Raw genomic sequence first — 72089 nt, 5'->3', positions numbered from 1 at the left:
AGCGTTTATCCTTACATACGTCGCGCAAGCAAGGAAACAAATGTCCTCCATTGTAGTTATTATATAATACATGTATGACAGGTCAATTGTTAGCAACGATACGTTGTTGTTGTTGTTGTTATGGGGTTTAACGCCATTTTTCAGCACAAGATAGGCTATACATGGCGGCCAGTATTAATGGTGGAGGAAGAACCCGGGAAAACCCCGGAAAGAACCACCGACCCACGAGAAGCTACCGGCAAGCTTTCTCACATATCCACATTGACCGAGCCCGAGACTCGAACCCATGTAGACAGAGGTGAGATGGCAGTAATCTGTGACGGAGAGCGCTTTAAACCACTCGGCCACTCGGGGCCCCAGCAACGATACGAGTCCCTGTGATACTAATCGCCATATGCACTCTTTTGGTCAGCGAGCGAAGTGCAGTCTTAGGTCTCACTGGACAGTTTATCTGGTGAATTTTATCCGACAATGACCTATTGCAGAAAAATGAGAATACTTTTACAGTGAAGATACAAATAAAAACAAACTAATGATTTTTGTATAAAGCATACATGTGAGATTTTGACTGTGGCAATCAGGTTAATTCCTAATGCAACTGGTGGCTTTTATACTGAATCAACAGTGCCACCAACCCCTCTTTTTACATTCATTTTTTTTTACAGGAAAGAGCTATTTTGAATATTTTGCTGTGACAATGCAGCTAAAAGAATCCATATGTGCCTTATGCATGAAAAAAGTTCACTAGTACTATAACAAATTAGCATACTTTTTCATCACCCCTCAAACATCTAGATTTTTAGATATTTACCTCTGTAGCAGACACGTGTAAATAAGTAAGCCAAGTCGGCTGCTCATTTGCAGCCCAAGTTATCTGATCTCCAACGCTCGTCTAACTGTGACAGGCAGTCTCCAACAAGCCAACCCATTTCCAAGTCTAACTCAAAGTAAATCTCAACCACATTACAGATTTAGCTTCTGTGCGAATTTGTAAATGCTAGGCTTGTGATATTTAGGTGCATGTCCTCTACCTTAAAAATTAGGGAGGTGTCAAAATACGAAACTATCCAGTGAGACTTTATTGGTTATTGGTCACTTGACCTTTTTCTATAAATAGCAGCACGTATGTGTACTGGAAAGCTTCAAAGACCAAAAAGTAGGTCTCCGCTTTTTTCTGATAGCGGAGACAAATGTTGCTGGGCCGTATTCCGTACTGAAGTGTTACGCTGTTTTAACCTATCCGTCAGTTCTGACTATCGGACGCTCGCTAGTAATTAATAAATTTATTTCGACTCACCTTGGTATGCTAATGGTAACTAAAAACGCTCTTGTTTTGACCCATGTCGTTAAATCCTTCAGAGCACTCACTTTTATTTAGTAATCATCCTTGTATAAACAGAACCCATGCGTATACATCAATTATTGACCTTAGTAGTAAATGGGGTCACCCTAGCGACAATGGGAATTAGCATTACAGAGACCCCTGGGTCACTCTAGCGACAATGGAAATTTAACATGGAGAAAAATCGTGGGTCACTCTAGCGACAAGGGAAATTTAACATAGAGAAAAATCGTGGGTCACTCTGGCGACAAGGGGAATTGAACATGGAGAAAAATCGTGGGTCACTCTAGGGACAAGGGGAATTGAACATGGGGAATAGAGTTTGGGTCTGTCTAGGGACAAGGGGAATTGAATATGGGATTTTTTTTTTTAATTTTTTTAAATTTAAATTTAAATTTAAATTTAAAAAAAGGGGTAGGCAATTGAAAGGCTATCTCTTTTCGAGAAATATGGCTGGCCCTGAAAAGGGCCTTTGGGTTTTTTCTTCTTCTTCTTCTTCTTTTAACTTCTTAACTTTTTCCACCATCCTCTTATTTTGTCCATCATTCCTTTCTTCTTTTTCTTTTCTGTTTCTGGTATCCAGTCCGGGTGACCCATGGCTCGGAACTTGGCCTGTATTTTCATCCAGTTGTTATTCAGTTGGTCGAATTCTAATTTCGTCTTCTTATTCTGTTCTTCCTTTCTTTCTTTAGTCCACCTTTCCTTTATGTTTTCTACTTCTTGGGTCATCACTTGTTTCATTATTTCTTCTCCTTTTTTCAACCTGTTCAGTCCCCTCTTCATATATGACAACTCCGTCCAATACACTATATGTTCTAGGAAGCACCGGACTTGGATGACATAATCCAGTGCTTCCTTCAAACTCCCCACTCTTACATAAGGTGGGTCAATAAATCCTCTTGATTTGTTGACTTCATCTTCTATCATTCCTTCTATTATATGTCTGGCGGCCTTTATACGTTCGACTTGACTGGTTACCAAGTGTTCTTTATCTTCATACTCCCATTCCTTTTGTATCCTTTCTATAGCATATTCTGCATCTATTATCCAGAAATAGATATGCCTCAATTGATTAAATAAATCAGTCACTTGCGTCATCTTGTCTAGATTATTCTTTGTAGAATGGTTGGAACGACGAATAATGTGGGTTCTTATACGAAAAGCGCGGACGTGAAGGAAAACATCCCCTACTTTTTCATTTCATATAATAAAACCCAAACTATACTCTCCACATACGCTAAGAAACAATTAACAAAATCCATAATCTACTATCCACACAATCTTACGTGAGCGCTTACAAAACCCTAACTATACTCTCCACATACGCTAAGAAACAATTAACAAAATCCATAATCTACTGTCCACACAATCTTACGTGAGCGCTTACAAAACCCTAACTATACTCTCCACATACGCTAAGAAACAATAAACAAAATCCATAATCTACTATCCACACAATCGTACGTGAGCGCTTACAAAACCCTAACTATACTCTCCACATACGCTAAGAAACAATAAACAAAATCCATAATCTACTATCCACACAATCGTACGTGAGCGCTTACAGAACCCTAACTATACTCTTCACCTACGCTAAGAAACAATAAAGAAACCCATAATCTACTATTCACACAAACATACCTTAGCTCTTACAAGCACCAACACACAAACACATACCCTCACACTATCTTAAAAAAGAGTTAGTGTTTATATTCACACTACTCTACCTACACATTGGCAAATCGATGGTTATTTCTTTTCTAGAGTATTGGGTAGCCCTGAAAAGGGCTGTTTTTTTTGTTTGGAACTTCATGGACACCTGGTTAATGGTGGCACCTTCCAGGCCTGGCGCCGCATACACATCTTATCCCCCAGTTACTTTTTACCTTTTGGGGGGAGAGAGCAGAGGCAGGATATGTCGCTTCAGAATCCCAATTTTCGCTCTCTGGGATTCTGAAACTTCTTCTTCTTCTCTCCTTTTCCTCCTCCTCCTCCTCCTCCTCCTCCTCCTCTTCTTTGTATCTTCTCTCCTCCTCTTTGTATCTTCTTTCCTCTTCTTCTTTATATCTTCTCTCCTCCTCTTCTTTGTTTCTTCTTTCCTCCTCCTCTCTTATCCTTCCCTCCTCCACAATGGCTTCCGCGGCCAGTTCATTTAATATGCGCCTGGCATATTCCAGATGCACATGAAGTTCCAACAGTTTCTTAAGTCTCGTGTTCATTTTTGGTGTTGATCAATCAACAAGGGTAGCTGGACTGCCGAACGAGTTTCAATTTATAGTGAAAGCGCGGACGTGAACGAAAACATCCCCTAAAAACATAAAATTGATCTTACCTAGATCATGACCATAAAACAACGCGCCGACCTAAAAGAAACACTCATTCACTTTTTTATGCTACCCATCACTATTTTAAAAATTTTTATAAATCACTTCAATAGACTATCCACATACGCAAAGCAATCCAATCTAACTCCAAATATACACCTCAAACACCAAAAAAGACATCATTTTAATCTACTATCCATACCAACTTACTTAACCACTTACAAACACAAACACACAAACACATACCCTCACATTTTTTTAAAAAAGAGTTAGTGTTTATTTTCACACTACTCTACCTACACACATTGGCAAATCGATTGTTATTTCTTTTCTAGAGTATTGGGTAGCCCTGAAAAGGGCTGGGTTTTTTTTGTTTGCTATGGCATTCTTTTTAGTTTCTAAGAATGCGATGTCCTCTGAGGATAGACTTTCTGGCGATAGGTCTGCTTCTTCGGAAAGAGAAGAAGAACTCTTTGGTGTCGATACGACAATCGACAAAGCCTCTGTCAGCTTCAGGTTGCTGCTGCTGCTCTTGTTGTTGTTGTTGCTGCTGTCTCTGAAGTCTGTACTTCTCTGTCCATTCTTCTTTTTCCCTGTTCATTTCTTCTCTGAAGAGCTCTTCTATCAGGTCTTCAGTGATTTCTAACATTCTCACATTCTCTATTTCTTCTGGCTTCGGTATCAGACTGTGTCTGACCCTATGCAAATTCACGTAGGCTTCGTTGAGTTTAGCTAGTTTGGAACACATCTTCTTAGGAGGATGAGTCGACAATGGATGGTTAGACTGGAAACAACCCGGTTCTTAAAGTCAAAGCGCGGACGTGAAGGAAAACATCCCCCACACGGTTTTTGAGTCGCAACGTTTAGTGAGTGTCATGAGAGGGATAGTAAGAAATGAAAGAGCATCAATCCAACATTCTTATAGCTAAACAAAAGACAAAGGCATTTTTTCAAAACACAACATTTTTTATTCAAAAATCACTTAACACTAAACAACAACTCTAACATTTTTAACAATAATCCAACAATATAACATCAAACAATTTTTTTCAAAACACAACATTTTTTATTCAAAAATCACTTAACACTAAACAACAACTCTAACATTTTTAACAATAATCCAACAATATAACATCAAACAATTTTTTTCAAAACACAACATTTTTTATTCAAAAATCACTTAACACTAAACAACAACAACTCTAACATTTTTAACAATAATCCAACAATATAACATCAAACAATTTTTTTCAAAACACAACATTTTTTATTCAAAAATCACTTAACACTAAACAACAACAACTCTAACATTTTTAACAATAATCCAACACTAAAAGTTTCTCCACTAGGTAAAGAGGGATAACAGTCTTCCATGGTTTCTAGTAATCTAGGATGACTTCTCTCAAACTGTTGATTTCTATGGTATTATTGAATTCTGCATACAGGATGACGTTCACCGTTTCATCAGGGTCTCGGTCTTTAAACTGAATTTCCACACGAATCTGGCCGGATTTTATAGGGTGGAAATGTCCCTCGTCGCTGCCTTGGTCTGGAGTGAAATCGAAAGCCCACAAAGCGTAGCCTCCTGCATAATCCTCGTACGTAATACCGTGACTGGTATTGGTTCCTAACTGTCCGGTGGCTTCGTACAGGGACAAGTACGATCTCAAGTAATTCTTCTTGGTAAAGTCAGGTTCGAAAGGTCGGGTACACAAGGTCTTGCCATCGCGACTGACTTCGATTTTGGACACGCCAAAGTGTTGAAAGTAGAAAGGATTTTTTCGGCAGCTCCGTTGAAGGCTGTATTCTCGACGATACCAACGATCAAACGTTTGGGCAACTGTCCTTGGAACAGATGATCTTCGATCATGGATCGCTGTCCCTTGGGAATGGTGAAGGTTTTCACTTCCACGCGTCGTATGGGATACTTGGCGGTCGTTCTGCTCAACGTCTGACTGATGTCGTTTCCCACTTTAGGTAACACTTCCACACGGCGTACGTAGAGTCTGGCTTCTAGGATTTTGGTTTTGTAACCGTCACTATCAGCCATCAAATGGAAAGCGGCACTAATACGATTCAGTCTCAGGCGGACATCCACCCCGTTCAGCAAATACTTTTCTTGCAACCACATGTCCAAATGCAAACGATCCATCAGTTCTAAACTTGTGTCGGCTCCCGTGATTCTCTTTCTTCGTTCTACAAATCCATCATTGTTGTCTTTCTTTTCATCAGTTTCCAATATTTCAAACTTGGTAGGTTCGTCAGCTTCCCATACCACACAGGCATTGAGATGAGTGTTCTTGGCATCTATTCCGTACGTCAAGAGATTTTCCAGGTAGGCACGATAAGGGTAAGTATCCATGCTGCTACTGACCAGTTTGTTATTCAAGTACAAGTCCACTCCACTGAACAAGGAATGCATGAAATTGTTGACGGGAGCTACTGCTTCATCGTCTATAGCACCTCCAGTCTTATCTAGAATTTTGACTTTCAGGTACAAGTAACTGCTATTCAGATCGATGTAATCTTCGGGCTGTCCCTTGATTTCAAACTCGATGGGAGCGGAATCAGTCAGTGAGGAGACGGGGTGAAATTCCACCCACTGGGATTCTTGCATCGTCATCATCGTGGGGGGCATGGCAAACAGATCCAGTTCCGTCTTGGAACAAGCGCAAGATTCTCGGTGCATCGTTTTTTTTTTTTTGTCTCTTTTCTCAATAATCGAAAACGTCTAAGTCTCGAACGGTTCTTCTTTTCTTGGCCTTTCTCGCTTGAAGTCTGGTGAAAGGGTGTTTTCTTCGTCGTCTCTTTCTGCCTTGTCCTTGCTGAATGCCTGACTCGGTAGCGTGCAGGGCATTTATAGGTGTTTCTCGTTGGCCTAAAATGTCTTTGCCCGTTTGCAGCAAGACATTTTTGCCTGCCCTCATGAAGGCTTCTTTAGGGTTTTGTTTGTCGATGATGACATTTTGGAGAAATTCTTTGCCTTGCGTCAGTGCCGCATCTTTCAAGGCGTGCAATCCGCGTGTCACCATCGGTTTCAACACCGGGGCCACCGAACGAAAGGCCGATTTTAACATATCTCCTAAGCCGTGTCCTCGCTGTCGAGCAACCCCTCGGTACACTGGATACATGACTTACTTACGAGTCGTGAGAGAACCGTTTTCGAAAATGGAGTTTCACCGTGACTTTTCCTTTGGTGAATGGAATATTTTGTCCCAGATCTCCTTTTATAGCAATGTTGACCGTGTCCAAATACGACTTACTGACAGGCAAATAGTGAGGATGTACAAATTCGCGGTGGACGTGGTAAGTGTTTCCACCTTCCTCGTCAGCGTTCGTGGCAGAATCCACTTTGAAAGGAATGACACGCAGTAACGGTACGGAGGTGTGTCCCACCACGTTGTACTCCACCACATCGGAATACACGAACATCAAATTCAGTCCTTGGTTCAGTTCTACCGGGGCACGAAATAACTTGCTAAAAGACTTGTTGTCGTAAACGATGGGTAATTCGTTTTTCTTGAGCATGGCCTTTCTCATGTCCATGTCTCCGCCCAACATGTCAAACAATTCAGGACAAAATAAAATGGACACGATTTTACTTCGTTCAAATTTCATCAAGAAGCGACGAGCTGCTTTGTGGTACTCCATGGTGACACTTTTGTTGACATGCTCCAAAGCTTTCAGAAACACGACATTAAACCTGGAGGCTATGGTGCTGACCAAATGTTGACCACTAAAATAATAGCCTGGGGGGAATGAACAAGTGATAGGTGGTGTACTTTTGTGTACGGGTTTTCTTGTCATATTTGACATTGCTATCCATCCACTGTTGCATTTGCTCGTCATGAACTTCCACATCAAAAAAATTTTGATTGGGAAGGACATTGAGGACTTGGGTCGGGTGAATCATTTCTACTAAAGCCACTTCCCAATGAGCTTCGTGATCTAACGGGATGGCTTGAGGTAATTTGGCCGTGTAACAGCACAACGTGTTCTTGGGAAACACCTCCATGGAACTGTCACTGGGTAAAGTTAAGTAAAATTGGTTTTGGTGACTCATAATTCCAGAGTTCTGTGGCTGTCCGAGGGGATATTACTGGACGTCAGAGGCGTGTCTCCGTCTAAAATGGGGTTCTGATTGTGGTTGAAGTGGTGACTGGCACTGGCACTGGACACAAGGTTCCCGGGGTTCCCGTTCGAGGAGAATTTCAGGGAGGGATTAGGAAGCAGGTAACCGATGCAACTGCTCAATAAAATGGTCCACAATTGTTTGTCTCCTTGTTGCAAACTCAAATTGGCAATGGCTGCCCCGATGACACAATACACCACGAAGATTTGGCAGAAAAAGACGATTTGCGTTTTAGGCACACGTTCTCCACACCACACCCACAAGGGTTGTTTTTGTAAATCTTGCACAGAAGAACTAGGTGAAGGAGGAGTGGTCGACGTAGCTGCGTCTGCTGTGTGAAAGGGCAAGATGGTCACTTCTTTTTACAGTCGATGACTTGCGAAGCGTCGATCCAAGAATCAAAACTGGGTGGATATCCTTTCCAACGTACTTTGACTTCTTTGACACGTCGTTTGCCCACTTTACGGGTTCTGCGTTCGAGAATGCTTTCGATGTCGTACACGTAGTCTTCTTTTTTGGTCACACGTTGTAACTCGAGCAAATAAAACGTTCCTTTGAGCACTTCTCCGTTCATGTCTTCCAATTTATAGACGGCAGGATGACGGCCATGCACTCGTCCAGTGACGCGAAACAATTCGGTCGTCCAGTTAGGTAAGTAACCTTTGTCGAAAGTGCGTTTGGTTTTGCCAGTGCGCACCCAATCTCCTACGGCCAACTCTCCACTTTTCTCGAGGACAGCCCTCGTCGGGGACGTACCAAACAGACGCTCAAACACCAACACTTCGTTGTCGGGAGTCACGTCTTGCGGGGCACGTCCGATGCTTCGATGGTAAGATTGGTTGTACGCTTGCACCAGGTGCGATAAGATGTCGATGTACTTCAGAGTGTGGTGATGCGTAAAATATTTCCACATGCGTTCTTTCAAAGTGCGTTGAAAACGTTCCACGATGCTGGCTTTGGTTTCGGGATTCTCGGTGGTAAAAAAATGAATGTCACGTTTCTTTAATTCTTTTTGGAAAGCTTGGTTCAGAAATTCGGTGCCTTTGTCCGTTTGCCATCGAAGAGGGTGACGACCGCTTTGTTTCAACACCCGTTGCAGGGCTCGCACTAACTCGCTGCTCGATTTGGAAGTCAAGGGCACGACCCAGGCAAATTTGGAAAAGACGTCGATGACACAAAACAAATATTTGATGCCAAGATTGTAGCTGGCCAAATGAGAGACATCGGCTAAATCGGCTTGCCATTGATGATCGATGCCTTCCACTCGGGTGCGACTTCTGGCAAACTTGCGTCGAATGGGTTTGTGTAAAGTGTAGGTAGCTTGTTCTTGTAACCATCGTTGCACTTGAGGTAAACGGAGACTTTTCAGTCGCGTTTTGGCAGCACGATACAATTTTTGAACTCCTGCGTAACCTGCAGGATGGGAGGGATCGTAGTAAATGCTGGCTAAGACTTTTTCCATTTTTTTTTGTGTTGGTTGGTGTGTTAGTAAGACACCCACTCTTGGAGGATGCTACTCTTTTTCTCTTGGGGTATTTTCTTGGATTGCAATGCTTTGCGTGTGCGGCCAGCAATAGGTGTCGAAGAGGAGAAGGATGTCTGAGCGGGGGATATCGGTTATTGTTTCACTTCTGTCTTCACTTCTGTCTTCACTTTCTTTTTCTCTTGTGAGGAAGAAGGGGTGGCCATCATCTTTTTAATCCATCCAATTCTGGAGGTAGGTGGTGTTGTTAACTTGCGTACTTTTTCTGGTGGAGTTTGAAACCCTTCCTCTTCTTCTCCTTTTTCTGTCTTGGTCACGTGTACTGGTGGTACTGGTACTGGTACTGGTACTGGTGATGGTGCTGGACTTTTCATCAAGGTCTTAAAATCTTTCAGAGTGGGTAGAGCTGTTTCGTCTAAAGCTTTCTGGTGAAAGAGTTGCAGTCGTTGCAAGAGTTGACCGTACTTTTGCGATTTTTCTGTTTCGGACAAATCTTGGCGATCCATCAAGGACTGCAATTCGTGTTGTAACTGGGACATCTCGCTCAAATTGGGATTTGGAGGTAAATGCGGGGTGTGTTGTTCTTGACACCGATGGTATTCCATCCATCGTTTGTAAGGCACTAAAGCTAGTTTTCGTCCTTCCATGGGGTTGTCAGGGGTCGATTCTGAGATCTTGGAACTTCCGAGGCCTTTTTATCTTGCTCCCACCAGTCCTCCCAACATGGTTCCCAAGACTCCTTTCAGTATGGGGCCTAACAAGAGAGGTAAAATACCTCCACGTTGCACTAACATCTTCTTTTTTTGACGAATGGGAATTTTCTTTTGAACCATTTGGCGAAGAACGTGACGATGTTTGCCTACGCATTGTTTCTGGTGTTTCGACAAAGGGATCGTGCCTTTCAAAACGTTCAAACAACATTCGCACACGGTATCGATGACCTCTTTGGAGGCTGTTTGAATGAGTTTTTTTCGTAGGGGTGGAGAAGCTTTGGACAGGACAGATAACATGTCCCCATGTTTGGCTAAACCTGGTGGCAGTCCTTTCCTTTTCTTTCCTTGGGGTTTTCTGGAGGGTGACATCTTTGAGTCTTCAGGAGCACCAAAAAACACTGATACCCGACTTGGTCACAGGCCTTTTTTATACTGGAACGCGTCGCCACTAATTGTCTTTACGTCGCATTAGTTTGAGGACAGGCATGACACGTCGTGCAGGGGTACGTAACGGACTAAATCGAGCCAGTTCTTGCTTGGACAAATGCAGTAAACTTTGTAACATGCCCGATCTTTCTTGAACTTTGATTTTGGGAGAAGGTACTTTGTGAGCAGCAGCCACTGCCACTAAATTGGAAGGTCCTGCCACTGGGGAAGTTCTTTTGGGGGTCATCAACGGAGAAGCTCTTGGTGTGATCAACGTCTCCAAGTACTCTTCAGTTCTGGGTGTCATTAACGGAGAAGTGGACAAACGTGAAGCTGCCGGAGACGCAGTCACCGCCGTGGTAGGTCGTGGTTTGCGAGTGTAAGGTTGCGTCCTGGCCGAAGTGCCTCTCTTGCGACTAGTTTTCTGTGGACTTTTCTTTTTCTGGGGGCTTCTTTTCTTTTTCCGGGGTGATGGTGTCTCGTCAGAGGAGGGTCCTGCCACTGGAGAAGTTCTCCTTGGGGACCTGGTCTTTTTCTTCTTGGGGCTTCGTTGGACTTTTGTCTTGGGTATAACTTTGGGGGCATTAGGATCCCATCTTAAGAGTGAGCGAATGATGACCCCTCCTAGAGTACCGCTCCCTCCAGGTTTCAAAATGATTTATTTTTTGGTTTGAGTGTCGATGCGGGGATCGGCCAGTTGGACCAAAGCTACTTTGTTTCGATCGAAAAAGCGTTTGGTTTGATGAGGAATCTGAATGATTCCTTGGAGTAATTGACGTGCCGTCACCGTGAACCATCGTAAGACTTCTTTGAGACTAGCTTCTAAGACACGAGCTCGTGTTTGTGGATTTTTTTCTCGACTGATGCCATACAAGGCACGAATCAATTTGACGGGAAGATGCGACTGAAGGGACGTCATGTTCGCACTGAGAGTGAGACAGACGAAAAAGGGTCTGAGGTTTTTATAGATTTTTTGATGGGGAGTGAAATGAAGTCGAGGACGGAGACGTGTACAGGACAGGCCCTCCGTCTTGGCACCAGTGGTGAAACAAGTGGGTACGAAATCGCAAATCCTCGGGGGTCGTAGGTTTCAAATCGACGAGTAAATAGGCGTGTGGAGTTTGAGTGGCATCGTCGTACGCCTGAGTCAGCCAAGGCGTTCCTAACTGTTTGGCTAAGACTTGCACTTGCGATTTATCTCGAGGGCTTTTAAACAAGACCACGTAATGCGCATTGAGACTGATGGTGCGATGGGCTTTACTTTGTTGAAACAAATTTTGGGTGATGTAAACGACACTGGCATTACGGTGATGCCCTTTGCGCGTGAACCACAGTTTAATTTCTTCTTCGTCTTCTCCTAACATGTCGTCGAAAATGACCAAATGGGTTAGACGGGAGTCAGAGACGATGCCATCGTCTTCTTTAGGAATGCCTTCCACAAACACGATGGAATCGCCTTGACTTTCTCGCAAGAGGCTGTACGCCGATTGCCACTCTTTGTAACACCACACGATTCGTTGAGGGGGTCGATCGATCAAATGATGTTTATGTTCGATCAAACGTTTGACGAATTCGGTTTTGCCTGAACCGCTAGGTCCAGCAATGAGCATGTTAAAGGGATGGCGAAGATACAAAGCCTCCCAACTGGCACGATCTAAGTGTTCGTCGATGACTTTGACAGTAGAGGAAGAGGGAGCAGAGACAGCAGAGGTAGCAATGGTGTGAGAAATGTCACTTGTGACACGAAAAACAAACAAGACAAGAGTTTATATACTTTTTCAGAACACGTTTATTGAATGTTTCAAACATGAATACGAAAGACAAAAATACATAAAAGCCAAAGGCTTAAGTACAAGAATAAAAGGCACATGATAACCATGAACGTGGAATAAACACAAGTGTCTGTACAACAACCACATGTTTTGGGTAAAGTTCTAACCAGTTCTATAGTAGGGGGTAAGGTCACACAAGTGTCCTCCCGAAAGGGTCTTTCAGGCCTGTCCACGACAGTCCCGTCCTGGGTGACGGGTTCTTCTGGCACCGTCACTAACACGGGTTGAAAAGTAACTTTTTTCCTTGAATAACTCTCGTGCATACTGGGCCACCTAGTGTGTCCAAGCCTCAAAACCCTGGTCTCGGTAATGTCCAACATTTGACTCCTAACCAGTCTGGTTTCTTCTTCGTCAACGACATGGTAAGTTACTTCAATGAACAATGAACTATCGATCTTGCCTAGGGTTCCCTTTCATATACAGACCAATACTGGCGTGACCGTACGGCAACGTAAAGTGATTGGGAAGTCGCACTCGCTTCTGGTATACAATTTGATAGACTTTTTCCAAGGGTCGACTGACGATGTGGTGAGTGGGTAAACGTACAATCTTGTTCGGTTGATAGGTGGTCACTTTAAAGTTTCCATCCTCTCCCGATTGCAAAGCTTCTTTCAATACCCCAAAGTTGACCACTCGACTGGTACGATGATTCAGAGTCAGTCCTTTCACTTTGCACGTCGTGTGCACTTCTCCTTGTTTGTCCCGGTATTCGTAGCCGTAATGTTTGGGGCCGCCACTGACGAAACTTAGAATCTTGTCGTCGGGATGCTCGTCTGTCCAGGCTCCTAAACGGTCTCCTTCGATGTCAGGGTGATGTTGACTCGGGTGATGGATGTAAATGCAACTGTCCGTGTCAAAGTACAGGACGCGTTCTTCTAACAGTTCTAAAGCTTCGTACAATTTTAAGCGAGCATGAGCTGTCACGTAAGCCGCAATGATGACATTTCCAAAAGGGTCGTCTTGTACAAAGTCCAGATCTTCTTCGTAATTGACCAAGATCAAATCCTCTCGAACGACGTCCACGTGTTTCATGTATTTGGTTTTGTCGTGAATCATCTGGAAGTAGCGGGAAGGTTCTGTCAAATATTCCGTCTTGGATAAACACGGTCGTTGTGCCATTTTACCCCACAAGAAATTTAACATCACTTTGGCAAACGATCGCCTGCCTTCGTTTTTTTCGATGTGGTCTAAAGAGATGCCTTCTTGTTCGTAGTATTTCTCTTTGAATTGTATTTGGTCTTCGGGAGTGTGACACCAGGAAGGATAGCCGCTGGCTTCTTGTTTCAGTTTCAAAAAGGCATCCACGTAGTCGGCGAAAATGCCTTTCTGAGTAGGGTCACCTTTGTGGTACTGTTGTGTCTTGGGAAAGTGGCAAATTTCGTACACTTCTAACAGTTGGTATCCCATGTCCAGAGCTTTGAACAATTCCACGCTGACCCAGGTTCCCGTCAAGGCACGTTCTTCCTGGCTGTGATGGCAAGGTTGGTCCTGATTGCACGTTTCGGCACAAGTACGGCACAAGGGAAACATCAGTTTGCCTTGACAATGGTGAGGTAAGACAGGATGGTATAGGTTCGTGGGAGGCAAAACTTTACACTTGATCAAGCCTTCGTATTGTCGAATGTTTTTCAGGTCGATGTGTTCCGTCAGCAATTGCGGGTGCCCTACGGGAAAGCGACAATATTTGCACACGTAGGGATACAGCGAACACACGTCCAAGTATTTGATTTCTTCTCCTTTCTCTTCGTCGGCTTGGTACAGCAAACAGGTGGCATTGGTCCTTCCTCCGTACAAACTATCCCTCGGGTTCAACGGGTCCATGAACTGGTAACTTTCCACGAGGCGTTTAAACTCGGGATCGGTTTTCATACGGTGATCGTACTCGTGTTCCCACATTTCCACCACTTGGTATCCTTGCTGTTCTAACTTTAGGCGCCGCTGACAAGTGTCCTGGTACAAGTCTTCCATGGTTCGTTGTAAAAACTGATTTTTAGTGTCACGGTCGGGGTAACAGACGGGACATCCGTGAAATAAGCAACCGTTAAACTCGTACACGATCTTGGGGTTTTCTAAGTCCCAGCCATCGACCGAATACGTTCCGATGGTTTTTTCGCCTCCTCCGTTGCGGGCATGCTGAATCCATTTGTCTTCCTTGTCGTACAAGTAATGTAACCAGCGTAGGGCTTTGACCGAGTATTGACGTTTAACAAAAGTGGGTCGTTTGAGGACTGATGACAGCCACGGTGTTTTCAGGCATGAATCGTTGGCGGTACACTAAGAAACACGCTTTGGCAATGGTGCAAGCTTCTTTCAAAGGATCGACCCCTCCGTGTTCCATGAACAGTTCTCGAAATTTTCCACAGCAACGTCGTAAAATGTCCACGTCGGAACGACAATACTTTAGCATTTCTTCCTGAAAGTCGAAAGGGTCCGAGGCGTGAGCCTGGTACCAAGCGTAGAAAGCTTCTCGTTGTTCGGTACGCATGTTGTCGGGGTCGTAATAGTGAGCCTCGGGCAAATGGGGTAGAACGGCGTGTTGATTGGCTTCCGTATTGAAAAAGTGTGGAAAGTACCCTTTAGCCATTTCTGTCATTCCAAAGGTTTTAGGCATTCGACTCAAAGGCATGGCCAAATACCTCATCGAATCTTTAAACTGTACTTGTCCCACTTGCATGAAAATGATTTTGGCTCCGTTCAAAGTCACTTTAGGACGCTCGGTGCCTTGTTCCGTATAGTATCTGAAAAGAAACTGTCCATTGTATCCGAAGAAATTGTGAGCCATCACCGTGGCATGACGATGACAATCTCCGTAACCTTCGATGTCCTCTTGGCTCCACGTCTTGTCGATGGGGTGTAAGACTCATTTGGCAAAATCAGCTAACGTGTTCGGTCCCCGAAAGATTTTTTTACGCCCTCCAGGAATCTTGCTGCAGTGAGGGCAATGACTGAAGATAGGTTCCTGAATGCACTTCTCGCACGCTCGATGAGCCACGCAGAAATTAGGAATGTGAATGCCAGTCTCTTGCATGCATTCGAAATCGAAAAAGATGAAATTGCCTTTCTTCTTGTGACCGTCCTCTTTCTCTGGTGGGGGTTGGTATTTTTGCACGTAGCATTCGTGTTCCAAGTCCACGATGTGGTGACAAATGTGACATTTTTTCTTTCCTCGACATACGTGTGCATTGGTACTATTGGTACGTATGCCTTGTCCACAGGTAGGGCACATTCTCAGCAGTTGACAAGCACATTTCTTGTGTGAACCTTGTGTTTTCAAATGTTGTTGGTAACAGGTAGGACTGACAAACGTGCGCAGACAAGTTGAACAAGGCACTGGTTCTTCGCTCAGACAAGGTGGAGAGGCTAAACATCCTGGGCATTTCCATCCACAATGTTTGTGTTGCTCTCGATTGTTATAACCATAGTCACATTTCTCACAATAATAAACATATCCCAGGAATCCGGTGATACTGGTAATGGTATCGAAATGTTCATCGTGATGATAGACATGAATGTATTTTCCGTCCTTAAAATCTTGGCCTCGAAACAACAGAGACCCACGTATTTCTTGAGGGTGCACTTTCAAGGTGTAGCGTGGAGCTAGGGCATCTTGCAATTTTTGCATCTCAGGAATGCCACAGGGTGTGTCTTTGGACAGTCCGGCTTGTTGTAACAGGAGTTCTGCTTCGTTTCGTTGTTTGGCTCGGTCCGATCGTTGAATAGTTTTCCAGGTTTTTTTCCATTCTACCGTGTCGTTCTTGTTGGCATAGGTTCGTCCCACCACGATGGCACGGGCTAAACACATCTGGTCTTGAGGGTTGTGAATTCGGACGAGACTTGTTTTGGTGTTGCGAAGGTCTTCCACCAATAACATCTTTTTGCGTCCTGTCCCTTGAGGAAGAGAGACGTGGGCCATTTTCAGTGTGGCTTTACCATCGGTGATGTCAAACTGGTCATTAGATTGTTGTACGTGTTGAATCTTGTCCATGATTTTGGAAGGGGTTAGTTCTGCGGGTCTGCTAAACTCGATCCAAACAGGGGATTTCAAACCGTCGTGATCTATGGATAGTGTCAAGCGATCGTCTTCTTTGGGTTGACATTGTCGCTTGAGTGCGGTGAGCAAAGAATCCCACATCTCGGTGATAAACCCTTCTGCTTTCTCCAAGGGTACGTCGGCCTTGAAATCTTTAAACTTCACCGTGTAGGTGTAAGCCGTGGTTCTAAATTTTCTAGAGGAGCGCTTTTCCGTCTCTCGAATGGAATAGTACTTTTCAGGGTTGACTAAGGGTGGTGAACTTGGTTTAGAGGGTTCGGATTCTGGTTCACTCATGTCCTCTTCAAAATCACTGGCATGAATTTGTGCCAAGATTTCAGCCCTGGTACGAGGCGATAGATCACGTTTCTGCCTCTTACTTTCTTCTTCTTCTTTCTTCTCGAATGAATAGGATCGTTTCATCATGAGTGCAAAACGTCAAATGACTCAAGTTCAAACACCATAGACTAATTTATAGTCATGGCAAACCAGCGTATATAAAAAGGGTGTGTCTTGTCCTTTCACTATTCATTTCACTCTCAAACCGAGGAGAACGATGGAAGAGACTACCCAGATGGAACGTTTCGTCAGAGCTTTGCGAGGGGTCATTAAAAAATTCTCTTCAGACCAGCCGACGGACTACTCTCCTTCCTTTCGAGATAAAAGTCAAGATACTTGCTATATCTGTCAGAAAAAAGGGCATTGGTCTTCAGAGTGTCCAGACCGTCAAAAAAGAAAAAAAACAGGGGCTAAAAAAGACAAAAGTCAAGATACCTGTTATTATTGTAAAGAAAAAGGACATTGGTCTCCAGATTGCCCAAAAAAGAAACAAGAGGAGTCAGAAGAAAAGAAGGATTCTTCAGAAGAAGAGAGGGATTCTTCGAAAGAAGAGACGGATTCTTCAGAGGAAGAAGAGGAAGAAAGAAGACAATTCTATTTACAAGAGGCAAAGAAACAGGAGAAGAAAAGAAGAAGGGAAGAAAATGAGGAGAAAGAAGAGGAAAAGACGGTGAAGAAATTCAAAAAACAGAGAGACTAAATAAGGAGAAAGAAGAAGTCAATGAACTTTTTATTAAAGTGTTGTGTTGTGAATTGTGAATTAGATTGTAAAAAATGGAGAAAAGAATACATGAATGATATAAGGTAAGTGTCTTTGAGTTTTGATTTTAAAATAAGAAGCTACACTCACGCACTCATACACAGACACGTACTATAAGGGTGAAATGGGTGGGGTTTATTTTTGAGTTATTGGCAAATTGAAATTGTATTTCTTTTCGAGAAATGTGGGTGGCCCTGAAAAGGGCCTTTTTTGGTGTAGGGGTGAGTTTAACCAATCAACTTTAACTGCCTTAAGCCTTTGCCACGGCCAAGGCCTACTTCTGATGATTGGGTTGAAATCACTAAGGGTGGTACGATAGGCTTAGTCACAGGGTTGGCGTGTTTAGCTCGGGAAGGTCGTATTCTCTTCGGTCGTGATAAAGAAGTCTGATACATTTGTTTCAGACTTCTTAACTCCGCTAAAATGTCCAACAGTACCGTAGCCGTTTGATTTTCACCCTCTTGTTTCTTTGCTGCTACTTCTTCTTGCTGTTGTTGCTGTTGTTTTTTTCTTACCTCTTCTTGTTGCTGTTGCTGTTGCTGTAGGAGAAAAGCTTGTTCCGCTTCCTTTTGTCGTTGCATAAATTTCTCCAATTCTTCTTTCTGTCTCTGTCTAAAATTCTCCACTTGCGGTAATGAAGAAGGTAACGAAGGTTCCGGAACAAATTCTTGCGAGGTAAGAAAATCCACAAAATCCCAATGTACCTCTTCTGAAAGTAAGTCCGGGTTCCCTTGGGTAGTCTCCCCTGCTGATGCACCCCAATGGATCGTTTTCTGAGTTTCCGTCATGTTGAATCACTGTCGCATAGATTGACTGCACACAAGCGCTAACGAATCTATATAGACCACGTGACGTCACAGACTGCTCTCTTCGGATTGGATGCGAGCTGACTGAATTTTGTAACGCGTGTTCGGATTGGTGAATGAATTCAATCCGTTTCAATCCTTCCTGTACCTATAAATAAGCGCAGTTCACTGCATTGATTCACCTATTCTCGTCGCTTCAAGATGTGGACCACAGTCGAGTCATCCACCCTTGTGTCTTCCATGATGTTTAGGACGGACATGCTCATGTATGTCAGGTCCAAGTGGACTGTTGTTGATAGGACAGATACTAGTCAATGGATGAGGAGAGTTTACATAGAAAGACAAGGATGTCTCAAGAGGGTACTTGTGTATGGACCGGCAGTTAGAAGGAGTTTAAGAAGAAGAAGAAGAAGATGTGACAGATGCCATCTATGTTAATATTAACATAAACCCAAAGGCCCTTTTCAGGGCCAGCCATATTTCTCGAAAAGAGATAGCCTTTCAGTTGCCTACCCCTTTTTTTTTAATTTAAATTTAAATTTAAAAAAATTTTTTAAAAAATCCCATATTCAATTCCCCTTGTCCCTAGACAGACCCAAACTCTATTCCCCATGTTCAATTCCCCTTGTCCCTAGAGTGACCCACGATTTTTCTCCATGTTCAATTCCCCTTGTCGCCAGAGTGACCCACGATTTTTCTCTATGTTAAATTTCCCTTGTCGCTAGAGTGACCCACGATTTTTCTCCATGTTAAATTTCCATTGTCGCTAGAGTGACCCAGGGGTCTCTGTAATGCTAATTCCCATTCTCGCTAGGGTGACCCCATTTACTACTGACCTTGTTTTTAAACTGCTGACGCATGTGTGCAAATCAGCACTTGTTTACAGTCCATCCCTTCTAAACAATGCCGGTGACACTTTGACAAAAACTTCAACGTGAAGGCATCTATGAACGTAGTTTAGATTAACATATGATTTGTATTGATTGTCACACAGTGGACAGGTCAGTATTGAGAAACAAATGTAGAGAATATATAGTAAAATTAATTGTGTTCTATGTCCACATGGTGGCCAATATATATATATATATATATATATATATATATATATATATATATATATATATAGAATCTATGTTGGTTTTGGATTGAGACAAGGAAATCCCAGTCAAGGAAAGGGTTACATTATTTGTCTCCCCACGAGGTTTGCTGAGGGGGGAGACATATAAAGTTACCTGACGATTGGGATTTCCTTGTCTCGGTGCATACCCCAACGTAGATTCTTTTTCTCACCCAATCATTTCCTTTAAAGTAAAAACGTATTTGCCACTTGTGCAATATTGTTCACGCGCAAATGTTTACATGCGCTGCATTAACACAAATATGTTAATGAATAAGGTGCCGTGACCGTTTTATCCGAAGTATACAGTTTTATGCATGAGCCCAAAAAAATAACATAAAACGTTGCGTAGTATTGAGGTATTATCACATTTAATATATGGATGTTATATGAAATTAACAATAAATAATTTATATGTATTACAAGAAAATGTTTCGTTTTCGTCAGTTCCAATTTAAAAAACTATATTGTAAATAATGAAACGATACTGGGCCCACACCTCTTTTGTAGTGTACGGGCTATTATTATTATAACAAAAAGTTACATGCAGCATGAGTGTCCATGTTTGGGGTATTCACGGATAATTAATGATCTGTGTCACTATCGTATATAACTCGCCTTTTCTTTGGTGGAGGTGAAACTATGACATACTTGTGATGTCCCTAATATTGATTGTAGAATTACCCCCGTGTATAAAAGACCCTCCAAATACGGACCCTAGCGGATAACCATGTGTTAAACTTTCAAGTTCACGGATTCTTTGAAAATTTATTTTTCTGTCTTGGAAACATGGCAAGTGTTACAGTGAAATTTGCTTATGGATTAATGTGTTGACGGATGAAATATTCCTTCTGGCTGGTAAGTGCATTATTTGTCATTAAATATTGTAGGTATATCTTTTATTCAACTGGGGCGCAATGGAAATGCTTAAAGGTCACCTGCCACCTATATTGTACAAACGTGTGATATTGTTATAGTTATAAACAAAACGCATTGGTTATGTATGCACACCATAAAAATGTTTAATTAGACTTAAAACTCCGCTTTATAAAATGAAAACAATATTCGGCAATCTCCGTAAACAATCGGGAGTTTCCGCGTGCCAAAACCGGATATGACGTACATTTATCCCTTCTATTCAACCTAGCTATTCAAGTGCTTAATTTCCCCACGTAAATGTCCTTGTGATGTAGGGTACGATCGTGCTTTTGTACAGCAAATATGGTGCACTGTGTTGCATTCGGATGTAACCAAAAGAGTGATGATGGAAAAAAGCGTTCTTTCTTTTTCCGAAAAACCATGTTTACCAGAAAAAAAGTGTATTTAATCTGTGGAATCGAATAGAGGAGAGATGGGAAAGTTGGATCATTTATGCCGGATTATAGTGAATTTGGCCCAAAGACAATTCGGCCCAACTCGAAATACAATTCGGTCAAACTTAACAATAGTATTTACGTTCTTTTTCTCCAACAAAAAAGTAGATGCTATGTAAAATAGGCTTTAGGGGAACAAATAAATTTAAACAAACTATTTTGATATTCTTTGAAAGAAAATAAACATACTTCGTAAGGTACATATTTATGAGATAAAACACAAACTGACATATCTTGCTTGTTCTAATTAAAATATTTACATACATTTTTATGCTAAAAAATGTATGCATCTGCACAACGACATTATCAGTTTAAGTCTTCCGGTCAAATTATCAATAATGATTTATAAAACAAAAATACGTAAATTTTGCTACGGGTAGTGTGCATGAGATATTATAACAAATATACTTAATTTTAGGCTTCGCATTGTAACACAGCTGCATACAATACATACTAGATTACACATGAGAGAGAGAGAGAGAGAGAGAGAGAGAGAGAGAGAGAGAGAATAATGATGAGCATTTTGTCAGTATTTAGTTGCTGCAAAATGAAGCTCTTACCAGTTAATTTTATTGTTTGCTTTTATTTTTCAAGTTGTCTTAGTGTTTCGCGCGTACATTGAAAGCTTGTCATTACTGGTTAACATCGTCAATCATATTTGCTCCATTATTCCGTACAAATTAGAAAGGAAATAAGTTTATGTTTAATTTGTGCCCCCCCCCCCCCCCAAACACACACACACACTCACGGTACAAAATAAATTGATAAACATACATTTGTTTGAAAATAAAATGATTGCTTGAAGGCACCTGCCATTTACGCATTATAAGTTACTTATTGCAAACTGACCCAGATTGTATTGTATCCAGGTTAACTATAAATTGGTATCTCGCAAATAAAAAAAAATTATTATTTTAAAATACATTCAGTGTGAGTGCAAAGGATAATCTTTTTGCTAGCATGGGTTACAAAATTATTATTAAAGGAAGTTATTATTGTGTATACTATTTGCCCTGCAAACATCAATTATGATCACATGTGGCAAACAAATAGAAGCCCGGGTGATAACATAACTAGCTGGGAGCAATAAACGCATTGTTTAAACTTACCAACAGGATATCAAATACGTAGGTTATTTTATTACAATGCAAACCAACCCTGGAATCTTGACTTTGGTATCTTTTTAGTGTGCCAATTTTTTCTTCTGAAGTCGGCCGACAAAAGGAAGTCAAGTTCGGTTTCTTTGGATTCTTTAATTGTGCCGATTTCTTTCATCTTTTTTTTTATTTTTATAAAGACTGCCGACGCAGGGAAGCCAGCATTGATTCTTTTTACCTGTATTAACGGGAAGTTTGAAAATAAATTGAAACAATGGAACAGTTTTGAAAGCGACAAAATCTAATGCTTCGTGCACGCATACCGATATAAGGCTGAAAAGTAAATTAGTTTTCATTAGTTTCATCTAAATATTCCCTATTCATAGTTTATAGTGTTTTATTTTTCGACAACAAGAAGCATGTACTTCGTCTTGTAGGGATAAATGTACGTCATTTCCGGTTGCGTCCTCTATAGGTGGGAAATCTTAACTAAGGGGAAGTAACAGCGTAGTATCTTCTATTTCGAGTAATTAAATTATTATTTCTTCTTTACACTTGATAATGTTTTTGTTCTTTTTGTGCGAGTATAACTATTTTTAATCATGCAACGCAAATCTGATATAAATAGGAAAATGTTGGAGTGTGGCCGGTGATCTTTAACAAAATTAGAATAAAGCATGTTTGACATAACGCATGTCTGGCTGTTACTACGTTTTCAGTAGTTGTTAAAAGAGTTTGGAGGCTATGAAGTGTATAGGTCTATAGTCTATGTGCATGGACCTGTGTTTTCTGTAGTAGTTCATTTTACACAATACTGAGAATTTTATCCTATATGGAGCACAGTCATATTTCAGGTCAGCGTAAAAATGTAGCTAACAGTATATAATTTGTTTCACACGTAGTATTTAAAACTAGTTAGGTAGCTTTAGCTACATTTAATGACGCTGACCTGAAAATGTACTGAGCTTGGCCTGAATATAGTCCAAATTGTACGTCGATGAGAGCAGACGTACTTTGGGTGCGCTCTGCATCATTGAAACCACTTGTTATATCGTCGGCAATGGCATGTACAAAGCAAACTGAGATTTCATACATGGATATGTGTAGCCAGGGAAAAGACTAACAACTCACCATTGGAGTATGTAGAACGGTAAACAGTACTTTAAAACAAAACATTGAAAATGCAAAACTACAAAGAAATCTTACAAGGTGAACTCAGCACGAGATAAAATGGCGGCAGCTAGGCGAGAACTGAAAAACGTAGAACATTTTTCCAAATCAAGAAAATTGAAATTAGTGAGGGAAGTTTTATTGAATACGCTTACAAAGATGGAACACAAGAGCTAGACATATCTCGTATACCAAGAGACAGAATACCGAGAACAGCAGCAGTGATGGTTACATGGAAAGTACAAAACCCAGATTACATCAAAAACGTGTACTCAATTAACCCCAAAGGATATAAAGGATATATAATCAGACCCGGAGGAAACAAGCACTTCTACCGTATGGAGATATGAACATAGGGAAAGAGAAAGTTATAAAAAAAAAAAAAAAAAAAAAAAACACCCATATTAAGGAAAGTAAAGATACAAACTGGAGAACTATACCTGTCAGACATTCCACTTGAAATCCCACTGGAGGATGTAGCAGCACAATTTGAAAAGGAAAAAAAACTCAACATCCAAGTGATTTCATCCAGGTTGGCAACTATCCCCTTAACAACAATCCACAGTGGGATGCAAATATTAGAAATCAAAAAAAAAATTGAAGGACATAAAGAAAGCATTCTTTATAATGGTCTAAATCATAGTACAGAGGGTATATCTACGACAAAAAATGTAACAGGCGTGGAAATACAGGGCATACAGCCTTCAAATGTCCAACAAATCATACAGTACAAGCAGACACTGGAGACCCCTAAATCATGAAGCGACAATAGCAACAGCAGCAACAACAACAACAAACAAAGTCAGAAAAACCAGCAACCAGAAGTTAATCAAAGCACTAACCAACAAGCAAAAGAAGTGAGACAACAACAACAAACAAGACCAAATCAACCTCAACAGCACCAAGAAATGCAAGAGCAGAAAGTAAAATTAACAAATTCGAAACGTTCCACAACAGTACAATCAATTATGACGGGAAAACAACGCTGATCCACAACAAAAAGATGTGAGACACCAACAACAACAACAGGGAAAGAAGCAAGAAATGCAAGAACAGGAAGAACAAGGCCCAAAACCACAACCAAGAGTACACAAACAGCAAGAAAAAGAGAAGCAAGGGACAAAAAAGCAAGAACAAAAACAAGAGAAGATAACATTAATAAAACTGAAAACCCCGGCAACAGCACAATCACCAATGATGGATAAAGATAAAGAGAGATATAGAAGTAGAAGAAAGGAAAAAAGAAAAAGACTAAGGGAGGAAGAAGTATCCCGAATGGCAGACGAATACTTATTTATGTAAGATGACGAATGCCTAGGAGAGAAAATTGATTCGGATTAAAAAATAAAAATCAAAAAGATCAACAACAACAATACATATATATATATATATATATATATATATATATATATATATATATATATATATATATATATAAAACGAAATTATAACAAAATTTTAAAATAAAAACAATATTTTAAAAAATTACAAAAAAAGGAAAACAGTTTTTTTTTCCAAATAAAATACAAACCTATTATCAAAACTATATCATACACAAACAATTTAGAATATTAGGGCAGGAGGGTTTCTCCAAATGGTCTGGAAAGATCAAACGGAGAGTTCCCCTCCAAAAAAAAAAAGAATATAGGATACAGTTGACCTATCGCCAGTTGTCATTCATTCTGCTAGATTGACCAATCAGTGAGCGCTATTATACACACCTCCACGCACTGTTTACGTCCGCCATTTTCCTCCGACAAGCTGTTTCTGTCGATATCGACACGGCTATTGTATATATTTACAAATTTCGCAACGGTTCGGAGAAGTCGCCCCACTTCGCCTGGAGAAGTCGCCCCAAAGATCATATATAGTAATTCTGAGATGCCGCCACATGGTTAAGGCTTTATTTATTGTTGTTTTTCTTCAACTTAACAACTTATTAAATTTATAAAATTTGCAATTTTTCAACTTTTCCATTTGATCAACTCCGCTTCTGTACTTAACGAAAAATAAATGTTATCTGTTCCTTTTATCCTGCTCTTCAAATCATTAGATGCATTTTAATAATATTTGTTAATCGTCGGGTGAAAATGATTTAGGCGATCAATAAATTTTTTCAGTTCTTCAATTGAATGCCTCCAGATCATAAACATGTCATCTAAAAATCTGAACCAAGGAGATGGATTAAACTTTTCGTTTTGAATAAAAATCCTTTTCTAATTCACCCATGAAAGGGAAGAGTATATAGGAGCCATATTAATACCCATTATCTGTAAGTAATTCGTATTATTAAATTGAAAATAATGATTTTCCAAGATAAGTTTTTATTATATTACAAATATCTTCGCTAGATAGTGTGCTATTATTAGGATTGTTATCAAGAAAATATTTGCACGCTTCAATACCATCTGCATGCGGAATGTTGGTATATAGTGATGTTACATCTAATGATACCAGGATTGAAATCATCATATAGATGTGAAATAGACTTCGACATTTTAATGAAAGTAGTTGTATCTTTAATGTATGAAGGAAGTTACTTCATTAAAGGTTGTAAAACACTATCAATAAATTTGGATAGGTTTTCAGTATATGAATTACAACCTAATATAATGGGTCGTCCTGGAAAATTTAAAAGTAAATTATGGTCAGGATTTGTATGAGTTTTGGGTAATATGTAGAATTGAGGTGTACGCATGTTAAGAGGGAAAGTAGCATATTCCTCATATACGGAATTATTATTTTTGAGGTATACGTATGTTAAGAGGGAAAGTATCAAATTCCTCACATACGGACTTATTATTTTTAGCGATCTCATTAATGCATGTTGAAATTTTTTATTTAAAATTTCTAATTGACGTTAAACTTCTTTAACATAATCATCTTGATTCACAATAATAATAGTGTTTGACTTATCATCCTTTTTAATCACTATACTGTCGTCATTCATTAGATTATATACAGACCTAATTTAGTCCTTATAAATATTACTATGATATTGCTTTAATTTAGTTAATATCTCTTGTGATCGCGTGTATATAAAAATATAAATATGAATCACGTAAAAGATGACTTAATTCTGTTATAAAAAGGTTATTTGGGTGACAAGTTTTGGGATGACTTCTCCAACCAATTGGGGCGACTTCTCCAGATAAGTGGGGGTGAGTTCTCCGCATACCGACGTAACTTAGAGAAGCGCAAGCGATGGATAAATGCTTTCGCTTTTTGTCTCTGTCTCAGTGCTGTTTAATATGGCAAATATTGCTGACCAATATCGTCTGGTATATCTTTTAATGTTATCACGCCCGCCATTTTCACAGAATGTTTGTCAGAGGTTAAGAGGTTGTCAAGTCACGTGTTCGGTAGGCGGAGCGATCTACCTTCTGGCATAAGGTCAATTCATCATGCTGTGTGGAACGAAATAGCATAATACTAAAAACCTCGACATCGTATGCTTGTGTAACTTTGTCTCTCTAGAAATGTTATTGTGTGGTGTGTTTTCTATTATGGATTTACCTTAAATTATTATGTTCTTGTCATATATTTGTTGTTGTTGTTTGACATCAGAACAACTAGGTCAGGCACAGCAGAAGAAAACAAGGATTTCATGTTTTTAAAGTAGTTCTGAGCGCGTGGACACGTTGACTGAGACGACTGGTCGGAGAGAGAGAGAGAGTACTTCGTGTTAAAGAAAGACATTTCTGTACTATGTATATCAGATTTTTCCAAGGGGGGGGGGGACTTTTTATTTTCTTACATTTCTAACTATCCTCATCTAGCCCGTGTCAATGCCGGTAGATTTCTTTCTATAGGACTCACGGTACTAATTCAGTTCCCATAGTAAACTTATGCAAACAACAAGTTATTAAAAATTCAGTAACTTAAAAATTTTGAGTGCTCATGATCAAACCTATAGGCCTATTTATCAGTATAGATGAAACCTGGATGTCAGCTTCTGTGCAGAGGAAAGGATAGGAGCCGCGGCATTTTCTGGACCTGCGTGTGTTTGAAACGTGCATTCAATTCCGCACCAAAGAGTCAGGTGCTGATTTTAGTAATAAGTGTTCCAAACTCAACACTGTTAAAGGACTGAAATTCCATCAATAAAACAATGTCTCTATTTCTTTCCACTTACGACTAGGATAAGCTCTCAAATGATTATTTTTGCTACAATATAACTTACATTATTAACCAATCCTGATCAGCCTAACCCATATATACTCTATTTTATGTTCACCGATTTCCACGCAGGTTCCCATTTTTCCTTACAACTAGTACCGTGCGTCCTACAGTCATTAACATCAAGGGAGAAAACTCTACCCATCTTATTCTACAATTGGACAAAAGAGGAATTTTACTGATTGTGTCAACAGCAACCGAAATTATTCGGTTATTCATTTCTTAAATGTTTTTTCCATTTAATTGTACACGTGTATCATAGGTAGCATAGGGCGTACTATGCCAATATTGGGCTTTTTTTTATAGGGCAGTCTCAAATCTAGGAGTTCTTCAGATGTAATGGTGAAAATAGTGACAAAATGTTTGGAGCAAGTACTGGTAGTCCTTATAGTGACAAAATGTTTGGAGCAAGTAGTCCTTTGAACAGTCATATGGGGGTAAATCCTGGAGATAAACCATTTATATGTGATGTTTGTGATAAAATGTTTTCATATAGTAGTAATTTGAAGAGTCACATGAGGATACATACTGGAGAAAAACCATTCAAATGTGAAGTTTGTGATAAAATGTTTGGATCTAGTAGTAATTTGATGGTCCACAAGAGGATACATACTGGAGATAAAGCATTCAAATGTAAAATTTGTGAAAAAATGTTTGGATATAGTAGTACTTTGAAGAATCACATGATGATACATACTGGAGATAAACCATTCAGGTGTGAAGTTTGTGAATCAGTGTTTCAGTTCAGTTGTAATTTGAAGAGGCACATGATGATACATACAGGAGAGAAAGAATTCAGATGTGAAGTTTGTGGTAAAATGTTTAGACAAAATAGTCATTTAAAGTGTCATATGAGAAGTCATAATGGAGATAAGCCATTCAAATGTGAAGTGTGTGATAAAATGTTTAGACAAAGTAGTCATTTAAAGAGTCACATGAGAAGTCATAATGGAGATAAACCATTCAAATGTGAAGTGTGTGATAAAATGTTTAGACAAAGTAGTCATTTGAACGGCCACATGAGGATACATACTGGAAATAAACCTTTCAAATGTGAATTTTGTGACAAAAGGTTTCGCCAAAGTTTTATTTTGAAGCGTCACATCAGGATACATACTGGAGAAAAACCATTCATATGTAAATTTTGTGATAAAAAATTTGCATATAGTAGTAATTTGAAGAGTCACATGAGGATGCATGCTGGAGATAAACCATTCAGATGTGAAGTATGTGACAAAAGGTTTCGACAAAGTTTTATTTTGAAGCGTCACATCAGGATACATACCGGAGAAAAACCATTCATATGTAAAGTTTGTGATAAAAAGTTTGCATATAGTAGTAGTTTGAAGAGTCACATGAGAATACATAATGGAGATAAACCATTTAAATGCAAAGTTTGTGATAAAATGTTTGGATCTAGTAGTAATTTGAAGGTCCACAAGAGGATACATACAAGAGATAAAGCATTAAGATGTGAAGTTTGTGATATAACATTTCAACAAAGTAGTCATTTGAAGAGACATAGTAGGATACATACTGGAGAGAAATCATTCAGATGTGATGTTTGTGATAAAATGTTTAGATATAGTAGTAGTTTGAAGGATCACACGAGGATACATACGGGAGATAAAGCATTCAAATGTGAACTTTGTGACAGAAAGTTTAGACAAAGTAGTCATTTGAAGATACATATGAGGATTCATACTGGAGAGAAATCATTCAGATGTGAACTTTGTGATAAAATGTTTGGATATAGTAGTAGTTTGAAGAAACACATGACAATACATACTGGAGATAAAGCATTCAAATGTGAACTTTGTGATAAATTGTTTGGACAAAGTAGTCATTTAAAGTGTCACATGAGAAGTCATAATGGAGATAAGCCATTCAAATGTGAAGTGTGTGATAAAATGTTTAGACAAAGTAGTCATTTGAAGATACACATGATGATACATACCAGAGATAAAGCATTCAGATGTGAAGTTTGTGATAAAATGTTTCGATTTAATAGTAATTTGAAAAGTCACCTGAGGATTCATACTGGAGATCTGCCATTCAAATGTGAAGTGTGTGATAAAATGTTTGGACATAGTAGAAGTTTAAAGAATCACATGATGATACATTCAGGAGATAAAACATTCAGATGTGAAGTTTGTGATATAACGTTTAAAGAAAGTAGTCTTTTAAGGAGACACATGATCATCAGTCATAAAGAAGACAAGCCATTCAAATGCGAAGTCTGTGACAAAATGTTTGGACAAAGTAGTTATTTGAAGAGACACATGACGATACATACTGGAGATAAAGCATTCAGATGTGAACTCTGTGATAAAATGTTTGGATATAGTAGTCATTTAAAGAATCACATGATGATACATACTGGAGATAAAGCATTCAGATGTGAACTTTGTGATAAAATGTTTAGACAAAGTTGTCATTTAAAGAGTCACATGAGAAGTCATATAGGAGATAAACCATTCAAATGTGAAGTGTGTGACAAAATGTTTGGACAAAGTAGTCATTTGAAGATACACATGATGATACATCAAGATAAAACATTCAGGTGTGAAGTTTGTGATAAAATGTTTCGATATAGTAGTAATTTGAAAAGACACATGAGGATTCATACTGGAGATCTGCTATTAAAATGTAAGGTTTGTGACAAAATGTTTGGACATAGTAGTGGTTTGAAGAAGCACATGACGATACATACTTGAGATAAAGAATTCAGATGTGAACTTTGTGAAAAAATGTTTAGACAAAGTAGCCATTTGAAGGATCACATGAGAATACATACTGGTGATAAACCATTCAAATGTGAACTTTGTGATAAAATGTTTTGACAAAGTACTTATTTTTTTAAAACTTGCAATAAAATGTTTAAAGAAAGGAGTCATTTGAAGTTGCCAGTTGAGGATACATACTGGGGATACGTAAACGTAAATTTAGATGTGAGATTTATAATAAAATGTTTAGGTTCAGTAGTGCTTTTTAGATTCGTCTTAAGATATATGCTGTAAATAGGTTAATCAAATGTGCAGTTGGTGTTTGGTATGTTTGGAAAAATACTGCTTTGAAGAGGAAGATGCATTCAGGATATGTGTATGATAAAAAGTTGATATGCAGAAAACAAGGTGGACATTAACATGAAGTTTATGATAAAATGTTTGGAGAAAGTAGCGCTTTGGAGCCACACGATGGTGTACTATATTTAGATTAATGCTTTATTCAGATTAGTGTGTGACTTGGAGCTTTATCAGTTTTTTATTCATATTGCTACGATGTCTGCATTGTGGCAGTTTATAGTGATGTTGAGTGCTGGGACATCATGCCAAAGACGTGTTTGGAGAACGTTGTACTTTGGAGCCACAGGATGATGTACTGTTTATGAATGCTTTATTCAGATGTTCTGGTAGATTAGTGTGTGACTTGGATTTTTAATGTAGCTTTATCAGTTTTTTATTCATATTGCTATGATGTCTGCATTGTGGCAGTTTATAGTGATGTCGAGTGCTGGAACATTATGCCAAAGACGTGTTTGGAGAACGTTGTACTTTGGAGCAACAGGATGATGTACTGTTTATGAATGCTTTATTCAGATGTTCAGGCAGGGTGGTGTTTCCAGAGTGCATGTGATGACAGATACTTGAGTTTTATAGTAAAACTCACACGGGTCATGTAAACGCATTTACTGATATAAATTTAAATTCTAATTTTAGATTTAAAATTTAATCATAATGTAGTTATAATAAAGTTTATTCATTCATGTTTTTTTAGTGATCTGCACATTGATTGTCGTAAAAGAAAATTCCATACGATAAATCTAGTGATTGCTATAGACTTTTAAAATGGCAGTTAGGCATTAGACTGAAGAAGTCGCACTTAGTTTCAGTAATCTCACAATGGCAATTTAGCATTTGACTGATCAAGAAAATTAATATTGAAATGAACTATTACAATTGCAGGGGGAATCAAAGTAAGATCACGTGAACAAGAAGTTGCGCTTAGTTTCATTCATCTCCTGTATGAATGGGATTAAGGTGTAAAATATCATAAGTTTAATTCTTAAATTTTACATGTGACCTTTCTTCAAAAAAATATTATCAGAAGGATTATAACATCTGCTCAAAAATAAAATGAAAATTTCACCTTGTCTCAGACCTACCACCGTAAAAGGAAATGCAGATTGCTCCCTCACAAAAGTGGCATGAGATTTAATTTACAAGATTAAATTTTATAATATATAGACGGGGCGTAACAACCGTATAGCAAGAGTATACAAAGCATAGGGCCCACAAGTTATTTATCTTACACTATAGATTAGGCAAGGGCCCATTAGTAAGCTTTACGTAGAAGCCTATATATTATATATCCCAGCTATGCCACTGATACATATTGTGTATTATTCTCAAGATTTTCTGATTGACATTGACACTGATACATGTTGTGTATTATTCTTAAGATTTTCTGATTGACATTGACACTGATACATGTTGTGTATTATTCTTAAGATTTTCTGATTGACATTGACACTGATACGTCGTGTATTATTCTCAAGATTTTCTGATTGACATTGACACTGATACATGTTGTGTATTATTCTTAAGATTTTCTGATTGACATTGACACTGATACATGTCGTGTATTATTCTCAAGATTTTCTGATTGACATTGACACTGATACATGTTGTGTATTATTCTCAAGATTTTCTGATTGACATTGACACTGATACATGTTGTGTATTATTCTTAAGATTTTCTGATTGACATTGACACTGATACATGTCGTGTATTATTCTCAAGATTTTCTGATTGACATTGACACTGATACATGTTGTGTATTATTCTTAAGATTTTCTGATTGACATTGACACTGATACATGTCGTGTATTATTCTCAAGATTTTCTGATTGACATTGACACTGATACATGTTGTGTATTATTCTTAAGATTTTCTGATTGACATTGACACTGATACATGTCGTGTATTATTCTCAAGATTTTCTGATTGACATTGACACTGATACATGTTGTGTATTATTCTTAAGATTTTCTGATTGACATTGACACTGATACATGTTGTGTATTATTCTTAAGATTTTCTGATTGACATTGACACTGATACATGTTGTGTATTATTCTCAAGATTTTCTGATTGACATTGACACTGATACATGTCGTGTATTATTCTCAAGATTTTCTGATTGACATTGACACTGATACATGTTGTGTATTATTCTTAAGATTTTCTGATTGACATTGACACTGATACATGTTGTGTATTATTCTTAAGATTTTCTGATTGACATTGACACTGATACATGTTGTGTATTATTCTCAAGATTTTCTGATTGACATTGACACTGATACATGTCGTGTATTATTCTTAAGATTTTCTGATTGACATTGACACTGATACATGTCGTGTATTATTCTCAAGATTTTCTGATTGACATTGACACTGATACATGTCGTGTATTATTCTTAAGATTTTCTGATTGACATTGACACTGATACATGTCGTGTATTATTCTCAAGATTTTCTGATTGACATTGACACTGATACATGTCGTGTATTATTCTTAAGATTTTCTGATTGACATTGACACTGATACATGTTGTGTATTATTCTCAAGATTTTCTGATTGACATTGACACTGATACATGTTGTGTATTATTCTTAAGATTTTCTGATTGACATTGACACTGATACATGTCGTGTATTATTCTCAAGATTTTCTGATTGACATTGACACTGATACATGTTGTGTATTATTCTTAAGATTTTCTGATTGACATTGACACTGATACATGTCGTGTATTATTCTCAAGATTTTCTGATTGACATTGACACTGATACATGTTGTGTATTATTCTTAAGATTTTCTGATTGACATTGACACTGATACATGTTGTGTATTATTCTTAAGATTTTCTGATTGACATTGACACTGATACATGTTGTGTATTATTCTTAAGATTTTCTGATTGACATTGACACTGATACATGTTGTGTATTATTCTTAAGATTTTCTGATTGACATTGACACTGATACATGTTGTGTATTATTCTTAAGATTTTCTGATTGACATTGACATTGTCTTTTAATATTATAATCATACTTAATGTCCTCCATATATTGTCCAAAGTACTAGAAATCAATAAAGGAAAAAAATAGTTTAATAGTTTCACACTGCACTTTTTTGTTGTTTTTCTTTGTTACAATTTCAAGAAGAACATAAAAGGTTTTCTTAAGAACTTTGTGAAAATGTGAAGGTTTTGAAGTCTTTTCTTTTATTACAGATGTAAATGGTTCATCATAAGAGTTTAAAATCATCATCAATCAAAAAGTACCGGGCAAATTACAACCTTAAATGCAGATCATAAGTTTTGGACTTAGTAATTACAGAGTTACGAAATTAGCTGGATTATCTATTGTTATATATACGTAATCTTGGAAATCGGATTTTCCATCTGTGTTATCAATATTTATTATTTCTAATTAACAGATTTCTTTGAGTCTGAAATTTTGTAGACAAACACTGGAGAATCTAGTGGATCATTTCAATATTTGAATTTAAAGCTTAGAATCTCTTAATCAGATAACCTTTAGACTATTTGAAGGCTCAAAACTGTGACCTGACAATACATTTCTACAACATTTATGACTCTGGCTCAGAACTGATGAATTGACAGAAATGAGAAGACCACTCCTATTCATACGTGCAATATTTTAGGTAAAACGGATGGGTTTTGGTTTTGGTTACCTCCCCCAAACTTAAACAAATCGTAAGTATATAAAGAAGTCCTTTTCTGTTGATGGTCGACAAATGATGCAAATTCTGACTGATAATAACAAAGTTCTAATGAATTAAGTTATGTTTTATAAAAGATATTCATGTGTGAATGGTTATTATGCTCCAATGAGCACAACATGTCATTTCACATTTCGTGTAGCATAATAGATTTGGTACCAATGTTTTGCTCAGGTATTTGACTGTGTATCCCTATCAAAAGTCTGACTTACTATCATAACTTTAAGGAATGCCAAATCATTTTCCCACGGTACCACTCGACATGTACCTGATCGGGCCCGCTTATATACGAGAACAAAGCACTGAATGGAATACTGTCCTTTCATTGATTAAAAGAAAATGACGTCCTGCATTTATTTATAACTTATTTTCAGTTGGCCAATGAGAAGGTAGTGTGGCTTGAAATAACAGCATTTATTCTTAAATGGGGCGCACAAGAAAGGAGAGAAGTGCCCTCCCTTGTAGTTATTATATAGTACATGACAGGTTAATTTTAACAGTACAAGCCCCTGTGTGTTATATTGGAGTTCTACATTCAGTGTTACACGGCACACAATAGATGTATTTACAATTCTGGAATATCGGAGGGAGTGCTGTTTACATGAACAAAATATTGAAACCCAGCGTTTTAAGAATATTGTTTGTTTAACTTGTACTTCACTGTTTGGTACCTCATATTTTTGTATATCTCATAAACAAATGCACCATCTTTAACAACATTTTTTTTCCTGTGTAATACTAGTTCTTCAGATTGTATCTGTTGTACTAAGTTGCTTGGATTATTCCTGTGTCCTGTTGATGAGATGTATTTAAGTACAGGTATGGATACTCACCTTTAGTCACTTTTAGTCTCTTGTTCAGCAAATTTGCTTTCCTTTACTTCTGGCATTAGTGTCTGAATAAAATGTATTATTTGGCATCTTGTGCGTACTTGACAAGATATACGAAATCAAAACTCCAGGATAAGCTATATGTATACAGTATTATGTGAACTCTAATTACTTACTGTCTGAAATTATTAAAGTATTTTATTTTACAATTTATTATTTTATTACCTAATTAATATATTTCAATATTTGCAACATTGTGCTTTCAATATTAGCGATATTATAATAGCCTGGCTGAGTATTGTTAATGAGGTGAGAGAGCTTGAACTAAACTTATGCTTGATGCGCAATCATCCATATCTTTTGTTCAAATTTATATGCATTTTGATGACAATTTTGGTTTTAAAAAATCTGATTGACACGAAACATAGGAGTTTGGCATGGTTCAGAAATAGAACCAGCACTGACAAATACGAAGTAGTTTTGTGTCGCTTGCGTTAAGGACACACATACCTGATCTATTCTTACCTACTTAAGGTTGAACATCGACTATATTGTATCTCTTGTCAGTACCACTAATAGCGGAACCCATTCTTATCAAATGAATCAATTTTTAGCATACGAGATGTAACTATTTTTATATAAATTCAATTAGTGTGACCTTTGATATTTGTAACTGTTCCAAATTAGTACATTATTGCTTATCTGCAATGTTCTGACCATGGAATTTGAGGATTTTTTTTTGTATTTTTTTTTTTTGTTCACATACATTCATTTAGAAATGATGCAGTCTTTACTTGTGTATTATATGAATACATGTTTAGTTTTGAATTATAAAGGGTTTGTTTTTCTGAAGACTTCTGCAGTTCTCGTCCTTTGTAATAAAATGTTCTTTATTTGTATTTCCTATGCCTTTGTTACCTGTAAACGATTCTATTGATTTGGTTCTTTCCATTTGGTCTTCAGTACGTCCATGAATCAGACCAGGGAAATTTTTTTAGTAACATACCATATAGCCAAAGTATTGCAGACAATTGTCAGATCTGTTTGCATTATATTTCATGTGACCTTCTAAACAAACTTGTTTTTATTTTGTACATGCACAAATGAATGATCTGGACTTTGGATATTTTAAAAACTTTACAATTCATTCCACTTTTCTACAGTGGATACACACAAGTGTTATATGCTAACGTCTAGCTACTACCCAACCCACATGACATCAAATAGCCAGAATTGTGTAGATGTCATTCTAAACCATATCCATATCATAATATACATTTTTAACATAGTTTTGTGGTATTAATGCCTACTGTAAATACTTCTTAATGATATTTTAATTTTTTGTTTGTGTTGTCACGGATAACTTCAGTATCAATATGTTTGCTTTTGTCTCAAACTATGTTTGCTGGACAGTGCAGCAAACATTTTGAACAAATTATTATATAGCATTGTCAGTCAATATTACTGTACAATTTATTACTGTATTAATATTAGTGTACAATTTATTACTGTATAAATATTACTGTACAATTTATTACTGTATTAATATTACTGTACAATTTATTCTCACAAGATGATGCACACCATTTATCATCAGTGTGCAGGCTTTTCTTTCTTTCACTAAAGAAAAAACTCGAAAAACTAATTTTCATAATTTATTAGCATATGTTATACAATAGATTCCAGTACTCTACGATAAACTGAGATGAACAAGAAAAAAAACAACACATTTTTTAGCAGCTACACGTCTACAATAATTCGTCATTTTTCAGAATATTTAATTACAGGACCATCTGATACGTGAAAATCAAGCATAGGTTTGCCCTGAATATGGTAAGGATGTTAACTTTTTTTGGGAGAAAAAAAACGAAGAAAAAAAAAGCGTTTTCTGCTGTAAGACCAATTCATGATCAGTGAAAGGACAGTTCACACTTTACTCCACTTTCATGTACACATATGTAATATTTTATATGATGACACGATGTTAGACACCAATCTCTCTCTCTCTCTCTCTCTCTCATATCGTGTTCCATAAAACACAGAAGTTTATTACGTAACTTTATTATGAGTGGGTAGGTCGGGTGACTACAAGGAATGTGGACATACCTGCAGTATAGATAACGAAATTTGAATATGAAACCAATTTCGAAATTGACGCTCAGCATTAAGTGTTTTGTGTTAGGACTGGTCGGCCTGGTGTCAGGATGTGAGTGTGACATTTTACCACGTCTTGCGGAATGATATTCCAATAGTTAAAGGAGGAGGTACTAGCGGTTCTATGGGACTTATATGTTCTAAAGGTGGCCCGGCACATGGGGTCAAAATTTATTGGATCACGTAGACTATGTTAAAAAGTGACCCAGCACTCTGGGGTCTAAATGGATAGGGCCTGTCTAGGGTCAAATGAAAATGCATAGAGTCTATATAGAGTCAAGGTTTGTATAGGGACAAATACAATATAGACATAGACAGACATAAAGAAACAAACACTTATAAAACAGAAAGACAAAAAAAAATATTTTTTTGGCAATAGCATAGAAATCTTTTCTAGACAAAGGAGTGTCCCTGAAAAGGGCCTTTGGTTGGGAGCGCAGACAAGAAATGGGTGGCTTGTTCTCTCCTCCAACTATTCCAGACCCACAGATGTTGTGATCTCTGTTGTTCCCATTCTCGCCACTGTCTCCAATTCCTCCACCCAGTTTTCAATCTGGATGACAGCGACTCTCGGTGGTTGTGGCTGAAGCTGTGATAGTATTGGTGATGGTGTCCTTACTGCCGGTTTCACCTCACATGTTTGTCTTAGGAAGAGGTGAGGCAAAATTGTACCGGTACTTTTCATTTCCTTTTCCTCTTCTTTCTTCTTTTTATCTTCATCTTCTTCAATCTTTGCACTTTCCTGGATCGTCTCTATGGCCAGCTCATCCACGAGGTGACGGGAATATTCCAGTGCATATGGAGCTTTAACAGTTTTGCGATTCTGCTCATTTTGTTGTAGTTGGTACGTTTACAACTCGTAGCATGACTTAGTTAGTTGGATTATAGTAGCATGCGCCAAATTGGCATGTGCGACTTGTTTAGGCCTGCATTGTCAGGCTTCTTAATTAGTCGTGAGAGGGGACAAAGTGCCACCGTCACACGCATTTATGCACAAACTGCACTTTTTCATTAATACAAGCCGTGAGGCAATTAAGACCCAATCGACCTGTTTGTGGACTGTACTGAGTGGGAATAGACCCAAAACATATTCATTATTCTTAACAGCCACCACAGCAGTGTGAGACATTGAGCATGATAGAACACAGCTCTTGTGACATAACCCCGGTTCTGTGCATAAATGCTCAGCGGGGCACCTGATAAAGGCAAACTGGGAATAGGCCCACACACTCTTCTTGGTATGTTCAGGCCAGGGAAAAGATGAAACGGACTCTTCAGGAGGCAACAGTGCCCTCAAAACTTCAAAATGAAATACCAAGTATACCAATGTCTAATCAAAACTAGCCAAGTTATATTAATGGCGTATTCCTTTACCCAATAATGTGTTAGCCATCTGTGCAATTATTCTAATCAATTAAAGTTTTAAACAATATTGAGTTGTTGATTCATTCAGGTTTGAATTTGGTGTACAAAGTGTACTTTAGTTTCTAAAAATAAACCGAATCAGTTGAGTTAAAGTAACTCATACTTTGTATATCACATTAGTTATCATAACTTAGGGCATAATGTTTGACGGCTGTAATAAAGGACCAAATTAGATTAATATAATAGGAATTATCAAAAGGGGTTTTAAAAGTCAAAGCCTAACCCGATCCATTCAGAAAATATTGGCAGTCTAAACTATAGCTCGTCCTCTTGAAAAGCTTGCTGTTGATTTGTTCTCTTTGAGCCGATGAATCTTCCAGCTGGATAGCTGCCCTGCTACTTGGCTGGTTTCTTTCAGCTTTGTGTTTACTGCTTCATACTGGCTAACTGCGTGCGTCCCGTTTTTTTTTTTTTTTTTTTGTTGTTGCTTTTGTTTTTGCTGTGGCTGCCCTGTACAGCGCCTCCCGTCTAATTGTAAAGTTACCTTGTCGTTCTTCATTGCAACATATTCACAGACCAATTAACTTCAGCCAGGTTTCCTTCCAAAGGATCCGGTGGCTCTTTCTGCCCTTGTCCAAAATGGCGGAATCCCATACTGATGACTGGACTGACATAATACACTAATTGCTCTTTTAAACTTTGGTTCTTTTTTATGTGATGAACAAAAACGTATCCACCATTACCCATTGACTGGTCTGGTCGACTATCAGCAGAATACTACAACGTGCAAAAGACCGCGCTTCCTTTTCTTCTTTTTGATGATTTGCAATGGTCGCACGTAAGTAGTGAATAGGGATAGTATAGCCTCAATGGGAATTAGCATTAAAAACACCCTTGGGAACATATAGCCTCAATGGAAATTTAACATGGAGAAAAATCGTGGGAACATATAGCCTCAATGGGAATTTAACATAGAGAAAAAATCGTGGGACGATATAGCCTCAAGAGGAATTGAACATGGGAATTGGAACTGTATAGCGTCAAAGGAATTTAAACATGGGATTTTTTTTTTTAATTTTTTTTTAAAAAAGGGGTAGGCAATGGAAAGGCTATCTCTTTTCGAGAAATATGGCTGGCCCTGAAAAGGGCCTTTGGGTTTTTCTTCTTCTTCTTTTAACTTCTTAACTTCTTAACTTCTTCCACCATCCTCTTATTTTGTCCATCATTCCTTTCTTCTTTTTCTTTTCTGTTTCCGGCAGCCAGTCCGGATGGCCCATGGCCCGGAACTTCTCTTGGATTTTCATCCAGTTTGTGTTCAGTTTATCGAATTCATCCCTTTTTTTCTATTTTCTTCTTCTTTTCTTTCATTGGACCACTTTTCTTTGATCTTCTTGACCTCTTTGGTCAGCACATTCCTCATTAGTTCTTCAGCTTTCTTAAGTTTTTCTAACCCCCACTTCGCAAAACACCAATCTGTCCATTCTACAATGTCTTCTAGAAAGAACCTTGCACTCGTCACATGATCTATCGCTTCTTTTAACTTACCCACTTTGACATACGGTGGGTTAATTAAACCTCTGATTCTCTTCTCCTCATCCTCTATCATTTCTTTTACAATATTTACGGATAAGTGGAGGCTGGTTACTTGTCTTGAGACGAAGTCTTTTGTCACTGCATACCTCCATTCCTGTTCAACCCTTTCTACTACACTCAATCCATCCACCATCCAATACCAACTTCCCATAAGATCGTTGTATAAAGCTGAAGCTGCTGGCATCTTCTTGTTTGCTTATTCCGTAGAATGGGTTCCAATGGCCAACACTGTTAGTTTTATACTGAAAGCGCGTACGTGATGGAAAACATCCCCTAAAAACATAAAATTGATCTTACCTAGATCATGACCTAACAACGCGCGGACGTGAAGGAAAACATCCCCCTACTTTTTCATTTCATATAATATAACCCCAACTATACTCTTCACATACGCTAAGAAACCCATAATCTACTATTCACACAAACATACCTTAGCTCTTACAAACACACAATCACACAAACACATACCCTCACATTTTTTTAAAAAAGAGTTAGTGTTTATATTCACACTACTCTACCTACACACATTGGCAAATTAATAGTTATTTCTTTTCTAGAGTATTGGGTAGCCCTGAAAAGGGCTGTTTTTTTTTTAACTCCTGATGCACCTATCTAATGGTTGCACCTTCCTGGCCTGGCGCCACACACGCATCTTCTTCCCCAGTCTTCTTTCACCTTTCTTCTGGGGAGCGCAGAGGGAGGATGATTCGCTTCAGCACCCCAATCCTCTGTCTCGGGAATACTGAACGACATCCTCTCTTCTCTTTTCTTTTCCTCTTCTTCCCTCTCTCTTCTCTCCTCCTCTTCCTTCTTTACTCTTGCTTCTTCTACTATAGCCTCCGCTGATAGTTCGTTTACTATGCGCCTGGCATATTCCAGGTGCATTTGGAGTTCTAACAGTTTCACTATTCTGCTAGTCATTCTTCTGGCTGTGTTGATCAATCAACAAGGGTAGCTAGACTGCCCAGCGAGTTTCAATTTATAGTGAAAGCGCGGACGTGATGGAAAACATCCCCTAATAACATAAAATTGATCTTACCTAGATCATGACCAAAAAACAACAACGCGCGGACCTAAAAGAAACACTCACTTTTTTATGCTACCCATCACTATTGTAAAATTTTTTATAAATCACTTCAATAGACTATCACATAAGCAAAGCAATCCAATCTAACCCCAAATATACACCTCAAACACCAAAAAGACATAATTTTAATCTACTATTCACACCAACCTACTTTATCACTTACAAACACACAAACACACAATCCTATACACAAACACATACCCTCACATTTTTTGAAAAAGAGTTAGTGTTTATTTTCACACTACTTTACCTACACACATTGGCAAATTGATGGTTATTTCTTTTCTAGAGTATTGGGTAGCCCTGAAAAGGGCTGTTTTTTTGTTTGCTATGGCATTCTTTTTTAGTTTCTAAGAATGCGATGTCCTCTGAGGATAGACTTTCTGGCGATAGGTCTGCTTCTTCGGAAAGAGAAGAACTCTTTGGTGTCGATACGACAATCGACAAAGCCTCTGTCAGCTTCAGGTTGCTGCTGCTGCTTCTGCTGCTGCTGCTGTTGCTGCTGTCTCTGAAGTCTGTACTTCTCTGTCCATTCTTCTTTTTCCTTGTTCATTTCTTCTCTGAAGAGCTCTTCTATCAGGTCTTCAGTGATTTTTAACATTCTCACATTCTCTATTTCTTCTGGCTTCGGTATCAGACTGTGTCTGACCCTATGCAAATTCACGTAGGCTTCGTTGAGCTTAGCTAGTTTGGAGCACATCTTCGTAGGAGGATGAGTCGACAATGGATGGTTAGACTTGAAACAACCCCGGTTCTTAAAGTCAAAGCGCGGACGTGAAGGAAAACATCCCCACACGGTTTTCGAGCCGCAACGTTTAGTGAGTGTCATGAGAGGGATAGTAAGAAATCAAAGAGCATCAATCCAACATTCTTCTAGCTAAACAAAAGACAAAGACATTTTTTCAAAACACAACATTTTTTATTCAAAAATCACTTAACACTAAACAACAACTCTAACATGTTTAACAATAATCCAACACTATAACATCAAACAATTTTTTTTCAAATCACAAACATTTTTTCTCAATAGACAATCTACTTTGGACAAGGCTGACAACGTTGTGAATGAAATTGTGATTTCCACTGTTGGAAATCATTAGGCCATTGATGGACACTACGTTTCCTAGCTTGAAACAAAAGATAAGCATAATGGTCACAAAACCATCGATCTACTTTCACATCGTTTCTAGCAGAAGAACGAGGATCAAAATGAGTCACTAAATGTTCTAAGGAATAGCCCAGGCTGCGATGATGCAGAAAATACACACAGTACTGTCCACACACCAAAGAATCTGTGCCTTGTAATTTCACGTTATTGAATCGGGTGGTTTGAGCATTTCTTCTCATAAAGTCGATGATATCGTCTTCCAAAGGGGGCAATCCGTACGAATCGAAATATTCCACACATCCTTCTTGAGGAAAGTAGACGGCTACCCAGTGGGTTCCTGGGAGATGACTGTCGTCCGTGTTGATCACGTAAGCTTGATGGTCTTTAGGTTTGCGATGAGGGAGTTCATCTTTAGCACAGACGACAGGATTCCAAGAAGCCGTATACGAACTGTGGTTCAAAAGGTAATAAAGTTCCCAGGTATCCATTGATTTGTGTGTGTGTGTTTTTTTTCTTCACAGGTAATAATAAGTTGTCAATTCGATTCTGACTTTTTGCTTGAAAATGTCTGACGAATAAACGGTTATTCGTTCTGTTTCTTCACTCTGATTCAGGAGAGCTTCGATACGATGGATCTCTTGAGTGGTTAATGGTGGACAAGAATGTTCACGCAAGTCTTTATACCACTGGTGCAACACGTCTTTGTTCGAGATGAGACTCCAAGCTTCGTCCAGATACTCGTCCAATTTTTCTTCTTGACTTAACATCAGGCATTTATCGTGTTGAATTTGACTGGGATGATCGTTTTGACATCCATAGCAATTTTTCTTGATCAATTCCGTCATTTTGTCGACCAAGTGTTTGGCAAAACAGGAGACTAAATGGGCTTCTTGTTCTGGCCATCTTGACTTCATCATGACAACTTCTTCGTCTTTGTCTTGGGATTCTTCTTTTTCCACGGTCTCCTCACATTCCATCTTTAAAGTTTCTCCACTAGGCAAAGAGGGATAACAGTCTTCCATAGCTTCTAATAATCTAGAATGACTTCTCTCAAACTGTTGATTTCTATGGTATTATCGAATTCTGCATACAGGATGACGTTCACTGTCGCTGGTAGTTTATCTGCAAACTGAAGTTCCACACGAATCTGGCCTGATTTTATAGGGTGGAAATGTCCCTCGTCGCTGCCTTGGTCTGGAGTGAAATCGAAAGCCCACAAAGCATAGCCTCCTGCGTAATCGTCGTACGTAATGCCGTGACTGGTGTTGGTTCCTAATTGACCGGTGGCTTCGTACAGGGACAAGTACGATCTCAAGTAATTCATCTTGGTAAAGTCAGGTTCGAAAGGTCGGGTACACAAGGTCTTGCCATCGCGACTGACTTCGATTTTCTTCACGTTGAAGTGTTGAAAGTTGAAAGGATTTTCTTTGAAGGCTCCGTTGAAGGCTGAATTCGAGACCATACCAAGGATTAAACGCTTGGGTAACTGTCCTTGAAACAGATGATCTTCGATCATGGAATGATGTTGAGCGGGAATGCTGAACGTTTTCACTTCCACACGTCGTATGGGATACTTGGCGGTCGTTCTGCTCAACGTTTGACTGATGTCGTTACCCACTTTGGGTAACACTTCCACGCGTCGTACGTAGAGTTTGGCCTCTTCGATTTTGCTTTTAGGAGCCTTAGCAGGATCAGCCTGCAAATGGAAAGCGGTACTGCTGAGATTCAGTCTCAAGCGGACATTCACCCCGTTCAGCAAATATTTCTCTTGCAACCACATGTCCAAATGCAAACGATCCATCAGTTCTAAACTCTTCTTCTCTAAGATTTTGATTTCTCTTTGCTCAAAGCCGGGATTGGTTGCATCTATTTTGTCGAACTTGCCCGCTTCGTCAGGTTCCCACAGCACACTGGCATTGAGATGAGTATCCTTGGCATCTATTCCGTACGTCAAGAGATTTTCCAGGTAGGCACGGTAAGGGTATGTATCCATGCTGCTACTGACCAGTTTGTTATTCAAGTACAAATCCACTGAGCTGAACAAGGAATGCATGAAATTGTTGACGGGAGCTATATTATCATCGTCTTCTACTCCTTTATCATCATTTTTTACAACTTGGACTTTCAAGTACAAGTAACTGCTATTCAGATCTATGTAATCTTCAGGCTGTCCCTTGATTTCAAACTCGATGGGAGCGGAATCGGTCAATAAGGAGACGGGGTGAAATTCCACCCATTGGGATTCTTGCATGGTCATCATGGTGGGGGGCATGGCAAACAGATCCAGTTCCTTCTTGGAACAGGCGCAAGAGTCTCGGTGCATCATTTTTTTTCTTCTGTGTTTCAATAATCGAAAACGTCTAAGTCTCGAACGGTTCTTCTTTTCTTGGCCTTTCTCGCTTGAAGTCTGGTGAAAGGGTGTTTTCTTCGTCGTCTCTTTCTGCCTTGTCCTTGCTGAATGCCTGACTCGGTAGCGTGCAGGGCATTTATAGGTGTGTCTCGGCGACCCAAAATGTCTTTACCCGTTTGCAGCAAGACATTTTTGCCTGCCCTCATGAAGGCTTCTTTAGGGTTTTGTTTGTCGATGATGACATTTTGGAGAAATTCTTTGCCTTGCGTCAGTGCCGCATCTTTCAAGGCGTGCAATCCGCGTGTCACCATCGGTTTCAACACCGGGGCCACCGAACGAAAGGCCGATTTTAACATGTCTCCTAAACCGTGTCCTCGCTGTCGTGCAACCCCTCGGTACACTGGATACATGACTTACTTACTTACGAGTCGTGAGAGAACCGTTTTCGAAAATGGAGTTTCACCGTGACTTTTCCTTTGGTGAATGGAATATTTTGTCCCAAATCTCCTTTTATAGTAATGTTGACCGTGTCCAAATACGACTTGCTGACCGGCAAATAGTGAGGATGGACAAATTCGCGGTGGATGTGGTGTTTCCACCTTCCTCGTCAGCGTTCGTGGCAGAATCCACTTTGAAAGGAATGACACGCAGTAACGGCACAGAGGTGTGTCCCACCACGTTGTACTCCACCACATCGGAATACACAAAGATCAAATTCAGTCCTTGGTTCAGTTCTACCGGGGTACGAAATAACTTGCTAAAAGACTCGTTGTCGTAAACGATGGGTAATTCGTTGTTATTGAGTATGACCTTTCTCATGTCCATGTCTCCGCCCAACATGTCGAACAATTCAGGACAAAATAAAATGGACACGATTTTACTCCGCTCAAATTTCATCAAGAAGCGACGAGCTACTTTGTGGTACTCCATGGTGACACTTTTGTTCTTGACATTCTCAAAAGCTTTCCCAAACACGCCATTAAACTTGGAGGCTATGGCGCTGACCAAATGATGACCACTAAAATAATAGCCTGGGAGAATGAACAAGTTGTAGGTCCACGTTTTAGTGATTTGATCATAGGTTTTCTGGTCAGATATGGTTCTCTTATCCAACTCCAGTTGCAATTGCTCGTCATTAACTTCCACCTTAAAAAAATTTTGATTGGGAAGGACATTGAGGACTTGGGTCGGGTGAATCATTTCTACTAAAGCCACTTCCCAATGGGCTTCGTGATCTAAGGGGATGGCCTGAGGTAATTTAGCCGTGTAACAGCACAACGTGTTGTGGGGAAACACCTCCATGGAACTGTCACTGGGTAAGGTTAAGTAAAATTGGTTTTGGTGACTCATAATTCCAGAGTTCTGTGGCTGTCCGAGGGGTTACTGGACGTCAGAGGCGTGTCTCCGCCCAAAATGGGGTTCTGGTTGTAGTTGTTGGAGTGGTGACTGACACTGGCACTGGACACAAGGTTCCCGGGGTTCCCGTTTGAGGTGAATTTCAGGGAGGGATTGGGAAGCAGGTAACCGTTGCAACTGCACAATAAAATGGTCCACAATTGTTTGTCTCCTTGTTGCAAACTCAAATTGGCAATGGCTGCCCCGATGACACAATACACCACGAAGATTTGGCAGAAAAAGACGATTTGCGTTTTAGGCACACGTTCTCCACACCACACCCAGAAGGGTTGTTTTTGTAAATCTTGCACAGAACAACTAGGTGAAGAGGGAGTGGTCGACGTAGCTGCGTCTGATGTGTGAAAGGGCATGATGGTCACTTCTTCTTTTTATAGTCGATGACTTGCGAAGCGTCGATCCAAGAATCGAAACTGGGTGGATATCCTTTCCAACGTACTTTGACTTCTTTGACACGTCGTTTGCCCACTTTACGGGTTCTGCGTTCGAGAATGCTTTCGATGTCGTACACGTCGTCTTCTTTTTTGGTGACACGTTGTAACTCGGGCAAATAAAACGTTCCTTTGAGTACTTCTCCGTTCATGTCTTCCAATTTATAGACGGTAGGATGACGGCCATGCACTCGTCCAGTGACGCGAAACAGTTCGGTCGTCCAGTTAGGTAAGTAACCTTTGTCGAAAGTGCGTTTGGTTTTGCCAATGCGCACCCAATCTCCTACGGCCAACTCTCCAGTTTTCTTGGGGACAGCCCTCGTCGGGGACGTACCGAACAGGCGCTCAAACACCAGCACTTCGTTGTCGGGAGTCACGTCTTGCGGGGCACGTCCGATGCTTCGATGGTAAGATTGGTTGTACGCTTGCACCAGGTGCGGTAAGATGTCGATGTACTTCAGAGTGTGGTGATGCGTAAAATATTTCCACATGCGTTCTTTCAAAGTGCGTTGAAAACGTTCCACGATGCTGGCTTTGGTATCGGGATTCTAGGTGGTAAAAAAATGAATGTCACGTTACTTTAATTCTTTTTGGAAAGCTTGGTTCAGAAATTCGGTGCCTTTGTCCGTTTGCCATCGAAGAGGGTGACGACCGCTTTGTTTCAACACCCGTTGCAGGGCTCGCACTAACTCGCTGCTCGATTTGGAAGTCAAGGGCACGACCCAGGCAAATTTGGAAAAGACGTCGATGACACAAAACAAATATTTGTAGCCACGATTGTAGCTGGCCAAATGAGAGACATCGGCTAAATCGGCTTGCCATTGATGATCGATGCCTTCCACTCGGGTGCGACTTCTGGCAAACTTGCGTCGAATGGGTTTGTGTAAAGTGTAGGTAGCTTGTTCTTGTAACCATCGTTGCACTTGAGGTAAACGGAGACTTTTCAGTCGAGTTTTGGCAGCACGATACAATTTTTGAACTCCTGCGTAACCTGCAGGATGCGAGGGATCGTAGTAAATGCTGGCTAAGACTTTTTCCATTTTTTGTGTTGGTTGGTGTGTTAATAAGGCACCCACTCTTGGAAGAGGCTACTCTTTTTCTCTTGGGGTATTTTCTTGGATTGCAAGGCTTTGCGTGTGCGGCCAGCAATAGGTGTCGAAGAGGAGAAGGATGTTTGAGCGGGGGATATCGGTTCTTGTTTCACTTCTGTCTTCACTGCTGTCTTCACTTTCTTTTTCTCTTGTGAGGAAGAAGGGGTGGCCATCATCTTTTTAATCCATCCAATTCTGGAGGTAGGTGGTGTTGTTAACTTGCGTACTTTTTCTGGTGGAGTTTGAAACCCTTCCTCTTCTTCTTTTCCTTTTTCTGTCTTGGTCACGGGTACTGGTACTGGTACTGGTGATGGTGCTGGACTTTTCATCAAGGTCTTAAAATCTTTCAGAGTGGGTAGAGCTGTTTCGTCTAAAGCTTTCTGGTGAAAGAGTTGCAGTCGTTGCAAGAGTTGACCGTACTTTTGCGATTTTTCTGTTTCGGACAAATCTTGGCGATCCATCAAGGACTGCAATTCGTGTTGTAACTGGGACATCTCGCTCAAATGGGGATTGGGAGGTAAATGCGGGGTGCGTTGTTCTTGCCACCGATGGTATTCCATCCATCGTTTGTAAGGCACTAAAGCTAGTTTTCGTCCTTCCATGGGGTTGTCAGGGGTCGATTCTGAGATCTTGGGACTTCCGAGGCCTTTTTATCTTGCTCCCACCAGTCCTCCCAACATGGTTCCCAAGACTCCTTTCAGTATGGGGCCTAACAAGAGAGGTAAAATACCTCCACGTTGGACCAACATCTTCTTTTTTTGACGAATGGGAATTTTCTTTTGAACCATTTTCCGAAGAACGTGACGATGTTTGCCTAAGCATTGTTTCTGGTGTTTGGACAAAGGGATCGTGCCTTTCAAAACGTTCAAACAACATTCGCACACGGTATCGATGACCTCTTTGGAGGCCGTTTGAATGAGTTTTTTTCGTAGGGGTGAAGAAGCTTTGGACAGGACAGATAACAGGTCCCCATGTTTGGCTAAACGTGGTGGCAGTCCTTTTCTTTTCTTTCCTTGGGGTTTTCTGGAGGGTGACATCTTTGAGTCTTTAGGAGCACCTACAAACACTGATACCCTACTCGGTCACAGGCCTTTTTTATACTGGAACACGTCGCCACTGATTGTCTTGACGGCGTATTAGTTTGAGGACAGGCATGACACGTCGTGCAGGGGTACGTAACGGACTAAATCGAGCCAGTTCTTGCTTGGACAAATCCAGTAAACTTTGTAACATGCCCGATCTTTCATGGACTTTGATTTTGGGAGAAGGTACTTTGTGAGCAGCAGCCACTGCCGCTAAATTGGAAGGTCCTGCCACTGGGGAAGTTCTTTTGGGGGTCATCAACGGAGAAGTTCTTGGTGTGATCAACGTCTCCAAGTACTCTTCAGTTCCTGGTGACATCAACGGAGAAGTGGACAAACGTGAGGCTGCCGGAGACGCAGTCACCGCTGTGGCAGGTCGTGGTTTGCGAGTGTAAGGTTGCGTCCTGGCCGAAGTGCCTCTCTTGCGACTAGTTTTCTTCTGTGGACTTTTCTTTTTCTGAGGACTTTTTCTCTGTTTCTTTTTCTGGCGGCTTTTTTTCTTTTTCCGGGGTGGTGTTTGGTAGGAGGAGGGTCCTGCCACTGGAGAAGTTATTCTTCTTGGGGACCTGGTCTTTTTCTTTTTCTTCTTGGGGCTTCGTTGGACTTTGTCTTGGGGATAACTTTGGGGGCATTAGGATCCCATCTTAAGAGTGAGCGAATGATGACCCCTCCTAGAGTACCGCTCCCTCCAGGTTTCAAAATGATTTGTTTTTTGGTTTGAGTGTCGATGCGGGGATCGGCCAGTTGGACCAAAGCGACTTTGTTTCGATCGAAAAAGCGTTGGGTTTGATGAGGAATCTGAATGATTCCTTGGAGTATTTGACGTGCCGTCACCGTGAACCATCGTAAGACTTCTTTGAGACTAGCTTCTAAGACACGAGCTCGTGTTTGTGGATTTTTTTCTCGACTGATGCCATACAAGGCACGAATCAATTTGACGGGAAGATGCGACTGAAGGGACGTCATGTTCACACTGTGTGAGACAGACGAAAAAGGGTCTGAGGTTTTTATAGATTTTTTATGGGGAGTGAAATGAAGTCGAGGACGGAGACGTGTACAGGACAGGCCCTCCGTCTTGGCACCAGTGGTGAAACAAGTGGGTACGAAATCGCAAATCCTCGGGAGTCGTAGGTTTCAAATCGACGAGTAAATAGGCGTGTGGCGTTTGAGTGGCATCATCGTACGCCTGAGTCAGCCAAGGCGTTCCTAACTGTTTGGCTAAGACTTGCACTTGCGATTTATCTCGAGGGCTTTTAAACAAGACCACGTAATGCGCATTGAGACTGATGGTGCGATGGGCTTTACTTTGTTGAAACAAATTTTGGGTGATGTAAATGACACTGGCATTACGGTGATGCCCTTTGCGCGTGAACCACAATTTAATTTCTTCTTCGTCTTCTCCTAACATGTCGTCGAAAATGACCAAATGGGTTTGACGGGAGTCAGAGACGATGCCATCGTCTTCTTTAGGAATGCCTTCCACAAACACGATGGAATCGCCTTGACTTTCTCGCAAGAGGCTGTACGCCGATTGCCACTCTTTGTAACACCACACGATCCGCTGAGGTGGCCGATCGATCAAATGATGTTTATGTTCGATTAAACGTTTGACGAATTCGGTTTTGCCAGAACCGCTAGGTCCAGCAATGAGCATGTTAAAGGGATGGCGAAGATACAAAGCCTCCCAACTGGCACGATCTAAGTGTTCGTCGATGACTTTGACAGTAGAGGAAGAGGGAGCAGAGAGAGCAGAGGTAGCCATGGTGTGAGAAATGTCACTTGTGACACGAAAACAAACAAGACAAGAGTTTATATACTTTTTCAGAACACGTTTTTTGAATGTTTTTTTATCAAACATGAATACGAAAGACAAAAATACATAAAAGCCAAAGGCTTAAGTACAAGGACAAAAGGCACATGATAACGATGAACGTGGAATAAACATAAGTGTCTGTACAACATGTTTTGGGTAATGTTCTAACCAGTTCTATAGTAGGGGGTAAGGTCACACAAGTGTCCTCCCGAAAGGGTCTTTCAGGTCTGTCCACGACAGTCCTGTCCTGGGTGACGGGTTCTTCTGGCACCGTCACTAACACGGGTTGAAAAGTAACTTTTTTCCTTGAACAACTCTCGTGCATACTGGGCCACTTCTTGGGTCCAAGCCTCAAAACCCCATTCTTTCCAGGCACGGACATCTGTCCAATGGGGATGTAAGTCACAAGCTACACACACATCGTCATACACGTCTTGGGTAGCTAAAAGTTGACGAATCTTTTTTTCCTGTTGAGGTCGAGAAGTATCCAGATGAAAACGCAAGGCTTTGAGCAAAAGGAGTTTTTCGTGACCATTTAAGGCCATTGAGGTGGTAAGTACTGATCGTAAAGAGTCCACAAAGAATCGGCTGGTAAACGAAATCCCAGAAAACAAGTCACTAAGACACACACCACTTGTCGTCCCAAATTGAATGGATACAGTTGTTGTAATAATCGATGGTAATGATCCACAGTTTGAATATGGTCATTGAGTTCCTTCCACGGAATCTGTTGGATTACATACGACATAAGTCGTGGCATAGCAGCCTGTTTTTATAGTCTCTTTGTTTCGAAAAGAATACACGTACTTTCTAGCCAGTGATCTTCGTTCTCCAGTTGGGAATGTAAATCTTGCATACTGTAACCGAAACGTCAGAGTTCGATTAGAAGTTTCCTCTTCCGCTAAGTAGATTCCACGTAACAAATGTTGGTAATCCTTTACCTCGTCTTCCTCAATGGGTTGCTCTAGGTGAATCTCGAAGTAACCAAAATGATCAACACGTGAATCATCGGGGGCCTGGAAGTATTGAACAAGGTCTGACCACTGAAACAATTTCTGACGAATCAGTTCTCTTATACCATTCAGGTACCAGTGGTTAAAGATCTCGTGACGTAACGGATGCAGTTGTTCTTTACGTTTCACTTGTATTTTCACCAGCTCTCGGTAAATGCGTTCTCTCAACTCCACAGGCAAAGCACGAATGTTCTCTTGCAAAGTATCCATGAATAGGTCATACTAAATCCTCTTTGGTCTGACACAAGAAATGTACTCTTTGCACAAACATGGTTTCACTTCAGTGTCGAATTTAAATCGTTGAGTCACTAATCTACACATTACAATTCGTTCAGAAGTTTCCTCTTTCACTAAGTTGACATTGTGTTCAAGATGTTGGTAATTCGTTAACTCTTCCTCTGGAATTCGATGCAGTACGTTTACAATGATGTAACTACAATCGTCCATACCAAACCAATCCTTTTTAAAACTAGAGGATCGTTGATCAATGTCTGTCCGATGGAACACTTTCAATTGAATCAATCCTTGTATAGCCTTCAGGTACCAGTGGTTCAAACACCGGTGACGTAACGGATGCAATTGTTCTTTACGTTTCACTTGTATTTTGACCAGTTCTCGATAAATGCGTTCTCTCAACTCCACAGGCAAAGCACGAATGTTCTCTTGTAAAGTATTCATGAACAGATTATTATGGTAAGAAGTTACTTCAATGTCTCGGTCCCACTAAGGGTAAGTAATGACAATTCGGTGACCATCGAGCATGTTCTACGTAGGCCGAATCTTGCGGTTCCCAGTGGTGAAGTGACACACCGCAACTGAAGCACTTGACTTTATCTCCTTCGCCCAAGTAGAAAAATCCGGCTCTGGCTAATTCTTCGGGGGTCGGTCCTCCCAGATACTTTGGCCATTTTCCTTTGAACGATTGAAGACGATTTTCAAAGTCGCAGTATTCCGACAAACGCACAGGAAACGAATATTCGTCTTTCACAGGTTCGTTTCGATGAGGGTTGAGTGACATGGGCAGGAGTTTGTTCAGGGCTGGATGACATCCGTAGGGGGGTAGACGTGAAGGTGAACATTCCCCTTTAAAACGAAACCCAGTAAAATGTCCAAGAGGACGAGCGGCATCGCTTTCGCATCCCACAGGTTTGACACGCACAGCATCACTTTCCATGATAGGGGTAGGGACACTAAAGTTCCCATGATGCTTTACGGCATCGCTCAGGTCACAAGGTACAGCATCGTATCCATCGCAAGGCTCACAATCGCACTCATCTGCAAACTCCGTTACGCAATTACAATGGTAACCACATGGACAATCGCAGTTTCCTTCCGGACATTTTCCGTCGCAATGCATGGGTCTTATCCATCCAATATTAGTCACACTAGAGGAAGATACAACTTTTTTACAATCCCCAAACTGGAACGATGCCTCTTTCAAAGTATTCATCTTGTTCGCTCGGTCTTGGTAGTCACAATGAACTATCGATCTTGCCTAGGGTTCCTTTTTATATACAGACCAATACCGACGTGACCGTACGGTAAGGTGAAATGATTGGGAAGTCGAACTCGCTTCTGGTACACGATTTGATAGACTTTTTCCAAGGGTCGACTAACGATGTGATGAGTGGGTAAACGTACAATTTTGTTCGGTTGGCAGGTGGTCACTTTAAAGTTTGCATCCTCTCCCGATTGCAAGGCTTCTTTCAATACCCCAAAGTTGACCACTCTACTGGTACGATAATTCAGAGTCAGTCCTTTCACTTTGCACGTCGTGTGCACTTCTCCTTGTTTGTCCCGGTATTCGTAGCCGTAATTTTTGGGACCACCACTGACGAAACTTAGAATCTTGTCGTCGGGATGTTCGTCTGTCCAGGCTCCTAAACGGTCTCCTTCGATGTTAGGGTGATGTTGAATCGGGTGATGGATGTAAATGCAACTGTCCGTGTCAAAGTACAGGACGCGTTCTTCTAACAGTTCTAAAGCTTCGTACAATTTTAAGCGAGCATGGGCTGTCACGTAAGCCGCAATGATGACATTTCCAAAAGGGTCGTCTTGTACAAAGTCCAGATATTCTTCGTAATTGACCAAGATCAAATTCTCTCGAACGACGTCCACGTGTTTCATGTATTTGGTTTTGTCGTGAATCATCTGGAAGTAGCGGGAAGGTTCTGTCAAATATTCCGTCTTGGGTAAACACGGTCGTTGTGCCATTTTACCCCACAAGAAATTTAACATCACTTTGGCAAACGATCGCCTGCCTTCGTTTTTCTCGATGTGGTCTAAAGTGATGCCTTCTTGTTCGTAGTATTTCTCTTTGAATTGTATTTGGTCTTCGGGAGTGTGACACCAGGAAGGATAGCCGCTGGCTTCTTGCTTCAGTTTCAAAAAAGGCATCCATGTAGTCGGCGAAAATGCCTTTCTGACTGGGGTCACCCTTGTGGTATTGTTGTGTCTTGGGAAAGTGGCAAATTTCGTACACTTCTAACAGTTGGTATCCCATGTCCAAAGCTTTGAACAATTCTACGCTGACCCAGGTTCCCGTCAAGGCCCGTTCTTCCTGGCTGTGCTGACAAGCTTGGTCTTGGTTGCACGTTTCGGCACATGTACGGCACAAGGGAAACATCAGTTTGCCTTGACAATGGTGAGGTAAGACGGGATGGTATAGGTTCGTGGGAGGCAAAACTTTACACTTGATCAAGCCTTCGTATTGTCGAATGTTTTTCAGGTCGATGTGTTCCGTCAGCAATTGTGGGTGCCCTACAGGAAAGCGACAATATTTGCACACGTAGGGATACAGCGAACACACGTCCAAGTATTTGATTTCTTCTCCTTTCTCTTCGTCGGCTTGGTACAGCAAACAGGTGGCATTGGTCCTTCCTCCGTACAAACTATCCCTCGGGTTCAGCGGGTCCATGAACTGGTAACTTTCCACGAGGCGTTTAAACTCGGGATCGGTTTTCATACGGTGATCGTACTCGTGTTCCCACATTTCCACCACTTGGTATCCTTCCTGTTCCAACTTTAGGCGTCGCTGACAAGTGTCCTGGTACAAGTCTTCCATGGTTCGTTGTAAAAACTGATTTTTAGTGCCACGGTCAGGGTAACAGACGGGACATCCGTGAAATAAGCAACCGTTAAACTCGTACACGATCTTGGGGTTTTCTAAGTCCCAGCCATCGACCGAATACGTTCCGATGGTCTTTTCACCCCCTCCGTTGCGGGCATGCTGAATCCACTTGTCTTCCTTGTCGCACAAGTAATGTAACCAACGTAGGGCTTTGACCGAGTATTGACGCTTGACATAGTGGGTCGTTTGAGGGCTGATGACAGCCACAGTGTTTTCAGGCATGAATCGTTGTCGATACACTAAGGAACACGCTTTGGCAATGGTGCAAGCTTCTTTCAAAGGATCGACCCCTCCGTGTTCCATGAACAGTTCTCGAAATTTTCCACAGCAACGCCGTAAAATGTCCACGTCGGAACGACAATACTTTAGCATTTCTTCCTGAAAGTCGAAAGGGTCCGAGGCGTGAGCCTGGTACCAAGCGTAGAAAGCTTCTCGTCGTTCGGTACGCATGTTGTCGGGGTCGTAATAGTGAGCCTCAGGTAAATGGGGTAGAACGACGTGTTGATTGGCTTCCGTATTGAAAAAGTGTGGAAAGTACCCTTTAGCCATTTCTGTCATTCCAAACGTTTTAGGCATTCGACTCAAAGGCATGGCCAAGTAACTCATCGAATCTTTAAACTGTACTTGTCCCACTTGCATGAAAATGATTTTGGCTCCGTTCAAAGTGACTTTAGGACGTTCGGTGCCTTGTTCCGTATAGTATCTGAGAAGAAACTGTCCATCGTATCCGGAGAAATTGTGAGCCATCACCGTGGCATGACGATGACAATCTCCGTAACCTTCGATGTCCTCTTGGCTCCACGTCTTGTCGACGGGGTCTAAGACCCATTGGGCAAAATCGGCTAACGTGTTCGGCCCCCGAAAGATTTTTTCACGCCCTCCGGGAATCTTGCTGCAGTGAGGGCAATGACTGAAAATAGGTTCTTGAATGCACTTCTCGCACGCTCGATGAGCCACGCAGAAATTAGGAATGTGAATGCCGGTTTCTTGCATGCATTCGAAATCGAAAAAGATGAAATTGCCTTTCTTCTTGTGACCGTCCTCTTTCTCTGGTGGGGGTTGGTATTTTTGCACGTAGCATTCGTGTTCCAAGTCCACGATGTGGTGACAAATGTGACATTTTTTCTTTCCTCGACATACGTGTGCCTTGGCAGTATTGGTACATATGACTTGTTCACACGTAGGGCACAATCTCAGGAGTTGACAAGCACATTTCTTCTGTGAACCTTGCGTTTTCAGATGTTGTTGGTAACAGGTAGGGCTGACAAACGTGCGCAGACAAGTTGAACAAGGCACTGGTTCTTCGCTCAGACAGGGTGAAGAGGCCAAACATCCTGAGCATTTCAATCCACAATGCTTGTGTTGCTCTCGATTATTATAACCATGGTCACATTTCTCACAGTAATAACCGTATCCCAGGAATCCGGTGATACTGGTAATGGTATCGAAATGGTCATCGTGATGATAAACATGAATGTATTTTCCGTCCTTAAAATCTTGCCCTCTTGAGGGTGCACTTTCAAGGTGTATCGTGGAGCTAGGGCATCTTGCAATTTTTGCATCTCAGGAATGCCACAGGGTGTGTCTTTGGACAGGCCAGCTTGTTGCAACAGGAGTTCTGCTTCGTTTCGTTGTTTGGCTCTGTCCGATTGTCGAATAGTTTTCCAGGTTCTTTTCCATTGTACCGTGTCGTTCTTGTTGGCATAGGTTCGTCCCACCACGATGGCACGGGCTAAACACATCTGGTCATGAGGATTGTGAATTTGGACAAGGCTACGCTTAATGCTGCGAAGCTCGTTCACCAATAACATCTTTTTGCGTCCGGTCCCTTGAGGAGGAGAGACGTGGGTCATGTTCAATGTGGCTTTTCCATCGGTGATGTCAAACTGGTCATTAGATTGTTGCACGTGTTGAATCTTGTCCATGACTTTGGAAGCGGTCAATTCTGCAGGGGTGCTAAACTCGATCCAAACAGGGGATTTCAAACCGTCGTGTTGTATGGAAAGTCTCAAGCGATCGTCTTCTTTGGGTTGACATTGTCGCTTGAGTGCAGTGAGCAGAGAATCCCACACTCCGGTGATGAACACTTCTGCTTTCTCTAACGGTACTTCGGACTTGAAATCTTTAAACTTCACCGTGTATTTGTAAGCCGTGGTTCTAAATTTTCTAGAGGAGCGCTTTTCCGTCTCTCGAATGGAATAGTATTTTTCAGGGTTGACTAAGGGTGGTGAACTTGGTTTAGAGGTTTCAAATTCTGGTTCACTCATGTCCTCTTCAAAATCACTGGCATGAATTTGTGCCAAGATTTCAGCCCTGGTACGAGGCGATAGATCACGTTTCTGCCTCTTACTTTCTTCTTCTTTCTTCTCGAATGAATTAGATCGTTTCATCTTGAAAGCAAAAAGTCAAATGACTCAAGTGTAAACACAATGAGCTACTTTATAGTCATAGCAGACCAGCGTATATAAAAGGGTGTGTGTCTTGTCCTTTCACTATTCATTTCACTCTCAAGCCGAGCACAACGATGGAAGAGACTAACCAGATGGAACGTTTCGTCAGAGCTTTGCGAGGGGTCATTAGAAAATTCTCTTCAGACCAGCCTACGGACTACTCTCCTTCCTTTAGAGATAAAAGTCAAGATACTTGCTATATCTGTCAGAAGAAAGGGCATTGGTCTTCAGAGTGTCCAGACCGTCAAAAAAGAACAAAAACAGGGACTAAAAAAGACAAAAGTCAAGATACCTGTTATTATTGTAAAGAAAAAGGACATTGGTCTCCAGATTGCCCAAAAAAGAAACAAGAGGAGTCAGAAGAAAAGAGGGATTCTTCAGAAGAAGAGAGGGATTCTTCGGAAGAAGAGAAGGATTCTTCAGAGGAAGAAGAGGAAGAAAGAAGACAATTCTATTTACAAGAGGCAAAGAAACAGGAGAAGAAGAAAAGAAGAAGGGAAGAAAATGAGGAAAAGACGGTGAAGAAATTTAAAAAACAGAGAGACTAAACAAGGAGAAAGAAGAAGTCAATGAACTTTTTATTAAAGTGTTGTGTTGTGAATTGTGAATTGGATTGTAAAAATTGGATAAAAGAATAAATTAATGATATAAGGTAAGTGTCTTTGAGTTTTGATTTTAAAATAAGAACGTACACTCACGCACTCATACACAGACACGTACTATAAGGGTAAAATGGTTGGGTTTTTTTTGAGTTATTGGCAAATTGAAATTGTATTTCTTTTCGAGAAATGTGGGTGGCCCTGAAAAGGGCCTTTTTTATTTCGGTGTAGGGGTGAGTTTAAGCAATCAACTTTAACTGCCTTATGCCTTTGCCACGGCCAAGGCCTACTTCTGGACTGCGTAATGATGATGATGATGATAATGATTGGGTTGAAATCACTAAGGGTGGTACGGTAGGCTTAGTCACAGGGTTGACGTGTTTAGCTCGGGAAGGTCTTATTCTCTTCGGTCGTAATAAAGAAGTCTGATACATTTGTTTCAGACTTCTTAACTCCGCTAAAATGTCCAACAGTACCGTGACCGTTTGATTTTCACCCTCTTGTTTCTTTGCTGCTACTTCTTCTTGTTGTTGTTGCTGTTGTTTTTTTTCTTACCTCTTCTTCTTACTGTTGCTGTAGGAGAAAAGCCTGTTCCGCTTCCTTTTGTCGTTGTATAAATTTCTCCAATTCTTCTTTCTGTCTCTGTCTAAAATTCTCCACTTGCGGTAATGAAGAAGGTAACGAAGGTTCCGGAACAAATTCTTGCGAGGAGAGAAAATCCACAAAATCCCAATTCACCTCTTCTGAAAGTAAGTCCGGGTTCCCTTGGGCGGTCTCCCCTGTTGTTGCACCCCATTGGATCGTTTTCTGAGTTTCCGTCATGTTGAATCACTGTCGCATAGATTGACTGCACACAAGCGCTAGCGAATCTATATAGACTACGTGACGTCACAGACTGCTCTCTTCGGATTGGATGCGAGCTGACTGAATTTTGTAACGCGTGTTCGGATTGGTGAATGAACTCAATCCGTGTCAATCCTACCTCTGCCTATAAATAAGTGCAGTTCACTGCATTGATTCACCTGTTCTCGTCGCTTCAAGATGTGGACCACAGTTGAGTCATCCACCCTTGTGTCTTCCATGGTGTTTCGGACAGACTTGCTCATGTATGTCCGATCCAAGTGGACCGTTGTCCACAGAACAAACACCAGCCTGTGGATACGTAGGATCTACGTTGAAAGACAAGGATGCCTGAAAAGAGTGCTAATTTACGGGCCAACAGTGAGACGCAGCCTAAGGACAAGAAGAAGACCAATGCGGTGCCATTTATGTTAATGAATACATTAACATAAACCCAAAGGCCCTTTTCAGGGCCAGCCATATTTCTCGAAAAGAGATAGCCTTTCAATTGCCTACCCCTTTTTTAAATTTAAATTTAAATTTAAAGTTAAATTTAAAAAACTTTATAAAAAAAAATCCCATTTTCAATTTCCATTGACGCTATACAGTCCCACCCTGTTTAAATTCCTTTGACGCTATACAGTCCCAGTTCCCATGTTCAATTCCTCTTGAGGCTATATCGTCCCACGATTTTTTCTCTATGTTAAATTCCCATTGAGGCTATATGTTCCCACGATTTTTCTCCATGTTAAATTTCCATTGAGGCTATATGTTCCCAAGGGTGTTTTTAATGCTAATTCCCATTGAGGCTATACTATCCCTATTCACTACTCACGTACAGCACGTTACCTGCCTATTGCCTCCACCCGTTCCATTATGCAACTGGTGTCCCGGTCTTGCTTGCTCGATGTCCTCTTCCTGAATGTGTTGAATGAGAATGAATGAATGGAATATGTTGTTGTTTGGTAGTCAGACTGACGAGCGCTCCGCTTTATATTTCTGAAGCACGGATGTGAGGGAAAACATCCCCTTACACAAAAACGAACAATGCACACACTAAAAGACCATAACGTCCAAAATATTGTGAGCGCGGACCCAAAAGAAACACTCCAACTTTATTTATACAAATAAACTCTGTCACCACCAATACATACAACCATACATCAAACATACACTATCATACAAGCAACTTTACGAAGTGTTTATAGGCACACCTCTATCCCTTTACCTACCAAAAAGTAGTTTTGGCAATATAATGGTATCTCTTTTCCAGAGATTTGTGGGTGTAGCCCTGAAAAGGGCTGCTTTGTTTGAGGGGTATTCGCTGTCTCTTAACGTATGGGATTACATCCCCGTTTTGGTGCAGGCTTTCCTACAGGATACGATCTGCTTTTTTGAAAAGAGAACTCATTGGTGTCAACACGGCAGTCCACGAATCCTGATAATACTATTGATAATCTAATACGATCCTTTGGCTACCCTTCAAAATTAAAACCATAGTTCCTAACTGGACATTCAATGTTTTTAATCGTTTCTCAGACCTATTCATTGAGTTAAATAAGAGATATGCACACTATGTGCTCTTGAATTTAATTTATGATAGGACAGTTACAAACTAAATTCGAGACTCTAATTACAGTTGTGGGTAACACAGAATTGGTTTTAGGGAATCCCAATAATTATACAACTGGGAAAAAAATATATATATAAAGTAGGCCATGACGTTACAGGTACGGTGAGGCAGCATTTGGTCCTTCCTTCTAGGTCCCTCTCCTCTCTGCCTAATCGGACATTAAAGACGAGTGTGTGGGCCGATTCCCACTCGTCTGTAAATCAGGTGCCCCGAAAAGCGTGTACGCACGGAACCGAAGTGACGTCATAAGAGCAGTGCTCAATCCTACGAGACGTCTTATCCGGCAGTATACAGATATTTACCTTCAATATTTATACTGAGTGCGTGTTGGGTCCAATCCCAATCATGATAGCCTTTCATACGGGTCGAATGGGACTTGTCCCACTATCTGTCGGCAAATAAAACAGCACTCTGCAAGTGCATAAATGCGTTGGCGGATGTGGCTTCATTTATTCCGCCTCGAACAAATTAATCAACCCCCCCCCCCCGCCCCCTCCACGTCGGGGCATTAACCAGTCGTACATGCCCGCATTTTCGAAAACGACTTAAAGCCAATGAACGAACTAAGTCTGGCTACCCAGCTTTGACTAGTCAACACCATTGAAAAATGGATTTGTTCAACAACCTAAAATACAGTTGGTAGTGGATGGGGGATGCAGTATATGTAGTGGAAAGGCTTGAAGATGAATGGACGTATCCAGTTACCAAAGATTTTGTGACAAGTCAAGTAACCAGCCTGAATGTATCAATGGATCTATTGAAAGGCATGATAGAGGATGAACTAGAAAAGTTAAGAGGCTTCATTCAGCTTAAGTATGTGAGAGTGTGAACGTTGAAGCAGGCCCTTGATAAGGTGATCAAAGAAGGGTGCTTTCTAAAAGACATATTGAATTTAACAGATTGTTTTGTTGTAAAGTGGGGGCTATAGCAATTAAAGAAAGCAGATGAAATGATGAGAAAAGTGCTGGAAGAAGAGGTGAAAAAGATTAAAGACTAAAGAGAGAAACGACAAAGAAAACAGAAATTCAAAAGAAGACTTTAACAACATGAACGAACACTGGATCAAGGTGCAGGACGAATTTAGATAGATGGGACCTCCTGACTGAATACCAGACGATGAAAAGAAGAAGAAAGGAATCATGTAGAAACCGAGGAGATGGTGGAAGAACTGAAGAAAATAGAAGAAACACTAACGCCTTTTTTAGGGCCACTCCGCTGTCTCGAGAAGATTTGCTCTCTTACCTAAAAGATTTCTTTGTCGATTTTATATTTTATGTTTACCTCGAAAACATTTAGTCTCTTACTTAAATTTTTTTTATCTATTCTTTATTTTAGGTGTGAGAGATTGATGTTCATTAATCTATGTATATGTGTTATATATCTCTACCGTATTTGTCTCTACCTAGAGTAGCATGTATTCAGGTCAGACACTTGCCGCATTGTTGCCAATGTCAAGTACCGTGACGTCACCCCACCTGTTCCATTCCTATTTACCCTGACGGTGACGGGTCAGCTACCTTCTACTTTCTTTAACTCTGATCTGATGCAGCTGAAAGACGCGGGCACGGCAGACCTATTGAATATATGCATAGTAGTACACCTGAGCTCGAATCAAAATCTACCAACGTGTGTAAGCACTGCTCAAATACTCAATACTAGTACTAATATTAGGACCCTTACCCGTACCTCGTGGACAGGGTACTAACATGAGCATATACGTGTTAATGGAGCAAGCCGGGTGTGATTCACACCCGGCGCTCATTTAGCCTAATAATAACACTTTAAACATATTCCTTGCATATGATCCAATAAATAGAGTAGTCCTCTTATTTAATACCGGAAGTATCGAAAATCATCGTAGAAATAGTTGTAAAATCTCGTTTACTTTTTTAGCCGATATTTTCGTTTAGATCGTCCGCCATATTATTTCAAATAATGATTACTTCCGTTCTCAGCCTCGTTTGTTTGTGTGCCATATAAGGACATTGACGCCTTATTTGGAAATGTAAACAAATCATAGTAAAAATTTGGCGCCGTTTGGGTCAGAAATTCTGCGCATTAAAAGTAAATTCGGTTTATCGGCAACTTTGAAATTCCACCAAGAAGCGATTATTCGCACTTGATTGATAATAATATAGCGTAGAATATCCAAAATATGGTCTGGCAAGCCTTACGTAGAAAAGGGGTCACGGCGAGACTCTCGCGTTATCTGTCATGGCGGAAAGGATAAGGTTAGAGTAACCATGCCAATTTATTTTATCGTGTAAGGGCTTAATAAATTCAAAATAAGCCAAACTTCTTTCACAGCAAGATTATACTTATGTAGTTGATTTCTACACTGTTTGTTTTTCTGACTTTAGTGATTATTTTTTTTTGCTCCATTACATGATATGGGATCAGTTAGTAGCCTCAACAACAACAAATCAAGTTGAGGCTACGACATCGTAGCTAACTCAATACCAACAGAACCAACAGAAAGGCCCAAATAGGTGCAATACAAGCCCGTAATGAGATGGGGAAAACCCGAAATATACCTAATACATGGCATGGTTATCGAGGTAGATTTGATCGCAATAGCTGGGAACAGTTCGCGTATAATAAGCGTGATGTACCTACCTACATTTATAAATGTTAAGTACATCAGTCATCGGTGATGATAAAACATATACCTCAGTCAAAATTGAGTATCATATACTAGCTGATATTTGTTCGGATTGTTGTACTGACCAAGTTAATAATTCTTATTTTACATGCCAATGTGTTGAAGTCTCTTCCTCTAACACGGAAATAAATAACAAATCTGTCCTCGACTTCAACAACAGCTAGAAAAAAGTACACTGTACATCTGTTGTCATGCTAAAAAAGTTTCTGCAACTTATCAACCCCACAACCCCAATGTAAGTCACATCTTACCAAATTTCTATGAATTAAGACGTACGATACAAAATGAATCCAACAATGCAGTAATTGGACTATGCGAAACGTTTCTAGATTGTAATGTACCTGAATGTGATATTTCCATTCGCAACTTTTCATTTGAAAGACGAGATCTATGCCAGGACATGGGAGAAGGGATTGTTATGTACGTTTCTAACAGAGTAACGTACAAGTGAAGAACCGATTTCGAAGTATTTGATGAAGAGTCCATACGGTTCGAGTTAAGATTCCTCAAGTGTCAGTCTATTTATATATGCTCTACATACCGACCTCCTACCTCCCTCTCATCATTGGCTGACGAATTTGAATACGACCTCGAGGTTGCTTTTTCTTTCATGGGAGACGTTAATATTGATTTCGCCTCTGATACGCACACTAAATGGCTACATATGATAAGAATGAACGACTTTACACAAGGAATCAATCCTCGAATAAGAATAGCAACCTGGGCTTTTGCCTTGATCTACCACTGCCACAAGATCCACCTGGCAATGTCTAAGAGATACATGTACCCTGATTCCCCATTGGTGATCAGTATCCCATATGTGCAACTCGTAAACACCAAAGAAAAACAATTTACACTCATATATGAAATAACGATGCTTTCATTAACTTTCTTTAATATAGACCCAGAAAATGACTTTATTTGAAATCACTGCTTCATAATATCCTACACAAACATGCTCCCATACAAATCAAATTTTTCTCCTTTTTTCATCTTTGTTAACTTACATGCATGGTTTGTTTTGGAATTCATTGGAACGTCTAGCTTCAGTTCCCAAACTTGTTTTTCTTCAAAATCAAGAAGACATTTGTTTAAATTCTAGTGCTAAAATTTACAAAAGGGTGATAATACTGAAACCTTTCGATTATGCAATTTATAAATTTTACATTTGTTACGAATTGGAAACATAATAAATTGAGGATTAGTTCTTTAGCTAAGAAAGATAAATCTGAAATCCTGTAACTGTATTGAAAGAGCATATATAATGATATGGATTACTCCATATTAAAGATGTTGTTGTTGTTGTAGGTTTTAACGCCATTTTTCAGCACACGATAGGCTAAACATGGCGGCCAGTATTAATGACGGAGGAAGAACCCGGGAAATCCCCGGAAAGAACCACCGACCCTCGAGAAGCTACTGGCAAACGTTCTCACATACCCACAGTGGCCGAATCCGAGACTCGAACCCACGCATAAAGAGGTGAGATGGCGGTGATCCGTAACGGATAGCGCTTTAGACCAATCGGCCACTCGGGACCCCAGCATATTAAAGATGAAAACTACTGTTTTATTAATATGTGATTTGTAGGGAGAGGGGTTAAACTTATTTCCACAACGGTCTCCTAACTCTTGCCTGGTTCTTAGTCTTTAGGTTTTTAGGGGTCTCTCGTGGGGTCTTTATACGTTCTAAGTTCAATGTGAAAAGAATTACTTTTCGTGAAGAGTACTTACCGTCTGAGAAAAGAACCGAGGATAATTTTACTAACAGTTTCAATCAAAATTTCTATTTTGCAAATGAAATTTTTTTGTGTAGTAACTCATTTTATATAGCATTTAATATCTTTTTTTTAATTATCAAGTGTTAAAATGGTCCTTTTTTGCTTAACGTGTCGTTTCCACAAAAAGGACTTAACGTATGCAAAATGACCCTACACATTTTTACTAACAGTATCAATCAATATTTATATTTCACAAAGAAATTATTTTGTGTAATAACTGATTTTACATATCAATTAAAATGTTTTTTTTTTTTTTTTAAATATTAAGTGTTAAAATTGGGTCCTTTTCAGGCGAAGTACTTACCGTCTGCAGGGGGGGGAAAACCAGTAGGTTTTTACTAACAGTTTCAACCTATATTTCTATTTGACGCATGAAATTAATTGTATAGAGTTTTATTTTTTAATTCTATATTACAGTAACCTCAAAAAGTGTCTATCACGAAACCGACATCAACTCTGGGTGCTGTTTGCAGAGTTTTCTGGTAACATTATAACTTATTTAGATTATGCTAAATAAGACGATTTATCAGTCAAACCAAATAATGCGGGAGTGGGTGTGGGATTGCAAGCTATATGGACTTTAAAACCAATTTTAACGTTGTCCTGGTAATTTGTCAGATTCTTATAGTCTGCATTTGAATAGTCTTACTTGTCATACAACAATTTATACATTTCATTGTTTTGGATTTGTTTGTTTTTTTTTATATAAAGTTTCTCGTAGATAGAGTAAATCGATAACTTATTCTTAAAGATATATCAACAGTATTATTTCTCAAAACGGAAACTTTAAAATAGAATGAAACTATATTAATTCCCCTTAATTAGATTAACTAAAATTGCATATCAAATGTAAGTTTAAGTATAATTTCTTGACTATGACAGAAACGTATTAGAGACACTTTAAAAATAACGAAAAGGTAAACAGTTCAGAAGTATAAAGGTGGATATTTTTTCATAATTTATTTCTTTAAAATGTTTCAGTGAGTAAGATGGTGATGGTTTTTAGAGTAACAAAAACGTAGTGGCGTAGTAAACTATGTTTGCATTGCATGCTATTGTGGTATGTTATATTGTTTGATGGATTTGTGAATTTATTTTATTTTTTTATTTCTTTTGTTTCTGTCCTTTCAGTAGATTTTTGTCATCACATTTTTTAATTTTATTTTTTACTGGTTAAAGAGGCTTAATGCTGGAAGAAAAAATAATCGCGATATCATTTTAGACATGTCATTAGTTAATTACTGCATTTTGATCTTTAAAAGTTTGCATTTGTAAATTTGCATATAAATTATTACAGGAAAGTAAGATATGTAACTAAGTTTCAGCTTGTTTTCTTTCAACCCATAGTGTTATTGCATTGGTATAATTTTTTGGTCATGCGCTACCGCAATATATCTGGAATCGTGTTATAACAAAGTCTGTAATAATGAGGGAGAGCTATAGCCAGCTACACATGGATGTACACAAAGTTGGTAGAAACGCTGTAGCAATTCAGCACACTTAGTACATGTACCGGTACTTGTTAGTGGATGCAAATAAAGGCTGTGTTATTCACAAACATATTCCCACACTGAGAAGACAGCTGCATTACTGCCATGCAGATTCTAAGTACTAGTATAATTCCCTTTCTTGCTTGAGGAATGCATCTTCATCAAACTTATATTGCTGAAATATTGAAGTGCAGTTTTATGCAATAGTCAAAGGGTTTGTTTTAAATATATAACGAATTTATTGTGAAAAATAGCTCTGTTGTTAATTGATGATATAAAGATGAAGTATGTGCGATTTTAGGAGGGGTGGTTGGTGGATAGCGAAAGTCTGAAACTCTCATCCGAATTCAAGAAAATTAATTTCCTACAATACCATACATGCAGTTACGTTGAGCATAGTATAAAGGGCTTTTCCTATAGTTATGCTTTGGTGTGAATTTGCCTAAATTGTGGAGCAGTTGTAATCGTTTGTCTTTATTGGATATTTGGCTTAATTTCTTATATGTGTAAAGGCTTGCTTATACTTCAACACATTTCTTGACAAACGTTGTTTTTCGCTTTTCTTATTTTCTCTGTAAAAATTGGAGTACTTGGAACTATCTTTCTGTCTACTCCAGGCATGCCTGTTTAAAGATTTAATTTACTTAAATTCACCACATCATAACCTAATTTGAGCAAAGATTTTAAAAAATAGTAAATGCTTTGTAAAAATGAGTTAATGCACAAATAAACTTCATTAGTGAAATAGAAATATTGGTTGAAAATGTTAGTAAAATTATAATCGGTCCTTTTTGCAGACGGTACGTGTTTTTCGCCACGATAGGCGCGTTTCCCCGAAATGGACCTGTTTCGCACTTTATACCCACCTCAAGTGAAATGTAATGTTTGTGACAAAAATGTCTGTACAAAGCATGCATTTGACGAGTAACATGATGACACATACTGGAGATAAAAAATTCAGATGTGAAGTTTGTGATAAAATGTTTGGACGAAGTAGTCATTTGCAGAGTCACGTGAGGGTACATAGCGGAGATAAAAGATTCAAATGTGAAGTTTGTAATAAAATGTTTGGATATAGTAATAATTTGAAAGTCCACATGAGGATACATACTGGAGATCAACCATTTAAATGTGAAGTTTGTCATAAAATATTTGGACATAGCAGTACTTTAAAGATGCACATGAGGATACATACTGGAGTTAAACCATTCAAATGTGAAGTTTGTGGTAAAATGTTTGGATATAGTAGTAACTTGAAGAGTCACATGAAAATACATAATGCAGATAAAACATTCAGATGTGAAGTTTGTGATCAGATATTTATCCGGAAAGTTAATTTGAAGAACCACATGAGAATTCATACTGGAGATAAACCATTCAGATGTGAAGTTTGTTATCAAATGTTCAGACAAAGTGGCCATTTGAAGCGCCACATGAGAACACACGAAGGAGATACACCGTTGAAATGTGATCTTTGTAATATAATGTTTGGACAGACAAGTGAGTTGAAGGCCCACACGATGATACATGCTGTAAATAAACCATTCAAATGTGAAATTTGTAATAAAATGTTTGGATATAGCGGTCATTTGAAGAACCACATAAGAATTCATACTGGTGATAAACCATTCAAATGTGAAGTTTGTAATAAAATGTTTAGAGAACGTGGTACTTTGAAAAAGCACATGAGAATTCATACGGGAGATACACAAACACAATTAAAATGTGAAGATGATAAAATGTTTCGGTAGATTTCTGCTTTACAGACACACATGAGGATTTACCATTCACACGTGAAGTTGTTGATAACGTGTGGGCAAAATGCTACTTAGGTGAAGCATAGGAGGATGCATTCTGGAGATAACAAATCTGTTAAGTCTGTATTACAGAATGGACATGAGAATACATACTAGACATAAACCGTTTATGTGTGACGTTTGTGATAACATGTTTGGGAAACGGTTTGAAGAGCTGCCCGATCATGTACAGTAGATATTTTGGCAGAGTCGTGTTTTGAACAGGCATGTGAGAATATAAACTGGAGAATAAACTTTAAAGTGTGAAGTGGTTTTGTTTTTAGCTTTAGTACATTTGTTAATTCTTTTATTTTCTTTCAGTGGAAAAGATGGGCTAATGTGTCTGATATTTTTTTCCTTTGATATATACTGTTTATATTGGATGCAATTAGTTCCGTGTTAGAGGAGAAAGCCAAGACAAAAATGTTGGATGCAATCAGTTCCACATTAGAAGAGAAAGTAAACAGGGACATTCATGCTCAATATGTATACATCATGTTTATTGATTTAAAATTAATTAAAGTAATTAATATTGAAAAGTGCATTCTCTTTCTTGATTCCTTCTAGTGGCACAAAATTAAAGAATGGGAAAGCAAAGTAATTGGATATTGTTATACACGTAGTTGTAATGTCACAATCAATCACAATTATCACGGTTGTCAACTGCCTTACTTTTTCATTCTTTAACTAAAACAATAAATATTAAATAATAATAATAATAAATAATAATTAGATATTAATAATAATATATGAAAATCATTGAGCAATAATATATTATTTAAAAAAACAATACACACATGGCAAAAAAAGTATCATTATTGAGGCTCCACATTTTCATTGTTATTAGGATTCTTATTATTTTGATTATTTGATACAAGTTGTTTGAGGATGTGTTTGATATCACCTCACCAATCATATGAGAACTTGTTTAATTCTATCTGTCTATATATCTACCTACCTATCTATCTATCTGTCTGTTTATTGGTTGTTCAGCCTATCTGTCTGTGTGTCGGTCAGATGATTGGTCTTTGTTAGAATGCATTACCCATCCTTCGTTTATTTGTTTTCAACAATCCATCCATCAATTAAGCACTCCCGCTGTCAAAGTGTCTCTTTCTTTACCTCATTTTCTTCCTTTTTTGTTTTATTAGTTTGATAAAATTACATACCATCCCTTTTTTATTTTACAAGTTAAAATCTTAACAATAACATGCTCATTTAATAAAAGTTACAAGAAGATGGAATTTCAATACAGAAAAAGACATCATGTACATATTTGCCCATGCAACCTAAAAGAATAAACCATATCTGAGGGTGGCTGGGGTGGAATTATATATACTTTCCAATATCAGTATCAATGACATGTGGATTTCAGAAAGAGACCACAGTGTTATTTGAAACAAAACTATGATATACCATTAAAGACAGGGTTTTCAGATCACCTGGTTACACATGCATGTGTGGCAGTGATGTCAAGCCCGCTTTTTAAGTATTTGATTGACAAAAGAACCACCCATTCACAGTTCTGTTCAGATTCATATATAGCTACATAATGACACAGCTGTTTGAATTCCCATTTATCCCCAAACCATGTACTGTATTTAGAACAGAACTGAACAAAATTTGTATTAATGAAAGTAAATCTCAGGCCACATACAGGTGGCATATGAAAATACTATAAGTTGTATAAAGTGACATCACAAAACAGCAGTGATATGCATGGCATTACTTACATGAAGATACTCATGACATCACAATAATTATGATATTGATGACATAACGACATCATGATACACCTAACGTCACTAATATGGTAACACACATGACATCATGAACATGGTGCTACATATAACATCACCGACAAGTTGATACATATAACATCGCTTACATGACGACGTCGGGGGCCCTGGGTGGTCTAAAGCGGTCTCCGTTACTGATCACTGCCATCTCACCTCTGTCTGCATGGATTCGAGTCTCTGATTCAGCCAATGTGGGTATGTGAGAAGGCTTGCCAGTAGCTTCTTGTGGGTCAGTGGTTCTTTCTGGGGTTTTCCCGGGTCTTCCTCCACCATTAATACTGGCCACCATGTATAGCCTATTGTGTGCTGAAAAATGGTGTTAAACCCTACAACAACAACAACATGATGACATCGCAAAACATATGGTGTTTCACATGACATCACATAAATTGTGATATACATAACATTACTAACATGATGGTATACATGACACAACTAAGATGGTGATGCATATATCACTAACATGGCGATACATATTACATCACTTACGTGATGATACATGACATCACTAACAAGGTATACTTATACCATTACTAACGTAACGTGATAAACTCGACATCACTAACAAGGTATACATATACCATTACTAATGTAACGTGATAAACGCGACATCACTAACAAGGTATCCATTACTAACGTAACATGATAAACGCGACATCACTAACAAGGTATACATATACCATTACTAACGTAATGTGATAAATGCGACATCACTAACGAGGTATACATATACCATTACTAACGTAACGTGATAAATGCGACATCACTAACAAGGTATACTTATACCATTACTAACGTAACATGATAAACGCGACATCACTAACAAGGTATACATATACCATTACTAACGTAACATGATAAACGCGACATCACTAACAAGGTATACATATACCATTACTAACGTAACATGATAAACGCGACATCACTAACAAGGTATACATATACCATTACTAACGTAATGTGATAAACGCGACATCACTAACAAGGTATACATATACCATTACTAATGTAACGTGATAAACGTGACATCACTAACAAGGTATACATGACATCATTAACATGGTGCCATATATGACATCACTACACATGGTGAGATGCATGACATCACTAACATATGGTGTGTGTGTGTGTGATTTGGATTCATAGACATAGCATTATGTCCCACCCAGTCACATTATCCTGACACCAGGTTGACCAGTCCTAACACTAACCTCTTAATGCTGTGTGCCTAGTGAGGCAGCTGTAAGTACCATTTTTATAAGTTTTTGGTATGACTCGGCCGAGGTTTGAACCCTCACATCCGAGACGGATGCTCTAACCGTTAGGCCACTGGAGCGGTCCTAACATATGGTGGTGATATACATGATATTACTAACATGGTCATGATATCACTAGCACAGTCATACACATAATATCAATTGTCAGCATCTCCAGTGAGAAGTAGTATAGAAAATTTGGTGAAAATGTCATAACATACATTTATATGGATATAAGGATTTTAGGACAGAATATTTACTTACAGGAATATAACAATTTTATGATGGGGTATATACTCAGGTCGCCTTGGCCATGGTGTCCACAAGCCAGAAACTACATTAACAAGGGAAGCAACCACTTATGTCTACTGCTTGGCTGGATGGAGTTGTTTTCCAATCAAACAAACACCGACACTTTGGGAAATTTACCAAAATAGTTTTTGCAGGAGAGAAACAGACATCTTTATAAATAAGATTTAAGATATGACTAAAAGAAAATAGACTATAAGTTAGGGAACATCTTGACTATTAATGGTAGGAGACCAAAACTGATAAGTGTTTACCATGCACTGGTACCTATTCTGTGTATACAGTAAACTGTTTGGACAACAGAACTTTCCGAACTTTTGCTAAACGTGAACTAGTAATGTACAAAAATTCACCTAAGCATATCTTTTCTTTCTTCTCAATGACTGAAAAACAAATGAAATACATTTCATGTCTCTGAAATCCAAGAAACTTTCAAATTAGAAAATAACAAAATTAGGAGAGAAAATAAAAATAAAAAAACATGAATCGGTCATAGAGAGCAAGTGGACGTCTGCAGTGTGGCAGTCTATAGTGATGTCTAGCACTGGGGCATCATGCCACAGTGATGTAGCATCATATTCCAACCAGTCACATTATCCTGTCACCAGGCCAACCATTCCTAATACTAACATCTTAAAGCTGAACACCAAGCGATGCAGCTGCTAGTACCATTTTTATGTCTTTGGCATGACTCATTCAGCATTCGAAGCCTCGACCTCCTGCATCTAAGGCGGACCCTCTAACCACTTGGCCACAGGAGAGGCCCACAAAGCATTAAGTAATGTATAAGAATTTTATATAAAGAGATTTAAAACGTTATTTACCTTTTAAATTATCGTTGACTCGTAAAGCAAGTTATGCTGTCTCCAACATGGTTAACACTTCATTCAAAACAGGGAGAGAGTGAGAGAGAATTCAGCTATTTGGCGCCCCAGCTAAACGGCTTTTATAGTTATTATTTACTACAGGTATGATGGGAAGTTTTGAATGGCATCTGAGATGACACAGACACAGCTGCAGCTTGGTTTATAGCCCTCAGCTTTATGAAGCAAGAGAGGCCCTAAAAAGTAAACCGA

The 72089-nt window shown here is 39.5% G+C and overlaps 2 protein-coding genes across 2 annotated transcripts in view; both read left to right on the top strand.

The window, feature by feature from the left end:
- Window positions 1-27291: 27291 nt before the first annotated feature.
- LOC149772870 (uncharacterized) lies at window positions 27292-31649 on the top strand. The gene has a single exon (XM_089947186.1). It carries the CDS (start codon window positions 27483-27485, stop codon window positions 29838-29840), a length of 2358 nt encoding a protein of 785 aa, XP_089803312.1. The 5' UTR covers window positions 27292-27482; the 3' UTR covers window positions 29841-31649.
- A 35081-nt stretch (window positions 31650-66730) lies between these two features.
- The window catches only part of LOC149772869 (uncharacterized), a 22263-nt gene continuing 16904 nt past the window's right edge, over window positions 66731-72089 (top strand). The window contains exon 1 of the mRNA XM_089947188.1: window positions 66731-67497. Within this exon, the coding sequence (XP_089803314.1) occupies window positions 66735-67497 (763 nt within the window). The 5' untranslated portion in view covers window positions 66731-66734. The remainder of the gene's footprint in view (window positions 67498-72089) is intronic.

The sequence above is a fragment of the Sinohyriopsis cumingii genome, unplaced genomic scaffold (assembly GCF_028554795.1).
Source record: "Sinohyriopsis cumingii isolate HCF-2022 unplaced genomic scaffold, ASM2855479v2 utg001070l, whole genome shotgun sequence".
Classification (NCBI taxonomy): domain Eukaryota; kingdom Metazoa; phylum Mollusca; class Bivalvia; order Unionida; family Unionidae; genus Sinohyriopsis; species Sinohyriopsis cumingii.
The sequence above is the reverse complement of the archived record's forward strand: the minus strand, read 5'-3'. Positions and strand labels throughout refer to the sequence as shown.

Coding starts and splice junctions, on each gene's coding strand:
- LOC149772870 (XM_089947186.1), top strand. CDS start 27,483: ATGTTTGGAGCAAGTACTGGTAGTCCTTATAGTGACAAAATGTTTGGA.